This window comes from Spinacia oleracea, chromosome 1, assembly GCF_020520425.1.
Source record: "Spinacia oleracea cultivar Varoflay chromosome 1, BTI_SOV_V1, whole genome shotgun sequence".
Classification (NCBI taxonomy): Eukaryota; Viridiplantae; Streptophyta; class Magnoliopsida; order Caryophyllales; family Amaranthaceae; genus Spinacia; species Spinacia oleracea.
The window spans coordinates 100,335,015-100,396,552 of NC_079487.1; the positions used below are offsets into that span (position 1 = coordinate 100,335,015).

Consider the following 61,538-nt stretch of genomic DNA (forward strand, 5'->3'; position numbering starts at 1 on the left):
CTTGTAATAACTTTCACTCTTCCTAGAAAGTAGACGGAGATTGACGTGAATGAACACCAAGCCTTCATAACCATAATATCAGATTCACATGATGGATGGAGTAACCCACAAAGGAGACCGTAATTAATGTCATGGTGGCTTGTGAATCTGTTATATGTTTATGAAGGTTGTTGATTTCTCATGAGACCTTCGAAGGAATTGTAAAAAAGAGATATCAATCTGATTAATTAATATTGAAATATGTGTTTAAGACGTGTCCAAGACGTGTCCATCGTGTAACCGGTCGTGTGTCTCATGTCCTAATTTTTCAAAAAAAATCAGACACGTGATTTCGCGTGTCGGACACATATTTCTGCGTGTCCAAGGCGTGTCGGTGTCCAATACGTATCGGACACGGGACACAGCAACCCAATGGCGTCTTCCTGCTTCCCAGTTAGTAACCGGATAGATAAGTTAATAAAAACACGTGTCATTCTCTAACTGGTGTAAATATTTCATTCAACTTTAATTTCAAAATTTTTGAAGAACTGAATTTTAATTATCAAAAAAACTTTTTTTCCTTCTTCACCCATAATTGTCATTCTCTCTCCTCTTTTCTTCCATTCTCTCATATTTCTCTGTTTGAGCTTCCCTTCGTCCCCAATTGCTATTGTTGTTGATTGTTGTTGCTAATTTTCTTCTGTGCGTTGTTTATGCAATTGTTGTTGGTTGCAATTTTTATTCCAATTTGTACATTGTTTATTTGAACTTCTCTCAAATCCCACCACCAACATCGATTCCGCCCCCCCTCCAAACTGGTTCATCTCTTCTCTCAAATCCCACCAGCATCTCTCCAAATTTTCTCCTCTTTTCAGTTTCTTTGATTTGTTAGTCATGTAAACCATTGATTTGATTTGTCAAAGGATTAAAAATGAGTGGGTTTTAGTGAGAGAAAAAGGAGTGAGGATCGAGAGGAAGGATACCGATGAAGGAAGTGAGTAACAACATGGGGAGAGAAGGAGAGGTTGGGCTCCTCCACGGGGGAGAGATAAAGGGATGGTGGTGGTTAATGGTTATGGTGGTGAAGGGAGGGAATTGACGAAATTAAGCTCAGTCTGTTGGTGGTGATAGTGGCACTAATGGTGGTTCCTAGTGGTTTGAGTAAACAGGAGGGAAAAAGGAGTTTTGTTTCTAATATATAATTATAATAAATATAAAATAAAAATCAATTAAAGAGTAACACATGGCATGTTTAACCATTAAAAAATAAAATTAACTTGCTAGTGAAGTTGTAGGTAAAACAAACTGTTTTTGGAAGATACACCCCTAAGCTTGGATTATTTCGTAATAAATGTAAAATGGTACTATTTTTAGAAGAACGGGAAAAGGTTGGATTATATTTTACAAATTTTCCAATTTTTAACCATTTGAATATTGATAATAGTAGATTGGAAATATTAATAAAAATATAAATTAATAAAGCAATTATTTAGGTCTTATTTTAATAATTAGGATAAATTGTTTTTTACCACCTAAAAACTAAAACTTGTATTTTACCACCTAAAAAAAAATTAAAACTTTTTTTTACCACCTGAAAAATGGAAAAATATATGAAAATGTTATGTCGAGGTAAAATACAAGTTTTAGTTTTTTAGGTGGTAAAAAAATAATTTTTCGATTTTTTTAGGTGGTAAAAAACAACTTATCCTTAAAATAAGTAAATTTGTGAGAAAAGAGTCAAAATACCTTTAGGTTTATACTTTTTACACAAGTCTTGTATGTATCTGCCTAAAATATAGTCTTATGCGTATCCGGTGTACAAATAAATATATTATACATCAGGTAATTTTTACGCATTTTTTGGTACTTTTATCATATTTCGATTAACTTTTTATGTTCTGAAATAATTTTTGATGTATAAACTTTTTAAGGGATTATATAGTTACCTTTATATGAATTCTTTTTAGGAAGAGAGGTCTTAACTTCATCAGATTACGCCACTGGCAGGAACAATTTGAGGAGGGGGCATAATCAAATAAATATATATTCTTTAGGTATTTTCTTTTAACAAGTTGAACCCAGAGGTTTGAAGGACAAGTGATGATTCTTCAAATAAGTTTTAGTTGCATAGATTTATTATTTACTTCTGAATTTCTAAAGCCTAAACTCCCCAAACATTTTGGCTTACAAATCGTATCCCTGCTTAATGACTTTGGGGCTTTAGATAAAGTATCCTTGTTCCAGAAAAATTGTCTATATACTTAATCTAGATTTGAGTTTGGGGTACTAGGAAGTGTGAAGCTCTGCATTTGGTAATTAGCTTTGGACGCTAAGTTGGATTGGATAAAAACTGTTCTATCTGCTTGTGATAGTGAATTTGCCTTCTACTTTGTTAATTGGTTTTGGGTTGAAGTGAGAATACTTGAAAAAGTTTCATTGTGACTCTACTGTCTATAATAGGATTTCGTTGGCAAGTGGGGAATGGAAAGGATATTGATTTTTGGAAGGATAATTGGGTCTTTCCTTCTCCTATAGCTGACCAGATCGTCATCCCCACCACCTTTCATAATCATAAGGTGGCAGATTTCATTTATTTGGATAATCAATAGGATGTTGATAAGCTTACTCATTTCCTGCCTCTTCATTTGATTTCCAAAATTGAGTCCATCCCGATTCCTAAAAATAATATACCTGACAAATAATTTTGGGGGGTTGATCCTAGCTAGTGGTAGTTTTTCCACAAAATTTGATGCATGTCTTGTTCAAGGCCTATCTCTAGCTCCAAAAAATAAAGTGTGTTTTACTTGGATTTGGAAACTCAATGTTGTTCCAAAAGTAAAGAATTTCTTATGAAAAATCTATAATGATGCTCTCCCCTCCAAGGGAGGATTATTTCGTAGTCATGTAGCAGTACATCTCCAATGCAAATTTTGTTCACACTACTACAAAATGCGTGCTTTCTCGACGCGATGGGGTCGACGCTGTGGGAAACCGCTTGGAAGGAAAAGCAGTCCGCGTGTTTTGTCGACGGTTTATATCGTTGAAACAATTTGTCTACTTATAACAGCGTCGACAATTCCCCATGTGCTCCACACGTGACCTGAACCGTTCGTGACTATAACTTTTGGGGGAAAAGGACGCCCCTCGTTTCCACAGCCGCATTAAACCTTCTCTCTCATCAGTTCTCAAATCATCCCAACCCTTAAATCAGTTCTCATTATTTTTCTTCTAATTTTCAGGATCTGAGAGTTAATTTCTTGCTCGAATAATGTATGAAGTATCTTCAAGTTTTTATCTTTCATCTGAAGTTCTCAATTTCTAGGGTTTGTTTTTGTTAATTATATATGTCGAATCGAATTTATTTTCAGGTCTTGTTATTGAAGTTCTTGATTCAAATCCCGTTAGCAATCGGTTATTTTTCAAGTTTCTTCTCTCATTTGTTTAGTTGTTATTTGGTATGGATAATTAAAATTTTGATTTGTGTATGTTTTAGGTTTTCTTTCTTTTATCATAATTTTTTGCCATTGAACTGTGTTTTCGTTTGACATTGAACTCTCACTTCCTTCGGATCTAACATTCGTCACCCCCATCTCCAGGTCTGTTCAAGGATTCACAAGTTTGGCCACCAACTTTCTCGCCAATTACAGGTTGATTTTCGCCCCTCTCAAGCTCTCTTTCTCTTTTGTATTCTTTCAATTATTCTCTGAAATTGCAGCTTTTAATATATTTTGTTTATGATTCGTAACATTTAGGAAATTATTCACACTTGTGAATTACCTCTTAAAAGTCGTTGTTTATATTTTCAATTCGGATCATTTGGGAAATTTCTTTGCCCTTAACTTTATTTATTTGCACAGTCTGCTAATTTCTCTTACATTTACTCCTATTTAGGTACCTACAATTTTTCATCTGATTCTACTATGTCGCTGGTAACTTAATTTTCCCCCTTCTCTGTTTTTGTTTTAGATTAGTATATTTGGTTAAATTTCTTGCTCAGGGAAATTTCATAGTCAAATTGAGTAGGATTGAAATTTAACTTTGTAAAGAAGGAGTATTGTAAATTAGATTAGATTCAGGTTTTACTGTTTCAAAATTTAGGACCCAAAACATAATACTTCCCGAAACTAAATTTCAAGAAGAATACAATTAGTAAACAAGTCAAGACTTTTGATTGCATTTGATTAGTTAATGTTTTCACAATTATGTTAGAGTACCTCTTTTCTTTACTTGTAGGTATATTCTTACATTTAGTTGCTTTTATAAATTAAGCTACTTCATTTCTCGAATTTTATTTCTTTAGAAATGCTGCAAATCTGCAATTGTCTTCAGTGAGCTTCCAATTGTTTCCTTTACTAGGCAGGACACTGTAAGCAAATAGAGTATAACTAATTACTTTGATATGTATTTTGTGAACTCTGTAACAGAGATCACTGTCATATTTTATTTGCATGTTGTGTCTGCTTCCTTCAGTTTCCTTTGATGTTAGGTGGGATAACTAGGAGCGAATCTATCACTAGACTTTGAGCCTATCTCACGTGAACACTTGAGAAAATGGACTAAACTTTGACCTTAGTGTTTCTTTCAAAATCCGTAAAAAAAATATGTTCTATCATGTATGTTGTACTGCTGTAGAGTACTATATTGTAACAAGGTCAACTGCAGCAGCAGCCGGATGCTACTGCCAATTTTGCTCATGAACCCAAAATTACTAGTTTTGCTTTTGTTAACGCTGCCAAGCATGTAAATTTTCTATGTTTTTGTTTTTTGTTCAACCCTTTTTTGGGTACTTTTCAATTAATTTTTCTTTGTTTATTAGTGAAATGTATGTGCAAGTTTAGAATTGACCGTCTTAACCAGAAATGTTGCCTTTTGATTGATTAAATTTGAACTGTATTGAATGGATTTTTTCCCATTTTAAGCTCATTATTTTCATGTTCATGTGTTTTCTTGAGTATGGTATTCTAGTTTGAATTTATCGAAAGGAGATGCTTTTTCTCCGACTTCTTCAGATCGGCAGCAGATATGACGAACTTTTCTTTCTATTCTCGTGTAATTGTAAGTTTGAGATTTGTGCAACCCCAATAACTACCATGTTTCACTTCCAGAACTACTTTATCCTCTGCTTTTTCTTTGAAACCCCAATAATTTTTCTTTGTTTATTGCTGCAATGCTGTTTCTGCAGGTGTTTGGTGTTGTTTTCAGCTGCACAGGTGCTGCTTCTTGCTGTTGCAGGGTGTGGGTTGTGCTCCTGATGTGTGCAGGCTATTCTGCAGGGAGTCCAGGTGTTGCAGTCAGGTCTACAGGGAGTGTGGTGTTCGATTGCTGCTGTGTGCAATCTTATGTTGCGTACCCTTTTATTGCGTTTGTTGTGTTTGGTTGTTAGGGAGTGGTCTGTACTCCTCTAACTTTTTCTGCTGTTTCGTTGTTTAGATACTTTTGTTCATACCTTTTGGTATTAAATTTGTGTTTTGGAGATATATAGCTAGCTAATTTAATAGTTTGGACATGTGTAAACTTAATTTGATGATATGATATGAGGATTTGGAGCGAGCTAATACGTATTATTATATATATATATATAGATTAATATATAATCTTGTCATTTATAATTTTAAAGGTAGTTAATTGCATATGTTTGGTTTGGTTTTAATTAATTAGTTTCAGGTTGATTTTGCTTTGGGATAAAATGAACGATTAAAAAAAAATATTAATTTCTCGACGCTATATAGTGTCAAAACATGATTCGCGCAAAAATTGTTGGTAAACCCGCAAAAACTATTACTACGCAGATGACCGTCAAGAAATATATAGCTACACTAAAAACCGTCGAGAAACTCGACGCACAACGGCGCCAAAAATATTTTGAAGGCGGCAAAAACCGTCGAGATTATCGACGCAGCAGGGCGTCGAGAAATTCTCTACGGCCAATTTCTCGACGCTGGCTCCGGGCGTCGAGAAAATATTTCTCGACGCCATTAGGCGCCGAAAAATAGCCAAAAAAGCGTCGAAAAATGACGCGTTTTGTAGTATCACATCGCATAGATGCTAGATCTCATCTCATTCTCTACTGCTCTTACGGTGTTGATCTTTTTGATAAACTCCATTTAAGTCAAGGTTGGGCTACCCCACCTCTTAGCCCCAATGTCTCATTGTTAGAGAACCTGCTACATTTTAGGACTTCTTTAGGTTGAGAGGGAACAACAAGGATTGCTACTACTTGGTGGCATATTTGCACTACAAGAAATCACCATTTTTCCGACCGCCAAAAGTAGTCGGAAAAATGGTGAAAATAGTCGCTAAAAAAATTTGCGACTGAAAGTAGTCGGTAGGTTGTTGTAATACCTCGTATTTTTCTGTACTTTTAAGTATTTTTTATAGTTTTTAGATTTTCAAACGCATTTAAATGTTATTTAAATGTATTTTATTTAATTAGAATATTAAACAAATTTATTATTTAATGTTGGGAATTTAATTGGGTTTCAAAAGTAAAACGATTTTAAATGAATCTAGTCCAATTCAATTCCAAGTTCAAGTCCAAACAAATTAAACAAGCCCATCCTATGTTTAATGAAGCCCGAAAGAGAATCCTAAAGCCTAGCCCATCTTTGAGTTTCCTAAGCCTATAAATATAGGTGCTCACCCTCAAAATCGCTCGCTATTATTCATTAAACCTAAAAGTAAAACCCTAACCCTAAATTCTTCTTTCTTTCGTCGAACTTATGTTTGGCCATTTTTCTCCTACTTTCGTTTGTTTTCAGAAAGAGGTTTCTTCTTCAAAGTTGTAGATCTAGAAAATTTCTTGAACTTTGCCTCAAGAATCGATCAATTTCAAGTTGTAGATTAAAAGTTATGAGCTTTCTAAAATCCTGCTGCAGTAATTTCTCTTCTCCTCTCTTTGGTTCGTCTCCTTGCCGAGCACGCCCAGCAATTGTGCGCTCGTGCCTTGTGCCTCGAGCACCCACGCCCCTCACCCTCGATGCTCACTTCCTTGTGCCACTCTCTTTCTCTCCCTCGCTCGCAGCCAGCGCTGCCCCCTTCCCTGTTGTTGCGCGCTGCTGCTGTTGTTGTTGTGGTGCGTTGTTGATGTCCCTCTCGCCCAGCCGCACACACACTCCCTCTCTCTTGCTCGCCCTTGTGCCGCGCGGCTGTGCGCGCCCCTGCTTCTGCCTTTGTTCCTTCGCCCCCGCGCGCGCACACACGAAGTGTGTGTGTGTCCTCGTTCGTTCACTCAATTCTTTCGCCCAATCACAATTAATTCGTGGTTGTTCCGTGCTATAGGCCGGATTGGTATAATTCTCTTCTTCTTTGCCTATTCTATTTCAATTCCGTATTTAAATTATATTATTATTATTGGTTTTGATTAATTAAAATGTTGGGATCGGTTATGAACACTGAATTTTGAGGATTTGTATGTTTGAATTATTGAAGAATGTTTTGAATTGAAATATTATAATTTTCAGATTTGAAGTATATATTAAAGCTTCAATTTTTATTAGTTTTAATGGTTTTAATTACAAACTATGATTAGAGTTATAATCTAAGCCTTATGGGCGATTGATTAGCATAATTAGATGATGAATTTAATATATTATGATAATCAATTATATTTTTCAGAATATTGTAAAGACTTAAAACGTCGACTTTTAATGTTTTATACATAAAAATAAATTAATTTCATGCTAGGGTTTTAAACGATTGATTGAGACTATTATTTTATTAATGAACGATTAAGTTCTAATTAATTCAAGTGTTTTAAAACTAAACAAAGTTGCTGGAAATTTAGTAAACATGGATAATAATTAAGTTCCTCCATTGTGTTTATAGGAGTTGATTTCTAGTAAGTTGTGATTCGCACAGTGGCCCCCGTACTTAGGTATTCCAGGTACGTACAAGTCTAGGGCGACCACACCATTTGTCAAGAGAATTACATGATTGTTGTTGATGTGAATTATATTATGTGGATTCATGTTTACCTTGGTGAACGATCGTGTGAAGTATTATGTTGGATTCATTGAATTGTTGGTTGAACAAGCATGTTGAAATTATTATGAGTATGGATTTCATTGTCAATCATGTTGTTCAATATTTATGCATGTATGGTTTGTTTCACATGCAAGGGATGGATTATTTATTATTATGCTATTGTACGGGATGTCTAGCATGATTTGAGCCAATTATTCGTACCTCGTTGTACTATTTATTTTACCACATGTGAAGGGTTAGCTCACGTAAGCCACCGCACATGTAGGGTTCAGTTGGGAATACTATATGAAATTAATTAGGATTTGTCGTGCAAGGGCACAACCCTCATGTTAATGGGCATGATGTGGATTCTCACTTTTGTGAGGAGGAACCTGGTAGTAACTTCACAAGTGTCTTGCCTTGTTGATCACAAGTCCTAAAGCATTAAATTAAGATTGTTTTGGTTGTTGTTTATTAATTATATGTGTGTATGTTATTGAGTCTTGAGTTCACCTTTAATAAAATATTAAAAAACATAAAGTGCAACCAGAACAAGCTTCAAAACTCTTGGAACGTATATACCTTGAGTATGAACAATGGGGGGAGACTTGCCGGAAAGCTTGATCTCCTACTAATGATACAAGACGTTGTTTCATTTATAATATGCGCAGGAATTCCGTCGGTATGGCCCGATTTTATTATTTATTATTTGGTGTATGGTTGGCTCCCATCACCCTTCCTTTATGGAATATTCTTTTGGCCCGTTCGAAGCTTATTCTAATTAAACTGTGAGTCAAGAGGCGAGTCAAGAGTCGAGTCTTATATTCATGATTTGTTTGTTAACTATTAAATGGCTTTTGCATGTTGATTAGTACTTAAGTGAGTGATGTATGTTTTTAGTTTTGTTTCACTCTATTCTTGTAAGTACTCAGCTTTTGCTGACTACGTGCTTTATGTCTTTTGGTCATGGCCTTTGCCTTAATGACCCTATGATGATCTATCATTTGCACTTGCATTGATGGGGAGTAGAATAATATAGCAGGTTGGTAGATCGAAATCATGTGGCTTGGGATGATTGAGAGAGTTGCATGCTTTCGTACTTTGAACTATTTATTATACTTTAATTACGTTTGAATTTGTTGAACTTTTATACTTTGGTTTTTGGGCCGTCATGGTTCCAATTTGTAGGAGGCCTCGATAATTTAATTATTTATGTTTTGAAAAGTTAGTTGACATTAAATTCCGCTGCGTAATTCTGGTACTAGCCTTAACCGTTATCACGATGGCGGTAATACTTTAGTAATTCCTTTATTTTAAGTTGGAAAATGGTTTTATAAAAGCAAGGAATTATTAGGGTGTTACAGTTGTAGTCGGAATACTTCTGGTTGGAATATTAGGAAAATACGACTGAAATGTGGTCGGTAAAGTTCACCGACTATTTTACCGACCATATATTTTGGTTTGCTAGGAATGCTTTAGTTTCCCGTAATGAGAGAATTTCTATCACTGATAATTGCAATCTTATTTGCAATCATTTTAGAAAATTCTCTAGTATGGAAGATCAAGATAGTGGTTTAGAGAAACAAGCTAAGAAAAGACATAATATAATCAAAGAAGTGGTGTGGTCTTGTCCACCTCCAGGTTTCTTGAAACTGAATTTCGATGGTGCTAAAAGAGGCTCTACTTCCACAAGTTTGGGATATGTGATTCGAAATGAGAAAAGTGATTTCATCCTTGCGGGAGGAAAGGTGTTGCATCCAGAGGTCTATATCCTATTTGCAGAAGCTTTTGCACTCGGATAAGGCATCAAGGGTGCAATGGCTTTGGACTATAAGAATTTGGCCATTGATGGAGATAATTTGGTGGTGATCAATTCCATGAATCGTGTGTGGCAAGTCCCGTAGAAAATTAATGGCCTCATTGAAGACTCTTTGGTGGACTTATCAACACCGTTACTTTTGTGATTGACAGGCTAAATCGTACTCCTATCAAAGATAAACCTAACGTTCACCAACTAAAAATATAGCAAGGGAAGCAGGGATCGTATCCACAGGGAAACAGCGTTCTTCTACTATTAATGGACTAATCTAGACTACTGGTAACGAGAGTTGGATTGGTTTGTATATTAAACTAAAGCAAATAATCAAATCGGAAAATAACAATATTAAAGGAATCTAGGGCAGCGGTTCACCATAAATGCAGACCGGGATTGGACAACGGACAATAACAATCAATTAACAATCATAACTAGGAAAACATGCATCTCTCGAATCTTATGAATTCCTTAGGATAGAACAACTAGCGGGCTCTCGCTACGTACTAGAAATAATTCCTATCTAATAGCCACATACCAAAAACATCAGATTTATACCTCTCGGCGCATAATCTAAGATTAATCAAACTCAAATCAAAATAGTCCGGCCGAACAGAATTGACGAGCAATAATAATAAGCTATAGAAATTATAATCAATCAACCAAATATCATGTCCACATATAATCCCAATCATGCATTCATGGATCCCCTAAACCCTAGAAATTAAACTACTCACTCATGATGATAAATAACAACTCAATTAACATAATGGAAAATATGATTAAAGCAATAAAACGAATTAAAGTAAGAAGCAATACCGAATTGAAGAACAATGAAATAATAAAGCTTGAATCTTTGATTAAAATTAAAAACTAAGTGTTTGGAGAAATAAAGAGAACTAAAAATAAAACTAAGTATTGGAAACTAGAATAATAGATAGCACTAAAAATATAAGGGGCTAGTATTTATAGTTTGCCCAAAATAGAGCCCAAAATCGGAAATAAAAACTCGCGAAATACGCTGGAGGTTGGCGTCGCCCGATCAGGCGACGCTTCGCCCGATCGGACGATGTGCTCGATAGTCGGCCCGATCGGGCCAAATTCCGCCCGATCGGGCGGTTTACGAAGTGTCCATATTGCCTTCTGATGGGCGCCCGATCCGGACCGGGCGAGCTGCGCCCGATCGGGCGCGTGCATGTAGATGACATTAATTCTCTTTTAAATCCGCCCGATGGTCGCATTTCGCCCTCAGCTCATAGGGTGATTTGCAATCTTCAATATCCTTCGCCCATATCACCAAGTCTAACTCTCGAGGCTCAACCATAAGCATCTAAGGCTCCCGAAAGTCGACGATAAAGGTCCCGAACTTCCTCGGGCTCGAGTAGTAGCCTAAATCAACATGAAACGGGTCTTAAAAAGACCAATTTCTCATAATCAAACCTGAAACTCAAGGCACACTCAATAAAGCATATTAGTACTAAAAACGGCTCCTAAGAGCTCATTTGACGCATAAAAGTACTAAGGGACGGGGGTGAAACACTATATAAAACACACATATCAGTGATCAACCATTGCTATCGAGAAGCTAATCAAGCGACTGGTTTTATTGCGGCAAAAGGAAGCTCTTGTATTTCTTTGTCACTTTAGTTTTATTCTTTTGATCCTTCCCTCTCCCTTATCATCCGTGAGGATGCTTTAGGTTGACCCATTCAAAGGGGCTAACCTGATTTTTCTTTCCTTATCAAAAAAAATATATATATAGTTACCTTTATATGAATACATTATTAGTGATTTTAAAGGGATACTTTTTATTAAAAAGAAAAATAATTTCACTGAAAAGTAGATAACTTTAAATTATATCGGGGTAACTTTTAAGCACTTTAAGTTAACTTTACATCAACCTTAAAATATTTATTACTAGTTTTACATGCACGTATTGCATATTTGCATGTGTCAATAAAATGCATTGTATAAAATATTCATAAAATAATTGCATAAACAATTAAAATTAGGTACTCTTTCCTTTTAGAATAATTTAAATGTATAAATTCAAATTCCTAAAAAATATCCATGAAGTAGGAAAAGTGAAACAAATTTGTTTTTCATTTTGAAAAATAAATTAAGGGGAAGGTGTAAAGGAAATTTAACACTTAATTTTGATGTCTCCTCAAGCATTGAATTATATAATAGATACACCAACCTTCAAATCTTTTTTTTTTTAGAGAGAAAAAGGGAGCTTATTTTCAAGTTTTCAATCTTAAAGGGAGAGTCAATAACTGAAAACTTGATTTTTTGGCTGAAATTCAATCTTAAAGTGTGTTTATTAAAAAATATTAATATATAAGATGTTTTCTAAAAAATAGGTTTTAAAAGGTGATTTTCCACAAAATTGTGACATATATAAAAGGGTTTTTTTTCACAAAGTATTTTGCCTAAGACAAAAATAACACATCTATCTATACCTAGTCTATAAAAATGAAAATCATAGATGAATAGATGACACGTGTTATAGATCCTCATCTTTCATCCATAAAGCTGTCCTTTTTTCAAATATTTTTGTTGTTGTTTGTTATATTGAACAAGTTCTTGAGCTCGTTCAAAGAACAGACACTTATATAGTGGATGTTTAGTCAGTTATTTTGTTCATCGCACCAAACATCCAATATTAGCATTGATGGTCCGTAATGTAACTCATTGTTCAAACAACTATTTAGAGTTCCTAGAGATCCTTGTAAGGCTTGCTGGAAAACCGGCTGTCGGATTTGATTAATTGCTTTTTGTTGGTCAAAATGAATGTCAGACTTGATTAATCGCCTTTTGTTGTTCAAACTGAATGGTTTCGTTTTTTTGATTTTCGAATTGTTCTAAAGTTTTATAAGTTGAATTAATCAAATTCGTCTTTTCTCGTTCTATTTCAGATTATCCATTCACTCGAAACTGGTCCGCATCCGAGATTGCAATTCTAGTGAGAATATATGATTTATATAGTGGTAGAATTTGAAGTTGAAAGAATATATAAATTAAATGGTGAATTAATTTTGAGTGTTAAAAAGGAAAATGAAGTGAAAGAGGTTAAATAAATGTATGAATTAAATGGTTAATTGATGTTGAGTGAGGAAGATGAAGTGGAAGAAGTGTTAGAGCATGAATAAGGGGAGTCTCTTAGATGACTCTTAAGGAGAGAGAAAAAATAAGAGCTAGCTCTTAGGTGTATAATGGGAGTCTCTTATTTGGAGATTGTAAGAGAAATTTCTGAAATAAGAGCTAGCTCTTATAAATAAGAGCTAGTGACACATCATTATTTTTGTATAAAAATAAAATAAAAAAAGAGGGCAAGAGAGTATAAGAGCTAGTGTTAAGAGTTGGTTCATTTCCACAATTTTTGGTAGGGGCACTTATTTGAAGTTGAAGCTTATGTGGACATAGGAGAGAGACTAACGGGTCGTTTGGTATGAGGGATAAGAAGTGGGGATAAGGATATTTTATCCCTTTACCCTCCTATCCCTTGTTTGTTTATAAGGAATTCTAATTTTTAGGGGGATAGGGATAGGGATTAATTGAGGCTTTATCCCCATTATTTTGTACCAAGGGGGAGCAGGTATTGATTTGAGGATTTCTCCTTTCAATGTTAAAAGACAATTTTATCCTTCATTAATTATACAACGTTACTTGTTGCAAGTTGCAACTCCACTGCTATTTCCTTCTCATCAGTTGCCCATTTCTACTTCTCTCTCATCAATTACCTCTCTCATCATTCATCAAACCCTCTCCAGATCCGCTAGGTATGTGATTTTTTTATATAAAATTCAGTTTAATAATCTTTTGTTTGAATAAAAGTTGAGTATAATTATCTTTTGTTTGCATAAAAATTGTGTGTAATTATCTTTTGTACTAGTTAACAGAGATGTAATTTTCTATTTTAATTTTATTTTTCCTCAAATTATCGGCAGATTGTGGTGAGCAAGGAAAATTTGAGGAGGTAATCTATTGATCTTTTCATTTTTTGTAATTTATGATTTATTAAAAAAATTCAGAAAATTAATTAAAATTAGGGAAATAAAATTGATAAGTGGGCAAAGGGTTGAAATTTGATTGCTTTTATTTCAATTATGATTTGAATTTTCTAGTGTAGCTCACGTATGTTTGGGATGCTTGATTGATATATTCATGAATGTGTTAATTTATTCTTTAATTTTTTTCTTCAATTATATATGTAGAGAGTTTTGCCGGCACTCATTTGTGAAGTACTTTGTAGTATAATGATCTAAGCTTGTAGTTTTATATTGATTAGGAAGTGTGATTTGTTAGATTTTATGTGGTTAATATGAACCTGGTATTTGATACTCTTAAAATTAAGATTGAGATTCTAGCTTAGTATTTTTATATTTTAAAGATATGTTACACCCATTTTAATTTGTTTTATACAGAATGACAAATGATGGTGTTGTCAATTTCAAAATACATCATGGGGGTACTTTTACAGAGGAAGGTGTTTTAACTTATATTGGAGGTGGCACTCATTTTTTCGAAATCTTGATGTTGATCGATTATCATATATTGAGCTAGTTGGTATGGCAAAAGATGTAGGATTCACCGAGGGTGATAAATTATATTACACCATTCCTGGTTATAGTCTTGATAGAGGTATAGATCTAATTCATAATGATGAGTCTGTTATGAGAATGTTGAGGTTGCCAAAGCCGAATGTGTTGCTTGAAATTTATATTCAACATGCTGATCAACATGGTGTCAGTAGAAATGCAAATGTGGGTGAAATGGGTGAAGTAGGTGAAGCGATGGAGGATGTCAATATGGATAAGGTATTACGTGTCTTCTTTAATGTGGTGTATGTTGAGTCTAATTGTTGAGAGTGCTTATACGTGTTATGTGGCTTTATTCCCTTGTTATTGTTATGTAGTGATTTCCCTGTTTAGCTCAAGATGAAGTACATGACTCCCAATTTCTTTGTGACAAAAATTGATATTAGTTATTCTACTATTTCATTGACAGCAATGGCTCGACCACCAACCAACCGAGAATTTCTTATCTTGTGGCAAGCAATGAGACGACGTAGAGTGAAATCCTTAATTATGTTATACTTTCTTATGCTTATGTTGATGATTTTTATTAGGAGACGTAGACGTAGTATATTTAGGGAGCCTTCTTGGTTTGATCCAATTATCCGATCAACACATTTGAGTAATATGATAGATAGAAACGACACATTATGCATAGAGCAACTTCGAATGGATAGACGTTGTTTTAGAGTTGTATGCTCTTTGGTGCGAGATATTGGTGGATTAAAAGATACTAAGAACATGAGTGTAGAAGAAATGGTTGCAATCTTTTTGCATATAATTGGTTATGATGAGAAAAATCGTGAAATGAAGTTCTACTATCATCGATCTCAAGAGACAATAAGTAGACAATTTCATAATGTTTTGAGAGCAATTTTAAAGCTTTGGAGAGTGTTATTAAAGACCCCTCAACCGATCTCTGACGACTGTACATATAAGAGGTGGAAATGGTTCAAGGTAAAGTTATTGAAATTTACAAAAAAAATCGAAAATAAAACTTAATAATTAAATTGTAAGTTCTTAAAATAACTAATACACTTTTTATTATAGAATTGCATTGGTGCTTTAGACGGAACTTATATAAAAGTAAATGTTCGTACTGTTGACAAGCCACGATATCGATCTAGAAACAGGGATATTGCAACAAACGTTCTTGGTGTTTGCGGACCAGACATGCAATTTAGCTACGTATTAGCCGGTTGGGAAGGCTCGGCTGCAGATGGAAGGGTACTTCGGGATGCTCTTTCACGACCAAACGGCCTTAAGGTTCCTCGTGGTAAGACATGCTATATGCGTTTGTAACTATAAATTATATACATTAATCAATATATAAATATAAATGTGACTCATGTTTTTTTTTAGGTTGTTATTATCTTGTTGATGCTGGATACAAGAATTGTGAAGGGTTCCTTGCTCCATACAGAGGGCAACGTTACCATTTACAAGAATGGTCTAATCCACCAACTAAGAAGGAGGAACTTTTTAATATGAAGCATGCATCGGCAAGGAATGTGATTGAAAGAACTTTTGGGTTGCTAAAAATACGATGGAGTATATTAAGAAATCCATCTTATTATTCAATCCAGACGCACACCGACATAATTTTAGCATGTTGTTATCTACATAGCCTCATAAGACAACAAATGAGCTACGAGCCATTGAAAAGGAGTTGGATGAATATATGCGAACCCATTGACCAGATATCAATAACATTAATGTTACAGAAACATCTACCCATTGGACTCGATGGAGAGACCAACTAGCTAAAGAAATGTGGGATGAATGGAAGGCAAGACGACGTAGAATGATAAATTGTGATACTACTAATAGTTTAAAAAGAAGGTTATCATGATCTGTTTACGTTATCTGCTTAAGTGTGAACTATTTGTTGAGAACGTCTTGCAGTTATTATATTTGAACTCGTGTTTGTGTTGTAGTTTATGTTTAGTCAGACTTCTTTGGTATTTTAATGAATTTCCTTGCTTGAAAATCCCATTATTTACATAATTTATGTTAAAGTTTCTTACTTGGGATTGCTTATTTGCTTGAATTATAATTTGTTTTGATGTCTGAAGAAGAATGGCAAGAAAAAAAAGAGCATTGTAGCAGCAAAGAGAGATAGGAGAAGTTGGTTTGCTGAGGAAGAAACTTTACTGGTTGATATTCTTTATGACATGAATACCTCTGGTTGGAAGGTAGACACCGGCCACAAGTCGGGTTATCTATCATTCATTGAGAAAGAGATAGCCAAGAAGTTGCCTAATTCGGCTATTAAAGCTGACCCACATATCAAGTCCAAAGTAAAGGTTATGAAGAAACATCTTACGTATATTCTGGAGATCCAACAAAATGGAAGCGGTTTTGGTTGGGATGATGAGCATAAGATGGTGACGGGATCCAGAGACATATTTATGGGGTGGGCAAAAGTAATCCTCTATTATAGTTGAAACATTTATTCAATTTTTTTTTGTTACACCTCTATCACTGAGAAGAACTACTGACATAAGGCTCTAATATGTTTTATTTTTTATTTTTACAAGATTCGAGATGGAACATCATCCTTGTGGATGAAACCTAAGATACACTATGATAAGCTTGTGGAGATTTATGCTAATGACTTGGCTAATGGATCTAAAGTTAAGGGTCCAGGTGATGAGTTCGAGATAAATGAAGACCAATCAACTAAGAATGGAGGTGAAGATGGTAATCATGTCATAGATGAATCTGGTTCTCATTCTCAAGCTAACACTACCCCAAGCTCTTCTAGACAATCTATGAAAAGAAAAGCTCCTGAAAATGATCCACTTGAGGCAGAGTTCATTCAAATTTCTAAATCAATCTCAAGTTTATTAGAAGCGGAAAAGGAGAGTTCATTGTCTATGAATGAGATTAAAAAGGCATTTACACATGAGGTTGATGTTCATGAGAAAATTAGTGGTAATAGAAAGGAATTGTTCCAAATATTGTGTGCACTCCCTGGACTAACCCCGGAACAAGTTGTTAATGCTACACGTCTTATCGGCCAAGATACCGCCAAGATGGATTTATTTTTTCCTATGCCAGATGACTACAAGGTGATTTTTGTTCGACAAGAAATTGATGGATCACATTAGTTGAATCTCAAACTTTATTTTGGAGAAGATAGGAAATATCCAATTAGCTACCCCGTAATTTATACTGAACCCACCTTCTCATAGGTGTTGATTTAGGTGTTGTAGCCTTTTGTCTTACTGATCGAACTAATCTTCTCAGGTAGGTGTACATGTACTTAATCTTCATTTTGTGTTTGCTGAAACTGATGTAGCCCCTTCTCAATAGGTGTTGGAGTTGATGTAGGAAACCGATGTAGGAAAATTGATCCAAGTAAAATGTATTCAATGACGTGGGTATTTTGTTGGAGATTGTTTTGGGATGCTCCTTGTTTGTGCAACAATTTAATTACGTTTTAGAAAAAATATTGATAAAATTGCTCTTCATTACTACATATGATCAGGGGAAAAAAAAGTAGAGAAAGAGTTGACATTATTTTAGCATACCATTTTAAAAGGGGTAATATAGTAATTTTATTATTTAATCTCTATCCTTATCCTTTACCATGCCAAACAAGGGATAGAGATAAATTTAATGGATTCCCTATGATAAAATCCCTATCCCAATCCCAATTTATATCCTTATCCCTATCCCCCTCTCCTACCAAATGACCCGTAAAAGTCACCAAAATAAGAGTCTCCCCTTATTGATGCTTAGATATGTTAAATCAGCAATACAACAAACAAGAAAAGGAAATTAAAAAAAAAAATAACTAAATTAATGGATGAAAGGTGATTATGACACATGTCATCTAATTATCTACGATTTTACTTTTAAAATACTAGGTATAGATCGATTTATAACTTTCAACACCCTCTTTCACTTCATCTCCCTCTTTAACACTCAATATTAATTCACCATCTAATTTATTTATATTTTTTTCAACTTTTAAATTTCACTTCTATAAAAATCATATATTCCCACTAAAATCACAAGCTATGAATAAATGTAGCACTTTAAAAGACGGCTAAACAACCCCTATATGATTGCGCGTTCTTTAAACGGACTCAAAAGCTATTTTTTTTTTTTAAGAAATTGTACATCAAAATCTCACATAGCTGAGCTTTTAAAGTAACATGTGTCGTGCATTTTTATTTTTCCATTATAGTTTGAAGAAAAAAGCATTACACTAGTATAGAAATTTTTATTTTGATGCTATATATTCATCTACACCAGCATAGTAAATGAATTGGACATATAAATTTATGTCTTTAATTAGTTTTGTTGTACAAATTAAAAGACAATATGCATTTATATATTCCTTAAATCATGCATTTAACCTATTTAAGTTGTTTTCCTAGTTTAATAAAGTTGTAATTGTCAAATATCTGTATCGATAAAATATATATTACGAAATGAAAAGCTTTTACATTGGGCATCATCAAATACAACTCTAAATGGATTATTTTAGAACTGAACAACGTTTCCATTTGGAAGATAGCATTAGCCCTTAACTTTTTGTCAGATCAAACAAATATATATATATATATGTTTCTGGAAATAAAATTCAAATGCAAACAGTATCCTTTCATGCATGGAAGAGTACATTATATTGGTAAATTTTTACTCGTAAAAGCTTGATGTAGACCGACCAGTATCTTCATTCTTCAAAGACATGTGTTGTTACTTGTTGGTAGGATAAATAAGAGCAGCATTCTTCATTTCAACCAATGCATCTTGAAAGCAGTTTGCTAGAAATCGTGGATTCGGAATTATATCTTTTGCCACTAATATTTGCATGTTTGCTATTCCCGCATAACTCATCATGTGCATAATTATTGCCTATATAATAATGTACATCATCAAATCCAAATCAAAATCAAAATCATAAACAACCCAATTTTATTTTATTTTATGTTTATTTTCGAGTAAATAAAGTGTAATATGAATACGATCAAAGTAAGAAATAACCCAGTAAATATATTTTATTCTTTTTTTTTTTTTTTTTGACATAGGATAAATTTACATTATGAAAGAAAGTACAACAAACTAAACTAGAACACTAGGGTCTTAAATATTTTATATTTTATTCTTTTCATTGCTAACAAATTTTCATACTTTTCATACTCAACCTATCAATAACAACCAAATACTACGTATGTGTTTCCTTAACCCTTCTTTTAAGTGTATATGTGAAGTTATTGATTTTTAGGTATTAATTTTTATTTTTTATTTTTTTTGGTGCAAATGAGCCTTAATGACGGGGATGAGAATCGATCACATGATCACATGAAATGTGGAGGAAAGCTCTAACCAACTGAGTTATCCCTCACTCTCAATTTTTTTTAGGTAATTGATATTTAGGTATTCATACAAGTATAAAGTTGCTAATTATTTCCAAAAAAAAAAAAAGTTGCTTAATTGTGTCAAGGGAGTCTATAAAGTGGAATCAAGTGTCAAAATGATTGACCTTCAAACAAAAAAAGTGTCAAAATGATTTTACATATTTCTCCTGAAGTTTATTTCCACAAACTTATCTTGCTTCAAATTTTAAAAAAGGGAGGTACTGCGTGAATAACATAATTGTAAGAGATAGATGATGTAATGTAAAACATACATTCACATAATTAATTAAGTTTTTTTTTTTGAGTTGAAACAGCTACCCAATTAATTAATTAAGTGCCAATAAAGCAACAACTTACTTGAGGCAAGCTAGTAGATGATGATCTTATAAAGGTCATGGGGTTTCCAGCAAGTGTCATTTCCTCTTGTGGGCCAACCATGTTTGTGAACATAAAAGTTGTGTTACAAACAACCCTATGATTAAGCTTGCTAGCAACCTGATACGTGCAAATTTCGAAATGTTAACAAACCGTGAGTAGAAATGTGTACATGAGGTAAAGATAATACGGAGTATATTTTTACGTTAAATTCTAAAATAGAAAGCGTAAAGATTACTATGGAAATGGAGGCATTATGTAGTACTCCTTCGTTTTTTTAGTTGACACAATTTGGATTTTGACATTATTTATATAATCTACTTTGACTATCAATTGTGACTTAATACAGCATATGGGGTTTTGTTATGCTCGTCTTATTGTATAGTTTTATAATACCAATTTTTTATAATTTTTATATGTTGATAATTTAATATATTAAAATATTTACATTGGTAAACGTGATAAAAATTAATGTGTCAACTAAAAAAGAACACATACTCTACTCCCTCTGTCCCTTCTTTATTGCTCCATCGTCAAATTCACTTTATCAAGAATTGATCGTAAAATATGCACATAAGCGAATAATCTAAGAAACACCCGCCAAAAAAAAATATCAGGGGAAACAAAAGGGACGAAAGGAGTGGTAACGAGTCCACTAACCTTTGGTCCAAAGAGGGACATGATTAAATTCTGTATAAAGTATAACAAAAAAGCCTCCATAGAATGTTTCTTCTGATCCATCATTGCCTTAGCTCTCTTTACATAGTTAAGAGGATTTGCTTCGTTTGTACGATAATAAACCGGTAATACAATGTATCCGAACTTATTACCCCATTTGGCCCCAGAATCTTCTTCCATCATCTTCGACATTTCCTATTTCAGAAACCCAATAAATACAACCATTACCAATTGTATATTTTTAATTTAAATTTTAATTGTAATTAATTAAATGATTTAAAGGACTATGGCCCTGCATGTTCTTTTGGACTTTTTTGCAGTTCCATTAAGTTCAGTTCAGTTCAGCTCCATTAAGTTCAGTTCAGTTCAGCTCTATTAAGTTCAGTACAGTTCAGTTCAGTTCAGTTCATCTCCATTAAGTTCAGTTCAGTTCAGTTCAGCTTCATTCAGTTCAATTCAGTCCAGTTCAAAAGAACGGATTCATCTTTCTTTGTAATTATTTTTATTCTTGATATTGCAATTAAAATTGACATTTATTACTTATACATATAATAATTATTATTATCGTTATTATTACTTAAATATTACTATTATTATATTAATATTATATGTAATTATTGTTATTAATAAATAATTATGATTATTGTAGTTATTATTTATTATTATGAGTATTGTTATAAATATTAACATTATATTTATTATTAAATATTAATTATTAATTATTAATTATTTTATTATTTATTATTTATTATTTATTATTTATTATTTATTATTTACTATTCATTCAGTTCAATTCAGTTCAGCTCCATTCAGTTCAGTTCAGTTCAGCTCCATTAAGTTCAATTCAGTTCAGTTCAGTTCAGCTCCATTAAGTTCAATTCAGTTCAGTTCAGTTCAGCTCCATTAAGTTCAGTTCAGTTCAGCTCCATTAAGTTCAGTTCAGTTTAGCCAAACAAAGCTCAGAAGAACAGGGCCATATGAAATAAAGAAACAAAAAAAGTTTGTAATTTACCTGTAATCCAGGTTTCTTTCTTAAATTAACCATAGCTATTCCCGTGATTTGAAGCCCTTCCTTAATAGCTAATTATGCATAACATCGAGGAATTTATCAGAATTCAGTCGTATTGATGATACGATAAACAAAATTGAGCTGATCAACGTCATCCTAACTCCTAAGAGCATCACAATACTGATCCTTTAATTTGTTTGGAGCTTAAAAACATTTCATAAATACTTTTTATTGTCTAATAATGAGACTCAATAATTACTACGTTTTTTTATTTTTGAGACTCATTTTGATACCACATACTTGTATCTTGTGATGAGATTATATAAAAATCACTTCTTATTTATGTTGGATAAACCATTAATAATAACCAACTTAGTTTTATTTATTTTTTTATCACAACTTTCTTTTTTTTTTTTTTAGGAAAAAACCCGAGTAAAGTTATCAAATTTAATAACTCATCTAATAGGGTCTCATTTTTAGCCACACTTTCAATTTTAACAACACTTTTTTTCAGTTGAATCCCCTATTTGAGCTCCTAGTATTGGAGATGATCTAAGAACAGCTTCGTTATTCAACTTTTTTTGATAACTACTACCACACCAATAGATCTGCTCCTTTTTGTTGGTCACTATATATTTCATCAGTTTCAATACTTAATTAGCTTTGATTAGCACGTTTGCCAAGATACAACTTTAATCTTAGAGCATCTCCAATAGTAAGCTAATTTGACAATTAGCTTGTTATGCCACATAAGATTTCAAGCTATTTCATTGTCTAGCTAATTTGTGCTCCAATAGACAACAATTAGCTTGTTAATTAAATTAGTTTTACTTGTCCCACTTGTCAATTAATTATTTGACAACTTTAGGAGTTAGTTGTCTAATAATTAGCTTAAACAAGCTAATTTGCTTGACCAAGCTAATTTATAATTTGCACTCCAATGGTCTAGCTATTAGCTTGAAACTTTAATAAATTTCAAGCAAGTCCCTATCTACAACCATTGGAGATGCTCTAAATTATCTAATTATCCTTCTTATTAAAATCTTAAAATTTAATATTATGAAAATATATAATGAAATCAATACACCTACATTTATTATAACATTACCTTTTAGTAAATTAGTAAAAATATACGGTCAAATTTGTATTTAAATAGTGACATAATTAAAAACGTTGCATTTTTTTTTTGTTTTTTTAAACGGAGGAAGTATATGCTTTCATTTATTTATTTTTTAAATTATCTTTTCATTCATAAAAGGAGGGCAAGCATATATACTTACATTTATTCAATTTTGTTGGTTATGTTTTTTTCTTTTTGGAAAAAATATTTCACAACCTCACTTAGAACTTAGAGGTTAGAACACTTAAGCTCTATCAGGTTCGACCCCCACTTTTAAATAAAAATTTGTATTGTGCGAATCATAATTTAGTCTAAAATGCACGATGTTTTTTTATTTTATTTGATATACTATATAACTAGAATAATATTTCTTTTTTTCCCTAAAAAAATATAACTACATTAAATGTAACTAATTTTTCAGGAACGGTCGTACTAACAAGAGATCATAATGAATTTTCTTACCATTAAAAATACAACCATATATTGGCTACTCCCTCCGTTTTGTTTGTTTGTTACGTTTGGACTTTTGCACGTTTATTAACGTATAATAAAAGTTCTTTTTCTTTTTTATTAAAAAATAAACCAAAGTAAAACCTCAATCCACTAATTATTACAACAACCAATAAGATTGTTTTATTTATCAAAATGAACCATTAATGAAAAAACACACAGATTGCTAACTTAACATACTTGAAAATTGTAAATAATGAGTTGAAAAAATTTGGACCAATTAAAATTAAAAGATGGCACAAAAAATGACAATATAATAAATTTATAAAAGGAAAGATTATTCCACGTAACAAATATTGTGAAACACCCTAAAAGGAATACGTAACAAACAAAAAGAAACAGATGGAGTAATATATACTCCCTTCGTCCTTTAATATTCGCACCGATTTGACTGGTGCGGAGTTTAAGACACTTGAATTGACTTAATAATTTAATGCGTGCTAGTTAATAGTATGATATTTTTTTATATAGTTAGTGGAAAATGTGTAAGAGGTGGAAAGTGGTGACTGGTGAATGAAAGATGTGAATTTTTAAATAATTTTTTGTAGGGAGTTGGGGTGTAGGTGGGTTAGTATGTAAATGTGAGAAATAATATAATATTGATAATAAATTTCATTTATAAAAGCGAAGCGATGCAAATATAAAAGGTCGATCCAAAAATAAAAAGCGGTATGAATATTAAATTACGGATGGAGTACATACCGTGGGGTGATTGAATCTTCAGATATTTTGAAAATCCAGAAGATATGACTCCAAAGAGAACGTCATTGATTGTCTACGTACAAAACGAAAAGTACTAATTAAAGGGCGATTGACATACTATAATTAGAAACCAAATTAAAATGTGTGTAAAAATCGATGACGTCATTGATTGTCTATATCATTTGTTACACAAAATAATTTGTAAACACAAAAAGATCGAGACTTACCGCCCCAGGAATGGCCGCTTTGACGGTTTTCATATCCTGAAGACTAAACTTGGCAGACGCCGCCATCCTCGGCCACAGCTCCACCCCATCACCGCCGCTTAAGACGGTTCTGGTATCTTTCACTAACGATGAACACCTCCCAATAAAATCCAAAACCGAAAGAATCGTCCACCAAATCATCTTCAACATACTCCATAACCCCTCAATCCCATACTTCGATTTTGATTTTGATTTTGATTTGACCCCCTTTTTAATTTCTGCGGCTTTCGTCACATTTACACTTCCATCAAACTTAGTACCATCAAGTCTTCTGCACGAAGCCAAATATAACGACATCAATGAAATCCCATCACCTAAAGCATGGTGAAGTCGAAACACCATACATTTCAAGTCGACATAGAAGTGTAGCTCCCATAATGGCTTGTCCGTACTCAAAGGACATGAAACAGCAAAGTCGGATAAGATTGCATTGATGTATTCTTCTTGTAGTTTTTCATCTGTTTCAAATAATTCAAACCCCGGGTTTTGGGGAGGGTGAATTATTAAATGATCGTCTAAATCGATTTGAGTTCTTCTCCAGAACTCGTTTCCGTGTTCGTCGATGACGAAGAGGCTGGACATTCTAGGGTGTTTGAGGATGTAAGAGTTGAGAAACTCAGTTTTGATTGATTGTATATTAAGGGGGTGTTTGAACCCGATTGCGCAGGTGGTAATATGGTTGAATTCTGGTTGTAGAAACAGGCGTCCGTTCGGTGTCAGGGGCTCATCTTTGTGGAACTCCATTTTGGAAGTTCTTAGTTGGGAAAGATGAAAGAAAAGACTCAAAAAGGTGAATATATAAGAAGTACTCCCTCAGTGTCTGTTTTTCATTTCGGGTGTCTTAAACTGTTGTTACTATTTTTCATTTTAGATGTTCTAAAACATGGTCCAATAATTAATGTTAGTACCTATACAATAGTGTGGTCCTATCATTAACGTTTCTATCGTGAAAATGTGGTCCATGATTTATTAGTTTTTGTCTTTTTGTTTAAAAAATTAAAATAAATTGTGTATTTTTTACTAAAGTACAATAACATTAATAGTTCGTCATGTTATTTTTCAAGTTTCTTAATTCCCGTAAAAAAGGTCAAACGAGCATTATATTATGGGACGGAGGGAGTAGTAGTTTTATCCCATGCTTGAGCGGATATGTCAAAAGGCGAAAGTAAACTTTCCAAAAGCTTCGCTTACGCGACTACGTTCCGAAAGCTTCGCTTAATTACGTTGAAAGATTTCCTCGTTTATATATTGGATTGTGGGTGTAAAGTTTTGTTTGAGAAAGTGAAAGAGTTGTATAGTTGGACACATAACACATGCCGGTCGGGCACGAGATCCGGCATCAGGCCTACTGCCTTAATTGATTCTTAATGGCTTTTCAAACCATCGATGGGCCGAAATCGTCTTTTACGAAAGTGGGTGTCCACGACGCAATTATTGTTCAATTGATTTGTGAATCGACGAGATAAACTAGTTTGTTCTGATTTTTGTATTAACGCACAACACTCCATGATAGTCGATCTAGATCTTACAATAAAGTTGATTTCAAATTATTTGTTTTTGTATCTGAGAATTAATGATGTTAATTAGTTTGTGAGTTTGAATGCTAACGCCCTAGCTAGCTTCTTTCTTTTTAAATGCTTCTCTTTTTTGTTTTAAAAATGCTTGGTTCGTTCTTGCATAGTTGCATGCATGGATGTTAATTAGTTAGGTGGTTGCAAGTTACACTCATGTAGGACCATATGTCTTAATGTAGATGGTTAAATGCCAATACAAGAGACAATGATAGATTGATAGAGCGATTTTAAGGGTAGACAAACCCTTTCATTATTTAATTATGATTGGTTATAAATACATTGAAACTTACCTTATATATTATTTTATGTTATATGTATCTTAAGGCTTGCCAACCCTTAGGGTACCCAAATATTTTCCCAAAATAAGACAATCTTCAATGTCTGGATTTATTTCCCCTAAAAGGATACCATGGCCTCCGTTGCTTGACCACTTGGATGGGTATCAAGTTATCCATCTTTTTATTTAGATTTGGTTATACACATGCGGAATTGGGTTCATATGGAAATAGGTCTAAGACTCGACCCATATCCGGTTAGATCTAACTCATTTTAAGGGATTGAGTCCAAAAAGTTTACATTATGAGATACGTCCCGTAGACAACTCTGCTTAAAACGTAATCAAAATATAACAATTGATTCATAATTATTAGGGGCCCAGTCTGGCTGGATTATGGATAAGTACCAAAGAAAAGTCAGTGCAATTAGTTAATTAGAGAACAATCCAACTAAGGGTAGTTGGATTGTTCTATAATTAACTAATGTTTGTATTCTAAAAACGCACACCCAATAATACTCTATTGTTTAATTTATTAACTAGTATAATACCCGTGCAATTGCACGGTTTAAAAGCTTAAAAACTAAGTTTTAATTTTCACTAAATTAAAAATATAAATATATATTAATGATGGTACGGAATACTTCCTCCACCTCTTTTTACTTGCACCATATGTCCATTTCACTATTTCTCTGTAAGAATTTTTTGGGTCAAATGGCGCAAGTAAAATGAGACGGATAAACATTTAGGTCAACATTATTTTGTAACTTTTACACTTCCTCCGTTCCGTAAATATCGCACCATTTGGTTTTTTTACACTATTCGCACTACGGCTTTAGCCATTTTTTGTTATTCGTACGTAAAAAATTTGTAGTCATGTTAGATTCGTATCGATATATATTTTCTAAATATCAATTTTTTATAATTTTTACATACACACAATTTAAGATATTAAGAGTCAAAGTAATGTGTTAGAGAAGTAAAACTCAACCATGGTGCGACATTTAAGAAACAGAAGAATTAATTATTGAAAAAAGTTGATAGATAAACATTTAAAGGGTTAAATGATTGATTTTATACATTATTAGAGATTTTGAAGAAATAATTTTTATTAAAATGAAAAAAAAATTATCACTAAAAAATAGATAAGTCTTAAAAATATAAAGGTAACTTTTAAGCACTTTGAGTCAACTTTTACTCCGGTGTACAATAAATAATATCATGTAAGATCTTGTTAGATTGGTTCGGTATGTATTTTAAGCATATCAACTTTTTATAATTTTTTGACATACGGATATTTGTATATATTTATGGTTAAATATTGCATTGGAGTCCGTGCAAACGGTAACCGTAAAGAACATTAAAGAACAAAGGTTGTATATAAAAAATGAGAATTCACGGTCAAAGTTTTCATACTTTTGACACATAGTCCAAGGCGTAAAGAACACTAAGGAATGGAGGTAGTAATAAACAATAAACAATAAATATTAATTATTATTATATAACAATGGTAATAGTAATATTAATAGAAATAGTAGTAGTAGTAGTAGTAGTAGTAGTAATAATAATAATAATAAATAAAGATAAAAGTTATAATATAATTAACACGAAGTATTAATATTTAACATTATAATAATAAATAAAATAATATAATAAAATCATTAAAGACGAACATGAGTAAAATGTCGTTCTTTGAACTGAACTGAATAGAACTGAATGCATGGAGCTTAATTGAATTGAATTGAATTGAACTAAACTAAACTGAACTAAATGGAACTTAAATTAAGTCCAAAAGAACAGGGCCTAAGTGAAAATCAGGATAATAGAATGCACCCTAAACTGGGTCTTGGCAAATAATTGTAAATCTAATCAAATAGTTACCCATTGTAATCAAATAAATATGTTCATTTAGTTATGATCAATCAAATAGTTATACATCATAATCAAATAGTTAGGTTTTGTTATCGTATGTTTATGATTTTTGATGATGATATCAGTCATTTTGTGTGTATAGCGATGTAACAAGAGACCTACTCAAATGCTTTTAGATGTACGGTTCACTCAAATACTCCCTCTGTCTCTTTTTGTTTTTTACGTATTTCATTTTGGGTGTTTCATTTTGTTCTTTACATTTCCTTTTATATTATCACATAATGCATTAATATTCTATCAAAATTTGTGCCCAAATATTATTTTAACCAATTAAATTCATTGGACATTAAATATTTCTCATTTTCCCAATGTCAGATTTTTGATAAAAGTGAAAACATTATAAATAAACGTAATTTTTCTTGTTTAAATAAAAAAGTAGAGGAGTCTCAATACACATTAAATAGTCGTTAAATCGCGTGAATAATATCAAACGTAAAAAACAAAAAGAGACGGAGGGATTACATCTTAAGAATTTTTAGTAAATTGCTATAAAATGTTATGAAATATAATATGGATGCCAATTATACCCCGTCAATGTTTCCGGAATATTGTAGGATTCAGTAAAACCCTAACTATTGTATCCTATATATACCCGGTACTATATGGAATAATACACACAACACTATTCTTTTGTCTGTTACCATCTTTATAGTCCCACTTCTGGTGGGGATACGAGTTCTTGAAAGAACCACCTCGGCCTCGACCATATCCATACCCACGTCCTTGTCCACGTCGACGTCCTTGTCCATGTCCTCGGCCACTATTGTTGGCATGATATATATTTTTCTTTCCCATTATGTGATGTCACATTCGCTTCAGGGAATAAAACCAGTAGGACGTGATTCATGATTTTTCATTAATAGCTCATTATTTTGCTCAACCACAAGGAGACAAAATATAAGTTCAGAATATTTTTTAAATTCCTTTTCTCGGTATTGTGTCTGCAGGACAATGTTATTTGCGTGAAAGGTAGAGTATGTTTTCTCTAACTTTTCTGCATCAGTGATTTTCTCTCCACGTAACTTCAATTGTGAAGTAATTTTGAACATAGCTGAGTTATATTCACTTACAGACTTAAAGTCTTGTAGTCTTAAATGGAACCAATCATAACGAGCTTTAGGCAATATCAAAGGTTTTTTTTGGGTGGTCATACCTCTCATTTAGATTATTCCAAAGGATTTGTAGATCTTTTACAGTCAAGTACTCAATCTTAAGACCCTCATGGAGGTGATGGCGAAGAAATATCATAGCCTTAGCTTTGTTTTGACTTGTTGCTTTATTTCCTTCTTTAATTGTTTCACCAAAGTCTTTTGCATCTAGGTGAATTTCAGCATCTAATACCCAAGACAAATAGTTCTTTCCAGTAATATCAAGGGCCGCAAATTCAAATTTTATAAGATTCGACATAGTTCACACTACAATTGAATATTGCAAATTAGGGCTTAGATAATAAACACATTCATATCCAATCGTAGCATATATACGTTTAGATGCAAATTAAATAAAGCAAGAATATTACTTTGTAAATCAAAAATTGCTAAAGGGTCTGAATTAAACAATCAAATAATTAACACAATCTTAAATTGATGATGCGATAGTTAGTTGTTGCATAATACAATAATAAAGGAGAAGACAAAAATTAATTAAACTACGATTGCGGCAATACTGCAATAACTCCAACCATTAACTCCAATCGACACATATGTTAATGCGTTGGTATTACTATCAACTCCAATCATTAGCAATCACATATGCAAAAGTAATTACATTGTTAAAAAATAGTAGAGTCGTAATCGGCCAAAGTCCTAGACCTGATCAAAAGGCGGGCTGGGTCGAGAGAATAAAAAACTGCCCATTGTGTCAGGCTGGGCCGAGAGAATAAAAAACTGCCCATTGTGTCAGGCCGGGCCGGGTCAAGGTTCGGGCCATTTTTGTATGCACAAACCCGCTATTTCGGGCCAAAATTAGCGGGCTTTTCGAGCCGGGCCAAATTTATAACTAAAACTGTTGTTTTGCGTTAACCCAAAGCCCCCATTTTTTAAAAACGTTCGGCACGTGCTGTGCCGGGCCCGAAAATCGGGCCGCAATAGGCTGCCCAAAACCCGCTAATTTTCATGTCGGTCCCATGATGCTCAGCTCTAAGCCTAACATTAAAATTCATTATCTAAAAGTAATCACATCAATTAAATATGTGGAACGCTAAAAGCCGCCCCATATTAATTAAAACCGCCCCACTATTTTCCCTTATTTTTCAATAGTACCCCTTACTTAATCTTACTTTTCAATTCTCTCACACCACCCTACCACCTCCAACCACCATCGCCGACCACTACTTCCGGCCACCACCATCACGTCGTAGGCGACAAAATGACCGAGTCTTCACAAGAGTTTTATTTTTTTTTGTCCGAATTTTTTTTTAGAAACTTATGCATTTTTAGTTTGTACCATGGTACAAGCTTATGAATTTTAAGCTTGTACCATGGTACAGACTTATGAGTTGTTAGCTTCGACCATAATATTAACTTATGCAATTTAAGCTTGTACCATGGAAGGAGCTTAAAATTCATAAGCCCGTACCATGGAAGGAGCTAAAAATTCATAAGTCTCTATTTTTTTTTTTTCCAATTACATTAAATCAAATGCAACAACAAATTAAAATCTTAAGCAATATAGACTTATGAATATTTAGCTTGTACCATGGTACAAGCTTATGAATTTTTAGCTCGAAGCTAAAAACTCATAAGTCTGTACCATGGTACAACCTTAAAATTCATAAGCATGTACCATGGTATAAGCTTAAAATGCATAAGTTTCTAAAAATAATTCCGGAGAAAAAAAAAATCTTGTGAACACTCGGCCATTTTGTCGCCTACGACGTTGATGGTAGTGGCCGGCGATGGTGGCCGGAGGTGGTGGCCGGCGGTGGTGGTTAGATTTGGGGAGGATATATGGATAAATAAAGAATGGTATATGCGTAAATGAGTAGGGCGATTTTGAATAAAATGGGGCGGTAAATATTAAGCCCCATTAAATTAATCAGGCAAACATGATTTGTAAATCTCATAGCCGCAAATCGCAAGATACTCAATACCGTATAGTCGTCGCTCGTCAGTATACTAACAAATTTTCAATCGCAGTTAATCGCTAAAGTCGCAAATATATATGCTATATTAATTTCAAAATTTCAATAATAACATTAGCAAATATAATAACATTTATCTCAAAGATGGATGACTTCCTTTGTTTCTCGTCTGTTCAGTCGGCTAGGGTTTGGTGCGGATAACGTGTTGTGAATAAACATGAGGAATAAGAGAGAGAATAGTGTTGTGTGTATTATTCGCTTCGCAATCAACCAAAAAAAATTGAGTTTATTTTAAGAGATAAATTTTATTTTTGTATAATGGACATCCAAGGAGGAGTGTTATGCAATATTATATGAATGTCACTTATACCCCGTCAATGTTTTCGGAATATTCTAAGATTCAGTAGAACCCTAACTATTGTATCATATATATATACCCGGTACTATATAGAATAATACACACAACACTATTCTCTCTCTTACTCCTCCTGTTTATTCACAACATAAAAAAACATATTCTGAAAATTTATTTTAGTTATGGACAAACGTTCAGGATCCACAAATTATTTCCGTGCTGCAAGCCTGCAGCTAAAAATCAAACCAACTCATTTAAGCACCACGTTTTTGTTATATGAACTGGGGAGCAACGACTTCAATTCATGCCACCAAACACTAGGAAAATCAATGCTAATAAATTATAAGGAGTAGTCATTTTCTTCGGATTCAGGCTCTGTTATTTTCACCTTATTTTCACTTATTTTAGGTCTGATAATAAGATAAAATAAGGTTTAATAAGATAAGATAACATAAGATAAAATAAGGTTCAATAAAATAAGATAATATAAGATAAATTCAGGGTCAATAAAATAAGATAAGATAAGATAAGTATTACATAAGGTAATAAGATAAGGGTCAATAAGATAAGATAAGATAAGATAAGGGTCAATAAGATAAGATAAGATAAGGATTAATAAGTTCAAATAATATAATATAAGGTAAGATAAGGGTCAATTAGTTCAGATAAGATAAGATAGGATAAGGGTTAATAAGATAAGATAAAATAAAATAAGATAAGTTCAGGGACAATAAGATAAGATAGGTCAAATTCAGGTGAAGAGAACACTACCTCAATCCAAGGGCCACATTTTAACTTTATTCTGTTGATTTCTGTTAATACTATGTTTCTAAAGCTTATAACACTAATTATTTGCATAGAATCCAATAAAATCTTATACTCCGAACAAAGTATAAATATCCACCTTATATGTGAAAAAAAAAATTAATATTTGACTTTTATAAATATTATCGACACGAATCTAACAAGATCCTACATTCCTACCTGACAAAGTTTTGATTAATACTATAGTGAGAATAAATTTTCAAAGTATAAACTATAAGAAGTGACTACTAATTAATCTTACTACTAAGCCGCTCCTACTTTTTTTTTTCTCTCCCTTTTCTCTCTTCCTCTTTCAAAATCCTAATTTTCTAGGGGCTACCACCAACCATTAGGTTGATGGTAAGTCCTTTTTTTCTTGTTTTTCATAACTTTTGATTTCATGTTCGGAATAAAAACTCCATTCTCTCCCTATTGGAGAGCTTTTTTACCCATTTATTTGGTTATCTTGTACCCATTTATTGGGTTTTATCTCTCTCCTTGTAAGAGGTTGGGGCCATGTTTTTAATTTCGCAGGAAAAGTTGATTTATTAATGAAGATTTGTGCGGGATTACAACAGATGTCATTCTTACGTCTACAATCAATTGAATCGAATTTAATTCAATACCAAAGTTACAACTGATCGAAAGACCCACTCGTTGAAGGCTGTATCAAACAGCGATGTGAAAGAGGGTATTCATCATTGTCAGATCTCATCTACAACGGTCGTGGTTTTGCCGGATTAAAATTTTGTTTGATTCAAATTATTTTGTATTTGTTAGTTTTGATTTCTATTGTAGATGTTATATGACTATTTTATCAATGAACTAATTTTACCTTCAAAATAAAATAAAATTCTTACTACTAATAGAACATTAAAAATTACAGAGTAACTAACTAAGCGAATGTGGATTCCCCACTTGACTTGCATGAAGATCGGAATTGCATGTTACCTGTTCCAAGTAAAAGGTCACACGCCTTTAATGTTACACATTTGGTCATTTGCTGAATAATTGATGAATAACATTTTTGCACAAAAAGATGCACGAAATAAAAAGATTGTAACTTCAAAAAACTACTAGAAAATACTACTTAATCTTACAAGCGAAAATATGGATATTCATCCAAATGACAATGGGCAGGATATACCAAGAAACAACAAATTTGACAAAAATTATGTAGGTGAAATAACACGTTCACCCCAGCATAATTTCAATAGCTTAAAAGAGGGGGAGAAATTTTGCTCCTTCGGAAGTCTATAGAACCACAACCAAAAAGAGCGGAGAAAACACTTCAATTTATATATGATCGAAGAAACGTCAACTCGTGAAAACTTGAATTACATTGGGGTAGTTCTGGCCTTGTACATGCAAATGTATGCCATATGCCAATCACCTGAAATAGAATCATGTTAAATTAGATTAACAGTGGCGACATCATTAAAGTAAATGAATTAGTGAACACCATCAATTCACAAAATAAACTGGCACCGGGACTAGACTATGTGGAAAGTCACATTTTTTGCATCACTTGAGAGGAGCAATCAACCAAACGAAAAATCTAGAATTTTCATTTCCTAAAATCATTAAAATACGAGAATTTTTATTTTACAGTTGCCAGGTCATCTGTAGAACTTGTTTTTCTGTTTTCTGGGGAAAAGGGGGGTTTTATTACATGTTTTATGGGAGGTGAGGGGCAGGGAAAGGATAGGGATGTGGCGAGAGCTTACCTCCACCGGAGAGCTTGACAATATCTTCTCCTCGTTGAGGAATTGGATTGTCATCATCAAATTCAATCCACTTTCCTATAAGCAACAAATCGCTGAACCATTTAGAACATCTAGAATTTTAATGGTGATAGCTTAAATGTATGTTCTTCAGCTACTAACCATTATCTTGCTTCACCCAAGCAACGTAGTGCCCTGAATCAGCACTTCTACCCTTGTGGGTTAATACAGCTACTAAATCATAAACTCCAGTTAAGTGCATTTCCTTCTCAGATGGAACAACTGCAATGAAAGACGGATTAAAATACATTAAGCATAGTCTAAAACCAACATTTAGAGGCAATTTGGTTATGAAGATACCTATTGAGATGCAAAAAAAATTATACATTACGCATCCTAGTTTATACTGTTTACAATGTGGCAGACTTTGGCTTCAGGAAAAGGTATACACGGCAGCAATAAAGCAGAGTTTGGATAAGCAAAAAACATATTTTCTCAATAAAGCTAACCTCATACTCTTATCCTTTGTTACTTAGGACTCTTAAAATTACCTCAGGTATCCGTGTCGGATTCTCGACACTCGAACAGACTTACATTCAGGCACTTAAGTGTGGGCTAAAATCATTGAAAATTTTCACAATTTAGCTAAGTCGGACACATACCATGTGACCATGTCAGACAAAAGTCCGAGTATCATAGGACGTAACATCTCTTCACAAGGATACTGGTGTTTTGTTCCCTGTAATAACCGCCCCCCCACCCCCCTACTCACCCCCACCTCTTCCAACACCTTATTCGACATTTACTCAAGAACACAGGGAGTTTAATTTAAAGATGAACTTCACTATGCAGATTGTTACACGTGTCATACCTTCTTCAGATGTTCCTGTAGATGGTTCGCCACTCCCATTTGAAGAACCCTAGACCCCAAGAGACAAACATGAATTTAGAAAATCTCTCGAGCTGCCAAGAATCACTTTTATTATGTCGAACATAAGGTAAATAAAATATACCTCCGCATCAAGCATCTTGACATCATTGTCCTTCGAACTAGAACTTTTGTCACTAGGTTTGAGACCTAGTTTTTTACCCTCTTCGTCTCTTAGAACCTGATAACAGAACATCGTTGGAATTCGAAATCAATCAGACTAGTGAAACATGAAAATCAAAGATAAAGAATGCAGAGATGAAACATTATATATATACCTGACGAGGAACTTCTAGCTTCTTTTTAAGTTCATCCGAGCACAAATCAAAAATATCCAACTCTAGAGGATAATCAACTTTCTGGGTATCATAACGTAAAGTCAGGAAGCAAGTTCTATTTTTTTTTTGAGGGAAGGAAGCAAGTTCTATTTCAACACAGATAAAAGATCAGTCTCAAGCTCTAAATTTAATTTGACATTCAAAACTGCCAAGATGAAGTGTAAGCAATATCAGTATAAATTAAGAATTACCCTCAAGATTTTTGCCTTCTGATTTGACTCTCTCTTCCAGAAAAACCTGACAAACTGAATGGTCAAGTACCTTCAGCCAGAAACAAAACAAAACAGACGTCATATAAATGTAGACGAGGTGGAAATTGAGAATTTAGTATCTGATGCATCCACAAGGCTGGCTGTGACTCCACCCTCAAAAAACAAGGATCATATAAGAAGCAATCATTCTCCAAATAGAAGATAGAAATGGTCTGGTTGGAAACACTCCAGTATTTGCTTTAAATAATAAAGCACAATTTATACAACCTATTAAGCAGGTTGTGTACTTTAACTTTTCACTACACACAGGAAAATAGCAAGTTACCTTGGTAAACCACTGATACGTGACTCCTTTAAGTAGACTGCACTACGGCCCAATGCAGGCGAGTTCTTCTCGAGTTCAGATTTCAAACCCTGCAAAAATGACAACCAGGAGTTTCTACTAAATTTTCGAATTAAAAGTCAAATGTTTATTAGTCATCATAACTGTAAGAAAGAAAAGCACCACTGCATGATTTCCATACAGGAGGAGGTCAGTTAGACATCAGGATGCAATCAAAGATTATAACAATGTCTGGTTTTGCATTTTAAAGATGGATGCAACAGAAAAGAGTGGAATGTGCTGATTTTACATAAGAAGATTAAAGTGCACGCGATGCGTGCTTTACATTTTAAAAAACATGTACGACAACTCATAAAATATTAGCATGGAAATTATCTAATTTATAAAGAGTACACACATTTAAGAATATTTTAGATACTTTAGGTGGACACCAACTCCTCAAGAGCTGGCTTATATGATAGAGATAAGTTTTTTACTTCAGTTCTATTATGTGTGCAGGTAGAACTAGCAATAATAGCAAATGTAAAAAACTTGTAGAAAAACTGAAAAAGCGACCACGAGTGGCATTCTTCAGCAACAGGGAACCACATAATAGAACTGAAGCTCACTTTCACCCTGTCAGAGAGCCAAAAGGCCCAAAAAACTAAGGCTGTGTTTTTAGGATGTGTCAGCAATTAACTTTACCACTAGCCACCACAATTTCTGGGTTCGAAAAAGTAGACGTTAGTGTTTCCAAATAAAGGCTATTAAAATAAAATGGAAGTAGCTTTTGGGTACTAAGAGGACAAGTCTTTTAGGGCCGTTTTCGCTAAGCTTCTGGAAACACCTTTTTTGCTTCTGAAACACACTTTCCTAGACACTATTTTTACAAAAAATTTGAGGTGTTTGGCCACACTATTAAATGCTTTTGAGAACAAGAAGTATATCTCCGAATACCCTTTATCAATTTCAAAATATTTCTTTATAGTAGACTATTCATTACTTCCTCCGTTTTTTAATACTCGCAACGTTTGTTACATTCACGCATGCCAATGCACAACTTTGGTCATTTATATCTTAAATTCTCTTTATGCAAAAATTATAAAAAGTTGATATTTTGAAAATACACATTGAGACGAATCTAACAAGATCTCACGTGACTATGTTTTATCTTATATAAAAAACACCAAGAATAGTCAAAGTAAATTATATGAATAGTGTAAAAAGTCCAAACGTTGCGAGTATTAAAAGACGGAGGAAGTATTATGTAAATGCATATTGACGGCTACCTAAACTACTAACTTCCACATATACTGAACACGTTTACTCAATATATTACATGGACCAACAACAATTAACCGTAAACTATGTTACTCGGACTCGGCTAGAAGTGTCGGATACGGGTATGTGTCCAAGTGTCTGACATGTGTATTTCATGAAAATTTTCCATGATTTTGGTTCAAAATGAGGTGTCTTAGTGTCATACCCACGTCCAAATGTGGAGTATCCAACAACCAAAAGCTAACATCTACTTAAATACATTTGTAGTTGGGGCTACTTACTAAACTAAATACATTCACTAACGCCATGCACCACTTCTGCCGCACCACCGATTGTATCTACTAAGCTTAAATTAAAATTTTGTATCTATGTATGCGTGGGGGCATTGGCACCACCGATTGCATCTATGTATGCGTTGGGCCTATTCACTAAAAAATTTGAGAACACATTTGGGGCATTGGGGCTACTCAGATACGTCTTCCGAGCATAATCTAAGTTAACTTCTTGAGCCAGAAGCCAAAAACAGGAAAGAAGCAACAAATAGAAACCACAAAAGCCGTAGCATCAGTAGACAAAAGATGATTGATGCATACAACAGACTTTCATTTTTCCAGAAGAGGAGGGGGGGGGGGATGGGGAGAATTGAAAACAAAAAGTTAGACAGGAGACTTCAAGCTTACATGCTTTAGCCCCTCATGCAAATGGTTCACTTCATGGGATATGTGACATTTTAGAGCAAAAGTTGATTCCACATCCGTACTTTCTTCACTGCTTTCTTGACAGTACACCCTAACATCACCATGAAAGAAACATGGACAACAAAATTGTTTCAGCAGCACAAAAACAGAACAAAGAAATAAATAAAGTTCACTAAATATTGTTAACAGGCAACGCCGAGGTACACACTACTGCAGCATAAAGTTCCACAAGAGAAACTAAACCATCATTAAGTAACACTCAAATTCAATGCCACCACAAGTGTCATGGTCCGAATGTTGCCTAATAAACATAATTACCAATATACTCAAGACCCAAACGAAACCCACTGACATACCGGTTTGGTATCTATGGAGCTTTATTTGGTGAATCTAATATTCTAAATTCATATGAATCATTCTTATTGTTAATTTTAATGATCATGTTAAGTTGCTAGTAGCTATAGCTTGATTGTACTCAGCTTTTGCTGATTATGTGTTGTCTTGTGTTTGTTGGTCATGTCTATTTCGATTGACCCTATGAAGACCTCCCTTTCCTTCTGCATTGGTTGGTGCGCAGTCACAGATTCAATAGCAATTGCAGTCACAGAGTCAAGCAATAAGTCTTTGCAGGTTTGGAGATCATTGTATCTGGGGATTTCTGAGTGACTTGTTTTACAATTCTTACTTGGTTTTAGCTTTCTACTTTGCTAAATTATTTAATTGGTTTTCATTTGGATTCTGTGTTGGACTTTAAGTATGGTTATTATTTAAGGATATCATTTAAAGTCGACTTTCTTTATTGGGCCTTTGATGGTTCCAAGTTGTAAGGACTTCTTACTCATTCATAAAGGTCAGACTAAAAAAATAAGTCGTACGTTTTCACAGCCTACAATACGCTAATAATCTTCTAAGATTTATTTCAATGGTAAAATGGTTTATAAAGAAAATTATTAGGGTGTTACATCATATCATCTCAATGCACCCGATGAAACTTTGAAACTAGCCGACCAAGCCATGACAAAAGACACCTCTCTTTTACATGGTGCAACTTTTTTTATTGAAGAGGGGAAAACTTTACAATCTAAGGACAAGTTAGTTTGTATATCACCACCAAATTACTGGCGATACCAATTAAATATCTTTTCCTAAGCACTACTCAGACCAATAAAAATCTCTTCCTAAGCATACATCTATTCTAGAGCAGACCACATTGCCAACTCATCTTACCATAGATGTCAACAAGATCATTTGATGACATTCCCATCTCTAAAAATATTTTCATTTCTTGGTAATGAGAGTAACCAACAGAAAATTGAAGATAGCAAAAGTCTATGTTACTCGAACTCGAGCAATCTTGGACATTGATACGCGTCCAAGTGCCCGACTCGGCTATTTTGTGAAAAACTTTCATGATTTTGGTCCACAATGAAGTGTCAAGTGTCCATATTCATGTCCAAGTGTCGAGGACCGTACTTAAGATTTGAAGGGTCCAAGTCACATAGACAGAAGTTGTAAGGATCTGAGTATCCGCTACGGAAATCCTTAAATACAAGGACACGGGACTCTGTCCGAGATTCGGACTCGGAAATTATTGGTTATTAAAATATTATTTTTAATTAAATCATTATTTTAATTTTAAATTAATGAAAAAAGCATGACAATTAATAATTTGAAAGTTGTTGAAAGTTGTTCTTTTTGTTAGGCGCTATAGTACACAGAAACCAATCTTATAAAAAAAGAGTACACAAAAGCCCAAGTAATTAACAAGAACAACTATTTTGGGCCTGAACCCAAAGCCCAAACACTGTTTTAAAACAGCTTGATTAGATCTAACCCTAAAGCATAATGACAGACTTAAAGAGGAGAAAGAAAATAGAGGTGCAAAGAAAGAAGCCATTGATAACTCCTCGACGCGATCTCTCTTTCTCCCCCTTCCCTTCTTCCCCTCTACCTCTGTCTTTATTTATGTCTTCTTCCTCAACAAGTCGTGTCTGAGCTTAGTTTTAAAAAGTGTGAAGCGCACGGCGCAATAGGGTATTGGAGCCTAGGCGCAAAGCGAAAGAGCATGCTTTTCGTATATGATGCGCACTTTAAGTAGGTTTAATTTTTTAATTTTTAGGTATTTTATTTTTCTACTTAAATTAGTATATTGTTGTATTAGTTCAATACAAGGAGTCACGTGACAACCTTAGTCACCCCAAAATTTAAAATAAAAGAGTTGAAAGAAAGAAGAGGGCCACGTGACTACCCATGTGGCCAAGTACTGCCTCACTACTCACTAGTCTAGTCAAAGTTAAACTGTTGTAAAATATTCAGGAAAAAAAAAAAGAGAGACAGAAGGAGAAGGTGAAGGTGAAGGTGAAGAGGGAGAACTGGTGCCGGAAACCACCGGAGATGCCTCGCCAGAAGATTCTGCCATGTCCCACATTACCCAATTTCAGATTTACAGTTTCTCCAAATCGGGGATTTTGTAATTTAGGGTTCTTCGAATTATAGCATACCTGAAGAATCGACAGCAAGATGTGGCTGTAAACCTACGCCGGAGAATCTGAATAATCGTAGCTAGGATTCCTCGAAGATCCCCAAATGATGTCGAAGGATTTTTAATTTTGTCTCTCTTAAAACTCTTATTTTGGCTGGCTTTAACAAAGTAAAAAGGCAACTTAAAAGGTCACGTGAGTATCACATTTCTTCTAAAAAAACCTGCTTTTTTCTGTCCTGCACCCAGAATCTACAAAGCGAACGCTTCCCTCACCTTGCGCCTCCACAGAACCGCTCAAAAGCGCACTTCTCCTGTAGTTCGCTTCACCTTTGCAGGCTGGAGCGTTTTCTGCTGCGCCTAGGGTCGGCTCTCGCTTTGAGCACGCCTAGGCGAGTAGGCGCGCTTTTTAAAACTAAGTGTCTGAGTGACAAATGGAAGATCTGACTCGGATTTCATACCCATGTCAGGGTCGTGTCGTCGGCACGGGTATGTAGGAAAGTTTTCTGAGTCTGGGTAAAAGAGGGCAGAAGTAAATCGTATGCTGTAAACACAAGCCTCATTGCTCAATAGGTTCATGGAGTGGGTGTCTTTTGAAAAGGCATGGAGGGGACAAATGCACAGCATACATGATTTAAATGGGAGCATATACATAAAGAACAAAAAACATTACCTGCTAGCAAGCTCAATGCCGAAAAGGCGCTTCACAGCACTGAGCTTCTCACTACAAATGAAATTAAGAGAATATAAGCATGACTAAACTGAAAGTTAATGTGATTATTTAAGCTAACAGTTCGAAGTATATATTGGATATAGAAATACAACAAGAATAAGAGAACTTAGGGGTGTGGATAATTGATTGTAATTTGATGCAACTAAATAATCAATTTGTGTATAACAATCTCAGGCCTTCGAGTGGCTGCCCACTCTAAACCAAACAACTAAAAAGAAATAAACTCCTACCAATTTTCCTCATGATCTCTTTCTATTTAATTTCCTTTACATATAGGAGTTCTCTATTTTCCTATCACCCCCCTCTAAATAATTCACTCCACAGTCTACACATAACAGAAATAATAAAAGTAACTCCTGTAGTGCCCTTCCCACTAAGCCAGGTACATTACAACTAGATCCAAGGAACAAAATTAACCAATGCAGAGAAGATAAATCAGTCATAGAAGCATAGCCTATTGTTTAAAAGGAAGGAATTAGTTACCTAGTACTGGATGATGTAAGAGACTGAGAGAGGGTGTACAATAGCTGTGTCCAGCATTCCTCTGCATCCTGAGGTTTAATCATTGTATAACGTCAGTAGAAACAAATATAAAGCTGTAAGGAAGTACCATGACAAAAATAAAAATAAAACAAATATTCAACCTGTTGCATAAAAGAACCATTATGCAGCTGGCCAAACTGAGGGAACTTTTTACGCAATACCTGCAAGAACCAGACGAATTAATGAACACTGCCAGTCACTAGCACATCAGCACAACACATAGAGGGTATCAAAGGTAGTTCATCTTTGTGTAATTCCCATACTCGAAAAATAAATTGGAATCATGATACTTCATTATCCTACTTTTTCTTAGGCTCTGTTCTGTTCGACTTATTTTGTTCAGACAAATTAAGTTTCAGATAAGTTCAGATAATATAAGTTCAGTCAAAATAAGTCGAATAAAACGGAGCTTTAGTTAACTTTGTTGTCAGATAATTCTCACATATATTCTCCAAATATGGGTTGTAGAAACAGGTAAAAATACATCAGCATCCATTAATTGAACAGATGTCAATTTACATGTTTGATCATACAAACTCTTGAGACGATGCAATAGAAGATCCATTAGCAAGATATCAACATCCATAGCTGTTACATTGAGGACCAAAAGAGTTCAAGATCCTCAGTGTTAAGGAATAGTCTAGATTTTCGATCTCTTGGGGCCATTCAGTATAAGTCGTTTTGAGTTCGAGGTTTTACGATTTGGAAAGCATATGATTAAGGGGGAAAGAACAAACTTAAAATTAGACTTATCCATGGTATCATGTTGACTTTGAAAATAGACAACAAAAGCTGGAAACTAATTTTTGTGGTTTCGACGTTTTTGTTTTTAGTTTTCAAAAACAAAAAACCATATCGAACGGGCCCTCAAATAATACTGTATATGAGATTAAAGGGTTAGATCATAATTTGTATAGGCTAATTTTATTATACAAAGTGATATGTGCACACCATCCAAAATTGCATAGGTGCCACCGGCTTGACATTTTTATCAAGATCGCTGAATAAATCTTTGGTCGCAACGGTCAAAAGATGAGAAGTTTGATCTAACTCATTGGTCCGGCCAGACTGTGAATACCTGCTCAACAATTAAAAGCAGAGGTATTGGTGACTGAAATAAAAAATCATACAAATTTGTCGAAGGTTTTGATATAACCTGAGTGAAATCTAACAAAAGAAGGAAAACTCACTCCAACAGTGCAGACTTCAGCTCGGGCACTGAATGCAGGCATTGAATTGTGGAGTTCATGTAGCATGTATTTCCTAAGTTAAATAGACCAGCAGAATGGCCCTGCAAACATAAGAAAATTAAACCAAAAGGAAAAATAATAACTATTACTTTGTATTATATAGAGTAAGGAACTAGGAGCTTTTGAAATCATCGATGGACAAAATGAACTAGATTAGAGTATGACAAAACTGAAATAAGGTAAAAAGAACATGAAAACAAACCAAAAGTTGTAAGTCATCCAGCAATCATCCTCATATGCAGAAACTCATATTCAAGTTTAATTAAATTTCTAATATAACTCCATTAGGCTTAAATATAGAAACCATACCACAGCGACCACTTGATCCTCCTCAGGCAGATCCTCTACAAAAACTGGTCCTTTCTCTGGAGCCTTTACTATCTCATCTGCGGTTCCCATCATCATCAACCTTTGACCCTGATAATTCAGAAGACAATTGAGCAATAATTCCAATATACTGATACAAAATAAATATTATTCCGTAATTGACAAGAAAGGAACCAACCTCCTTTACTCCAACAGTTGCCCATTCAGCATCATCCTAATTGCAGGTGAAATAGGTTAGCTAAGTATTCATAAATAGGCATAGAACGTCAAAAAAAAAGCATTCACTACATTTTCATATAGAATTATCAAAAACCCGAGAAGAATCCCATAACATCGAATCAATATTGAATTTTAATTTCGCCAAAAAAACAGTTAGGAGTGTGTCCATCATCTCATTACCTTCAATAAACCACCCTTCACCATGATTTTCTGTCTTTCAGGTGGTACTCCTGTTAGATCATATAACTGACACTTGAAAACATATGGGGTCTGACTAGTATCAATTTCCACCTCAGGGAAAACCTTCTTTTGCCATTTCACACTCACTGCAAATCAAATTGAAAACAACAAAAAAGAAATTAAATCGCGCAAACAAACAAAAACCTAAGTTTGATTCAATAAAAAAAAATGTGTAAATATTACAAATAAAACGTTCTTAACTAAAAATGCATAGTTTAATAACACATCAAACAAAAAACACTACTTAATCTAACGTTTAAAACCAGGCCTTTTCAGTTAATTCACATTTTCATGGTTGATAGTTTTTCTACCATTCTCACCTATATGGATCAATCAATTCATATTTTAGGGTTTGTTCAAAACTGGGCATCCGATCGAAGAACACAATTTCCCCAAAACTCAATTGTAAAACTGAAATTTCAATTCATTCTTGGTGCAACACCCTAAAACTATGATTTACAAGCTATTCTAGCTGAATTAATTCGCGCATATTGCAAAAAAACCCAGCTAACCGAGAATCCCTCCTAATTCAAACTGAAGACGGAAATCTATTATCCACCAATAATCGTGGAACTCAGTCAAGGAGAGAGAGAATCGAAAAACCTCGTAGAGTTTGAGCGCCATTGTTGCCGGAATCAGCCATTGAAGAAGCAAGCGAGAGAGAAAGAGAGGAGAGCAATCGAATTTGGCGGTCTGCGGGAATGAGTGAGGCGGAGAAGGGGAAGGATGTGCGAAAGGTAGGAAGGTAAGCAAAGTATTTGCTGAGATATTCAAGTGTCAACACTCAAGAAGGTAAGAGAATTGAAAGAAACCTTGCGAAAGGGGATTTGACTCGTCATTTTCTATTTCTAGGGTTCCATTTTGGAAAGATTATGCAAACGCGTTCTAATCACCTGATTTTCATTTATTTTTTTAGAATTTATATGAACTGAACTTTACAAACTTTTGTATAAGGCGGTCTTTCTTGTAAGACCACCTTATAACTGAGTTGGGCTCAATTCTCACGGATCAACACGCGGATCTGGGGTATTCGGGTTCACAGGCGGGTCTGACAATTCAGATACTATAAAATCCTCTTTGTCCATTTCTTTTCGTTTTATTTGTTAATTATTTTTCTCTCATCAACGGGACTCTCTCCCTCTCCGCCTCTCCCTCTCCTCGAATCGCCGCGCCGCCGTCGTCGTTTGTACCTCGCCGCCGACGCCGTCGTCTGTACCTCGTCGTCGCCGTCCGTACCTCCGCGTTGTTGAGGTAAATCTTCCATCTCTCTCCTCCATCCTCCATCCTCCTTCAATTCTTCAACTCTTCAATTCTCCTTCATTCCATCCTTAATTCTTCTCTCCATTTTGACTTGCTGTTCAGATCGGTGGGCCAAAGGAAGGAGAAGAGCCGCGGTTTCGCCGTCGAAGTCTCTGTCTCCTAGTTTGATTGTTAGTATCCGGCGAGCCACCGCGTGACGGCGATTGTGATGGTCGTTACCGATGTGGATTTTCCGTGAAAGATGCTTCATCTCCGGCAATTCCTCTCGTCGCTGCTGCATCCAAGGTATATCTCTCTCTTTCTCTCCTCACTTTGAGCGTCCTTTTTCTTTCAGTTCCTTTTCCAAATTGAAATCTAAACCTTAATTGAATATCCGATTATCTAAATAAGGAATTCTGGCGTTTTATTTCAAATCAATTGGTTTCATTTCTTTTCTAGGGTTTCTGTTAATTACTAATTGCAATTAGTGATTCGGTTCGAGTTAATTAGAATTCAGTATGTCAACTTGAAGATGTTGAATGACAGTAGTATTTTTCAGTTGTTGAATCAGCTGTTACAGTCTCATTTCCCTCATTTTTTGTTTAAATTTTGCGTGTACTAAATAGGAGTAATTGTTTCTGTTGAACGATTTAAGTTGTCGAAGCCCTATGAGCTATGCGGCAGAGTCTACTGTGACACCTGCCGCTTTGGTTTCGTGTCTGCAAAAGAATTTCTTACTTGGCTTAGTGCCTTAATGTAGTTGTTGCTTTTGTTTCTTGCTGTTGCGTTTTTTTATGTTATTTTGTGATATCTATTCTGTTGATATCTGCAGCTGAGGTTTTTGACACAGGAGCCACAGTTCAGTGGAGCTGCAATGACACATGAGCCACAGTTCAGTGGAGCTGTAATGACACATGAGCCACAGTTCAGTGGAGCTGCAATGCCACGACAATTCTGGTACAAGATTGGTTTTCAGAAACACAACCAACACGTACTCAAGGTGCACACTGTGATGTAGTGCTGTGAGCCTGTGATGGTCAAGAATCCCTAGCCACACCATTGAGGTCCGATATATTGTCACAGGCTTCAACGGCATGAGATCTTAAGGCCGCCACGCTAACAACATTGTTATTGATTTATTTTATGTATTTTAGAAATGATTAAATTGGTTTTAGTTAACAATACTTTTGTAATATTTAGTTATAAATTTTATCATTTTGTTACATTCTTTTGCAATAAAGTCGTTTTTTCTTTAGTTAAGAATAATTATGTTTTAGTTAATAAGAAATTCATTGTAGTTAAAGTTAAATTTGTATTAGTTGAAACTATTTTTTGTTTTAGTTATGAATAAAGTCGTTTTAGTTAAGATTAAATTTGTTTTAGTTAACAATAAATTTTTGAGGTTTATTTATGATTTAATAAAAATTGTTGTGATTTTATGAGTTTAGTTAAGAATAGTTTTGTTTTAGTTAAGAATAATTTTATTTTATTTAAGTTACAATTGTTATAGTTAAGAATAGTTTCGTTTTAGTTATGAAAAATTTTGTTGTAATTAAAATAATTTTGTTTTAGTTAATTTGAAATTCAATTAGTTAAGCAATATAACCAATTAGTTAAGTACTGGAATTAATTAGTTAAGCAACGAAATCAAATAGTTAAACACTATGACCAATTAGTTAATCATTGGAACTAATTAGTTAAGCACCGTGACCAATTAGTTAATCATTGGAACTAATTAGTTAAGTGATGCAACCAATTAGTTAATTAATGAAACTAATTAGTTAAGTAATGCAACCAATTAGTTAAGTAATGAAACTAATTAGTTAAGTAATGCAATCAATTAGTTAATCAATGGAACTAATTAGTTAAGGAATTGAACCAATTACTTAAAGAATAGAACCAACTAGTTATGCAATGGAACCAATTACTTAATCAATGGAACTAATTAGTTAAGCAATTGAATAAATTAGTTAATCAACGGAACCAATAAATTTATAGTTATAAAGAAAGTATTAATTAAGCCTGGAACTCAATTAGTTAAGCAATAAAAATAATTAGTTAACCTATTAAACCAATAAGTTAATCAATAGAACCAATTAGTGAAGATTGAATTCGTTTTAAGGTGGAAATAAATTCTTTTTAGTTAATAATAATTTTGGTTTGGTTATGATTTTTTTTGAAATTTAGTTATGATTTTCTAAGTTGAGCCTGATATTCAATTAAGTTAAGCATGACATTCAATTAGTTAAGCAATGACATTCAATTAGTTAAGCAATGAAACCATTTAGTTAAACTTGAAATTCAATTAGTTAAGCTATGCAACCAATTAGTTAAGCATGACATTCAATTAGTTAAGCAATGAAACCAATTAGTAACTTGAAATTCAATTAGTTAAGCCATGCAACCAATTAGTTAAGCCTGACATTCAATTAGTTAAGCAATGATATTTAGTAGTTAACGCAATGAAACAAATTAGTTAAGAAATAAAACCAAATAGTTAAACCTAAAATTCAATTAGTTAAGCAATGAAACCAATTAGTCAAGCCTGGCATTCAATTAAGTTAAGCATGACATTCAATTAGTTAAGCAATGAAACCATTTAGTTAAACTTGAAATTCAATTAGTTAAGCTATACAACCAATTAGTTAAGCATGACATTCAATTAGTTAAGCAATGAAACCAATTAGTTAAACTTGAAATTCAATTAGTTAAGCTATGTAACCAATTAGTTAAGCATGACATTCAATTAGTTAAGCAATGATATTTAGTAGTTAACGCAATGAAACAAATTAGTTAAGAAATAAAACCAAATAGTTAAACCTAAAATTCAATTAGTTAAGCAATGAAATCAATTAGTCAAGTCTTACGTTCAATTAGTTAAGCAATAAAACTCTAAGTGTATTAATATTTAACTTAGAGGCTGTCTAAGGGACTCGAATATTCTGACCTGAATATCAATCATTCCTAAATCTAAGACTATTTGTGTCTATATCTGAACCGTCATGCCCATATTCACTTGTTGAACCGAAAAAATGCCAAAACAATAACAAAAACGTCACGAGAAATAGCATAGAACCATTTTTTTTTTTACTAAAACCATGAATAACAAAGTTCACCAGCTCATACAAAATTTCAGAAACAAAAAATTACTCAAATGCAAAAAATATAACTAAAAACCATTTCGTAACTAAAGATAAGAAAATTATCACTAAAACCATACAATTTATCACTAAAACCATACAATTTATTACTAGAACCATGAATAACTCAATGGAATTAGAACACAACTGACAATTCTTCACTCCTCAGTTCCTGCTTCTAACACCCAACCAGATAAAAATAACATTATTCTCAAACATTAAAGCTTCATGATGCTACCGTCGCCGTCGCCGGCCGTCGTGGTGTCGATCCGAAGACTCGTCTTCTCCTTCTTTTCTCGTTGTTCCTTGCAGCAAGCTTCCACCAACCGCACCTCCACCACCTACTTCTGTCATTTGACTCTACCGCACCTCCACCATCTTATCGAAACCCACCGTCTTCCTAGCAGCACTAGCCGCATCTCCACCACCGTCATCGCCACCTCTTGTCATATCTACCAAATTCATCAAAAACCTAAATCGCAATTCAACAAAATCAAAGAAATAAAACCGAAAACCTGAAAACTTCAAGCGGAATCCATGGCCGCGAGCATCTATGGTCGGCGGAGAATACGAGGCGGAGAGGAGGAGAGATCGAGGAAGGAGAAGATAGAATGAAGGTGGCTAGGGTTTTGTAGGGACGGCGACGAGGAGGTAGTGCTTGAGTTTTGGAGGAGAGAGGGAGAGAGGGGGCTGAGATCCAGAGATTTTTGGAGGAGAGAGAAAGAGGCTAAGAAGAGAGAAGGGGAAAGTGAGAAACCAGACAAAAAAATCGATTTATATCGCGCGTGAGCCCACGCGCGCGTGGTTGTCTCACCTGGTCTTTCCTACACGCGCCTGTGAGGCGGTCTTACCGAAAAGTAGCTGACTGAACTTATTTGAACTAATTTTAGTTATAAATTATACTTGGTCAACCCTTATTTTTTCTTATCTGAACTAGTGTGTTAAAAACTGGTCCTGGTAGGAAAAATAGATCGGATCATACTGGATCAAACGTGTTTAGGCCATATCAAATCGAAGACCAACCTGTATGTTCTTCCTATCGAAAAATATAATTTTCCGGTCTTCTGTCCAAAGCTTGGTATCTCTATCATATAAGAATAAGAAAGAGGGGAGTACTTGGCGTTCACGTAAAAAGACTAAGATGCCCTTGGTTTGTATTTAAATTGTTTCTCCAAAAAAGGTTTAAGTTGTTCGAAAGAATTTACTCTTTATAAAGTATTGAAACATTATTATAAAATCAGATTTTAAAAATCTTTGTATGCAACGGGTGCACCGAGTACCTAGGTGAGTAGTGTGGTAAAATAAACTTTTAGATTTTGCTTCCATCAAGGGTGATAAGTGGAGATTACCATAATATATCCATATCTACAATTCATTACAACAACAACGTCTTAATCTCAAAATGATTTGGGATTGGCTAATATGAATCTTCATAAGAACATTTTTATAAAAGGATCATAAATCTATTCAATTTAGCAAATCAAAGTGTTATGACTCTTATTTCAAGTTGGTAGGGTGCAAACCACGTGCAAAAAAGACTTGTGTGCACGTAGCTAGTGTCACAAACAAGCGCTTTCTTTTTAGAAGAGACATTATTGCATGTTGGCGACGAGCATGATACAAGGTCAACGGGGCTTATGAGCGAGCTCTTGCATGCGCAAGCAAGCATAATCGAGATTGGCAACGAGAACATCGCATTTGAGATTCTTTAAATCGAGCGGTGACACAATATTTATAGTCTATGTTGGTCTAACAATAAATACAAGTATTATTGCAAGGGTAACACTTGGTAGAAAGGCATTAATTATTTCATTCATCCGTCGTTGCACTTTAAAGAGATTTAGTTTGAAAGTATATATATATTATAGTTCAAAACTTCAAATGAACGATGGATTCACATACATATGATAATAGACTCTAAACCCTAGAAAACTTATGGAAAAGTCATTAAAAAACATTTAATAGGGAAGCTACAAGTAAAAGAAAGCTGGATTCTAACACCCATGTAAGATGTAATTAAAGTTGTGCCTACTGTCTAGTTTTTGGAATATCATGCATGGTTAAGTAAGTACATGTAAGAGTTCAACCTACATGCATATTTATGGTGTTAAATGTTAAAATACTTTTTTCATATTAGCCTATTACGCTGTGAATTAGCTATATTTTCTACATATATTTAAGCCAATGAAAAATCAATATCAAAGCAAACATATAATTACCAAAAAAGATACATAACATTCGTAGTATTGCACATACCAACAAAAAGACATGTTTACAAAAGGGGTGTCTCAATGTTTACCACCCCAACTCAATTTTCTATAAGGAAATCACCAGCAACAATGACTTTGGCGCGCTAAGCTCTCTACATTGCTGTAAACAAAGTCATGTCGACAATTAAGGGTCCACCGAAGAAGAGAATGTTATCCTTTAATTTCGACCTTTAGTGGTTTAATCTTAGTTTGTTCCATGAGTTTTATAAGGATCTTTGATGATCCTAGTGGTTCTTATTCTGTTCAAATTTGTAGTTGCAATAGTGTATAAATACTTTTTTATTTATGAAATTAAGACCAACATAACTATTGTTGCTACAACTTTCCTCCATTTTCTAAATCAAATCAATGTAACTATGAGTTAACTATGAATGTCAGTAAGAGCTGAGAGCTTCGCTTGTTTGTGTATACTCCATCCGTACATACTTAGAACCTAATAAACGATCGAAATCATTGTCATAAGGATATTAGACAAAGTTAGCTAGACAAATTAGGAGTACAATAATTAAACCAAGTCCACTTAATTACTATAATATATCACATGAAAATGCTCCAACTGAGTAGATTTACTTTTCACGCCTCTAATATATCACACGAGGCTGATTCCAATTGCTCTTTTGAGCAACTACACTAAATCATAAAATTAGGCTTTCATTTTTCTATTCCAATGTTAAATATTCAAATGGCTAGGAAAAAGATATATGTATGGTTATTATTATGACATGAATCTCACACATAGAGCAAGATATTACGAAACAATTAAGAATTATGAAGAGTTGTGCTATTTGTTTCTGAAGAGAGAAACAGGGGTTAGGACTTAGAAGAGGTTGCGAATTCAGACAACTTGAAATCTCCTCATAAGGAAGATGATTTGCGACCACAACTTATTGTAACGACATTTCTTGTAGCAGAGATATCGGAAGATTGTAGGGCGTTCTTGTCTTGCTCTTCCACTAAACTATACCCTCGAATTTGGTGAATGGTTGTTGTTCTACTGCATAATTTTTATTTTTAATTCTCGAGAGTAGTGTGCCTATTTTATGTAGAGATTTTATTCCAATCCCTTGTTGATTATTGGGCTTAATTGCACCCTTCAGAACCATTTATAGTACTAATGTGCTCCTTGCATGTAATGTATTTGTAAGTTCGGGTTTATCATTGTAGGAATTATATGGGAGCATTTCCTAATCATTTGGACCACTACAAGAGATGATATACTTTTGAGAGCACGAGCATTGAGTTACGTTAGAAGAGTTTTGAAACAAAGCGAAAAGTGAAAGAAGTAGAAAAATGATTGTTGTTTTAATAATAACTCAAATTCTACAAATTCAAATATGGTGACTCCGATTTGATTGGATTTTAGATTGTAAGAGCTTCACAACGAGTGATCACTTGCCTAATTTCGACGAATAACGAAGGAGTTATGGCGTTTAGAAGATCAAGAATTGTGCATTTTTGCATGTTCGCCCGATCGAGCTGTTGTGGCCTGATCGGGTGAGGTTTCTTTTTAAGTTCTGGGGCCTCAAGTGCTACTCGAGCCCGATTGGAACGACTCATTTTCGTGTTCTTTTTTTTAATGACTTTGTATTTCGTAATTTTTAGGGGTACTACAAATACTAAGTCCTAATTGCTTAGAAATTAACTATCTTAGTTTTCACCACTTTAGTTTATCTAGATTTAGTTTTCTCTCAAATTCTAAACACTTTTTTGCTTCTTCAATTATTCAATTCATTCTTCAATTCGGTATTTCTTTAATCCATGATTTCAATTCTTTAATTTAAATTATGTATTCAATTAATTTTTAATTATTTTTTATTTTTTTATTTTCAACATGTGTGAACAGCTTAATTTCTACGGTTTAGGGGATCCACGGATGTTTTATTGGTATTGGATTGGTTTCAATATTGATTGTTAAACATGATTACTATAGTCTGGTTTAATTGTTCGTCAATTCGATCTGTTTGTCTGGACTATTTTGATTGAGTTTGGTTATCCTTAGATTCTGCGACGAGCGGTATAAATCTGATGTTTTTGACTTAAGACTATTAGATAGGAATATTGCTAGTAAATTGCGAGAGTCTGCTAGTTCTATTTTCTACGGGATTCATAAGATTCGAGAGATACATGTTATCCATAGTTATGGATATTGATTAATTGTAGTTGTCCGTCGTCCAATCATATATAATCTGCACTTCTAGTGAACCGCTGCCCTAGACTCTTTATCATTGATTGTTCTTTGTTTAATTATCGCCTTAGTTTATCATTCAAAACATCCCTTTTATTGGTTACTTACAGTCTAGACATTTTAATTGATGCGGAGGAGTAGTAAAGAACAATGTTTCCCTGTGGATTCTATCCTTACTTCATAGCTATAATTTTAGTCTTTAGTTGGTTTATCTTTTATAGAAGTGTGATTTAGCTTGTCAAAGACATTTCGAAATTTGGCCCAACATCGAGCCGATTTGCATTTAATTTTTACCACATTACTAAAAGTTTTTTTAAAAAAAGATAAAAAGGTTAATCTAATTCGGATTTTGGATTGGACCCAAATTAACCACCAAATTTTTATTAAGGTCTAAATTAAATTAAATTCTGTTAGTTAATATTGGATTAAAATTTTCAAAAGCGAATCTAATACGACCCGGGTTAGATTTGGATTAGGCTAAAATCCGATCCAAACCAAAAAAATGAACAGGCTTTAGTAATATATGTAACTATTCGATTGAATATTGATAAGCTTTTTACTTTGTCAATTTATTTGCATATTTTCTTTCCAAAATAAAAAACAATTATAATTCTTTTACGTGACTATATTGAAATTTTTTAATACCCCTTTTGTTAGATGCGGTTCATAGTTTAATACTAAGAAAATCAAGATTAACAATAATTAGTAATTAATGTCTTCAATTAGGAACATAAATAATTAACTCTAATAATTCAATATTTGGTTGGTCTTTCAATAATAGTCCCACTAATACGGTACATCACGCTAATCCAACATTTGTCACCTATTATCTTTAAACAAACCTCATTAATTTTTTATAATTTTTTTTGGTGTTACCATCCGGTTCACTTTTTAGGCTAATCCGGATTCGGGGCGAGTTTTTGGTGGATATGTTCCAGTCCCCTCCCAATTGTTGTTGGAATATCTGGTTTCAAGATCCCTTTACTGCATGCCAGGGATTGATAAGTCAATTATGGGAGTACCAATGTTGGCCCAAAAGTTGGTTTAGATACAAGCTAACATCATCTCCAAGACTTTGCCTAACATTGTCAAGCAAATCGATGAAAAATTGAATGTTTATGGTGCTGAATTGAACAACATGCCACGTTAATTGTCCTCAACGGAAGAAGCTATGGCAATGTTCATGCAAATTGTGTGATCAATAAAAGAATCACTACGGAAGTTGATTGTTGAGATAGTGTTCACAAGCGTATCTTTCTCACTCAAATTGTGCCAACAAACGGAGTCAATGGCCGGAAAGTTGACAATTTGGCCGGATTTCTGCTCTAAGGTGTCATTTTTAATACAACTTTTTTAATTCAGGGTACTATTTGACAAAACTGAACAAATCATAACACTTATAAAGCTTCATACTTTAATTACTATTCACCCAATAGTGGATTTACGTGCATGCCTCTCATTTTCTTCTTTGTTTTATTTTGTCTTATTCTTAACAATAGAGCATTTACGGTTTAACCCTTCCATTGCTATACAAAATGTATTGTTTTCTTTTGGTATAATTTCCTATATATTGTACCTTCGAACTATCAATTAAAACGCATATGGTTTCTATTTCCTGTTACATGTAAATCCAACATCTAACTTTAACATATCATTGCTACCGTTTACCATAAATTGTAAGTTCCTAGCTTTTAAGTAACATTTTTACAAAAATAATTTTGTATACCTTGGACGATCCAACAACTAGTAAGGTAATAGTTCACAAAGTGAAGCAAAAAGAAGATACTTTTGATAATTTGGCCTATGAATATTGATAACTTAGTAATTGAAATCGAGAGTAAAAATTAATCGATTTTTTCTTTTCTGAATAATGCTTCCGTATTTATGATTTATAATGCTTGAGTTGCTGAAATTTAATTGTAATTGGTGAAATAACCCCTAATTTGAATTAGTGAAAAATTAGGGTTCATATAAAAATCGATTTGGGGATTTTGTAAATGTTAGTTGGTTTGACAAATTAAGCTTATTGAGTGGTAATTACCTTGATTATCACTGTTTCTCAAAAGAAGCGGAAGAAAGAGAACAAGCGAAAAAAAGTTCCATTTCACGTATAATAAACAGGAAAAATCTCAGAAGGAATACCCAAAGAGGAAATTAGGTCAACAAAAAGTTCGTTCTTCCTCTCACTCATCACTTCAATTTCTTCTCAAACTCCCATCTTTTCATTGTCTCATTATCTAATTTTATCCCCAATTCCTCTCTTGCATTCAATTCTGTTCGAATCAACCTTTTAACTTCTAACCTAATCAAATTCCTTTCAATTTCAGATTTTGGTGCCAACTTCTTCACTGAAATTAAACTAAATTATTCCTCATGGCCGTTCAAGATTCATTTTACATTGTAAAAGAGAAGACCCAGTTATCCGTAAGTTTACTGCTTTAATTCATCTATTATTTTTATTTTGTGTGTGATTTTGGTATTGTTTTAATTTGTTATAATAATTTAATTGTGTGTCAAAGTTTGAATTTTGTTTATATAAACTCGGTTTTAAATAGCGAATTCATCCCTCGATCAGTGTTATTTATGTTTAGCTTTTATAATTCATTTTGATGGTGATTAAGGTAGCGTGGACATTGTTTGACTAATATATTACTCTTAATTGTTTGTTAATTGTACTTCAGACGCTGAACAGTTTGAAGCCTATCCTTAAACTATTGTATTGCTCGATATGTTCATCTTTCAGTGATAAGAGTGATACCAAAAATGGTTTCCAGCTCAAATTTGGAAATACGACTATGTTGTCCAATATCTTGTTTGAAGAGCTCCATAAAAGGTTACAATCCATGGATATAAAGGTTGGATTGGCTGTATTACCTGTTAATGGGAACGATTCAGCGGAAGAGTTGCTTATGATTTTAAGATGTTGTGTTCTCTTGGTGAGGCTGCATCCATATGATCAAATCCTTATAGAGAAACTCCAGTTTGGTGTTTCTTTACTTCGCCGATTGTCTTTTCAACGGATATTGACTCGTTCTCAAAGTAATTATGCTGGCTGTACAGAGTCATCTTCTCTTGATTTCAATGCCAACCCATCTAACTTGTATTTACAACAAATGCAGGAGGTAAATATGCTACTCCAATGTATGAGGGTGACCTGGTTTGTTGATAAGTATTTTGGATAACATTTTGTGGATTTAGTGATTGATTGCATCGAATTAAATTCATCTAATAATTTCAAATACTCTGTTTTTATCATAGAGCAAATTTCTTCTATATCTCTATTCTACTGCCAACTTGGAGACCTTTCCCTTCATAGAAACTTACTACTATTATGCTTAGCATTATTCCCATTCCTAACTCAGTTTCAAGCGTTAAAACACATTTTATTACATGTAATAATCTGCTTATTCAAGAATTTTAGGTGAAACCGTTAACTTCTGGTTGATTTATGTGCAAACTTATGCATTTCTTTAAGGAATAATGTGTAGCTTTCGTCTAATTATAAATATTTGATTTCGTCTAAAGTTAATCTATCAATAACAGAAATATACACTTAATCGAATTGAATAATGTATGTCCTTCCTGCTCAAGTAATCACTGTGCATTCTAACTTTCTACGTCTATCCACTTCTATGTAATAAGTTTTTGCAGTTTTTCCGAAATTAATGTGGCGTTCGCTTTTCAGGTCTATTTGGATGAGGTGTTTGCAGAGAGACCGTTCATGGAGTGTATTGGGATTTCAGACTCTGTCCCTTCCACTTTTCATGACCAGGCTATGTGCCCTTCTATACAGATTGAGAGTGTCCTTGACATTATAGCTGCTCATTTTCTTATATCATTTTCTGGAGAAGACGTCCTTCAAACTTTTATGGAAAGTCTAGTTTGGACAAATAAAAATGTTGTTTCTTCTCGTGAACTGAGCTTGCCTGTGGCGTTATCATTGATCAATCACCCTGTCATGATGTCTTCCTCAATACTTCTTCGTTCACATCTGATATATTTGGCGTCCGAAGTTATTGGCATCTGTGATTTTACCCCCAAATCGGGCCCAAATGTGAAATGTTGGGAAGGATATCAATATACGCTTTTTGACTCGGTCACTTTGTACTATGAACATATGTCTAAATTGATGACTGGTTCTTGTTCCCCTGGGAGCATTGTCCAAAACCCTATTGAGTCACATTTCCACTCTGACATTCATGATAGAATCATCTTTATGCTTGTTGATTGGGATAATGCCTGGAGAGCACGAGCACGTAACAGTGGGATTTTTAACAAGACACTCTCTAGCATGGAAATTGATGCTATTTCCTACATAGAGATGAATATTTATTTAGTGGATGAAACTTACAGAGATAATGTGTGCTTCTTTCTTGGTAAATTGATAAGAGAACTTGTTTCTGTTGAAATTGATCAAGCATCTTTGCAAAGTTTTGAGGAAATGACAGTGCACGAATTTTACCTGCTTGCTTCTATATTGAAGCTGATGAGCTGCTCTTTGTTGCAAGCTAATCGCTCAGATAAGATTTTGAGTTGTTTGATAGCATTCTTGAAGAAAAGAGACACACTTCCAGGTCACGGTGTGATGAGTTTTTTCGCACAGAACAAGTTCTGCTTACCAATTGAAGTCCAAAATTTCATAGTTGGTGCCCTGAAATCAAATTTATCTACATGTGAAGAATTTGAGTTCATGTTTGTGCATTTTGCTGGCCTTTTGTCATTTTCCATAGTCAGTGGGTTGCACATCCTAATGAAGGGATGCTTATTCTTAATGCTGATTCTCGCAAATAGTTTAGCTTTGGAATTAAGAACCGAATCACCCACATGTGTGCCTTCAAAGGTCTCTGTTGCTAGTTCTTTTGGTACATCTCAAAAGGATACTTTAGCTTTGGATTTAAGAACTGAGCCACCCACATGTGTGCCTTCTAGTTCTTCTGGTACATCTCAAAAGGTAAATGAAATTATATTTATGTTGTTCCTGTTGAAGTTATAACGTGTTTCTCTTTATATTAACGGTGTTTTTTATCTTCTGAAACATGACAGATTCGTGTACGAAAGACATCTAGCCACAGAGTTGCATCATGCTTTCGGAAAGAAAGGCAAAAGGTGTTGAGGTATGACTGCCTAAATTTATTAAGTAAAAAACATTTCGCTGAGGGGTAATCATTTTTTTTTTATTTTCCTGTCAAATGTCCATGCATTTACCTCTTTTTTTTTTTTCCAATTATATAAACACAGAGTTTCTTGTTTGAAATTATAAGTATTTCTTAAAACAACTTTTTTTTTGCTAAGGCCTTTATCAACCAAAGTTGTCTGGTTCAGGAATTTCTGTTAGATGATAAACTATTAACACTAATATAGGGAGTATATGGGGAGACTTGTGTAATTATCAAACTAAAATTGTTCTGAAAATTCTTAACCACAAGCTACTAACGAGTAGCAAAAGTTATGAGGCCAAAAAAAAGGTGTATTCTGCTTGCAACCCTTTAAACCTATATATCTCAGCTGTTAGGTCTTCTGTAACTATGTTCATGTCCAGCACTCAAGTGTTAAATTGGCTCTACAATTAGGATTTTGATAAAAATAGTTAATTATTCCCTTGATAGAAAGCATCCATATTTATAATTTCATACAATAGCCACAATCTCTTTATATATATATATATATATATATATATATATATATACAGAGTAGCTTCTCATATTAGTTATTGATGTGTTGTGTACTCTTGTCAGGGTAATAAATCCCGATGATCCAGATTTATCAGATGAGGAAACTTGCAATGGGGAGAAATACCTCAGGAGCCTTAACGTGAGTCAGAAGGATATTGACGAGCTTGCTGATTTTCTCGTGTGCAGTCCATGGAGAGACTACAATGCTCGTTTAGAATACAGTAATAAATTAAGGCACAGGAGAGCTATGGTGCGTGCTAGGCGACTGCGGCGGAAGAAGATGCAGGCTTTCGGTTTTGTTAGAAAGTGGAAGAAGTAAAAGGAAGTTATAGGAAAGCCTGTGAATTTACAAAGTAAATCATTAATACAATTTTAGAGAAATGTACAAGTTAAAAAAAGCCTAGAGGGTTACTTTTGTGGTGTTCTAATGATCCTTAGTTTAGGTAGTGTATAAAGAAAATGACCCTTAGTTTAGCTAGTGTATGAAAAGGAAATGATCCTTAGTTTAGGTAGTGTATGAAGAAAATGATCCTTACTTCTAAAGACTGTAATTTGCTTATGGAAGACATCACCATGAGTTAGGATATGCTGGAGGTGTTGTATATAGTTGGTGTAGGTTTTGTATGACACATAATGAAAAGCTCAATCAAAGCGCTTGATTGGTGATTTTGATGCTCTTGCATTTCACTCAATTTTTCATCTGCTCAATCTAATTAAGATTAAGAAATTACCTTTTTGGTAAAAGGATTAAATTTTGGCAAATTTGCTAAAAACAACCTTTTATAACCCATTTTTTATAAGAAACAACCTTTTAAAAAAAAACTTGCGAAAAAAGACCTTAAACTAAAAAAAACTTGCGAGAGATAACCTTTTATGTCTTTTCCGGCGTTGACTACTCATTCTGGCATTGACTTCGCCGGTTTTGCTAACCTCACCCTTTTCCTCTTAAAACCAAAAAGGCAAATTTGCCAAAAACAACCTTTTATAATTATTATTTTTGCGAGAAACAACCTTTTAAATTTTTCTTTGCGAAAAAAACCTTAAACTAAAAAAAACTTGCAAGAGACAACCATTTTGGATTTTCTGGCGTTGACCACTAATTTTCGGCCTTGACTTCCCATGTGCATGTCACATGTTTTCGTTTTTCCTTATACACTCATTTCCCTCCATATTCTCTCATATAAAATTAAAGTAGTTAATTAAAACCTAAAATAAATGAATTACAATTGATTAATAGTATATTTAGATATCTCCTTATTTCGAAAACCTTACCTTTAAAAACTTTATGCATATGGTAGAGATAATTCTCAAGTTAATTGTCTTGCCGCAACACAAAAATACATTTCTTCGCATTTTACATATAACCTCCGCATATGAGAAAAAAATACCTAATTTCACCACCCTTTTTCAATCAAATTAACAATATTCTTGATGTTTTGTAGTAGAGTAACGTGAAAAACCTTAATTCCGGAAATTAGTGGTCAACATCAAGGACGAAAATTAGTGGTCGACGCCAGAAAACCCAAAATATTTGGTTGTCTCTCGCAAGTTTTATTTTTTTAGTTTAAGGTCTTTTTTCGCATAAAAAAAAATTAAAAGGTTGTTTCCAAAAAATTGGTTATAAAAGGTTGTTTTTGGCAAATTTGCCTTTTGGTTTTAAGGGGAAAAGGGTAAGGTTAGGAAAAGTGGCGAAGTCAATGCCGGAAATGAGTAGTCAACGCCGGAAAAGACAAAAAAGTTGTCTCTCGCAAGTTTTTTTTTAGTTTAAAATCCTTTTTCGCAATTTTTTTTTAAAAGGTTGTTTCTCGCAAAAAATGTTTATAAAAGGTTATTTTTGGCAAATTTGCCAAAAAACTATTCAATCTATCAACTCCACTCATAATTAATGTCATAGTCATAATCGGAGTGTTGTGACATTAAATCGTCAAACCACTTTTATTTTGGGTTGCAAGGATGCAACCCTTTTGCAGAAAGAGTTGTGCATATGGAGTGTCACAAACAAGCGTTCTCTTTTTAGAAGGGCACTTTTGCTTATTGGCGACAAAAACGCGAGACAAAGGGACACATTCTCTTTTTAGAATGCAGTCTTGCTTATTGGCTACAAGAACGCGAGATAAAGGTCAATCAGAGGATTCAAGACTCTTGTACGCGCAAGCAAGCACAAGCGAGGCGAGGTCAACTGTAACACCCCGACCTCTAAATCACTATTTAAAGCATAATTAGCAGCGGAATTAACCTAATTCGGTCGGGACATTACTGCCGTAACTCCCTCTTGGGAATTACAAGGCAACCATCAATCATAAGCTATTAAACTCCAATATTAACATAATATTCATTTTTAATTCCTTAATAAAAGTACGTAACTTTAATCCAGAATCTTCACTTTACAACTTAACATTTACTTAGGTGAACATGGTAATGGTGAAATCCTCGCCACTACTCGTTTCCGTGGTCCCCAGCAGTACCAAAAACGGAAAACAAAACGGTGAGCCGAAGACTCAGTAACGAGTTACCCTAGCATCGTAACATCATTTCAATTCATTTTATTTAATAAACAGGGAGAATAGAATATAGTAAAACATTTACTAAATCATCATTTCAGAAGCATCATCATTACAGAAACATAAGTTTAGAAACGTCATTTCAGAAACATCATTTCAGGAACATTATTTTAAGAATATCATTTCAGGAACATCATTTCAGGAATATCATTTCTTTAACCTTTTTCCTTTTAACAGTATTATTCTGGTCATCAGGATTTTACAGGAAAACATGGTAGGACGTCTCCTACGAACAGGGGAAGCCAGTGCTTCATAACAGGGGGAGCCAGTGCTCCATAACAGGGGAAGCCAGTGCTTCTTATCAGAGGGGAACCTTGGTTCCATATCAGGGGAAGCCAGTGCTTCTTATCAGGGGGAGCCAGTGCTCCATAACAGGGGAAGCCAGTGCTTCTTATCAGGGGGAACCTTGGTTCCATATCAGGGGAAGCCAGTGCTTCTTATCAGGGGGAGCCTGGGCTCCATATCAGGGGAACTTGACCAGTTCTTACACTTTCATTTATCATGTTTACATTTCTTTTAATAGAACATTAATCAGGAAAATCTCAATCATTCAGGGTGGTTCAATAAACCATTAAATCTCGTTATTTCATAAAATCATTTCTTTCAGGAATAATAATTCATTAAATCAATACTTTGCATAAAGCTGTATTATCGTAAAACAATTCAATCAAATCATACTTGTAATCCCGCAATTCATAAAACATCATTATAAAACATCAATTATTCATAACATCATTCATAAATACATTTCGAAGGGAATGCGGGTACTAGAAATAACCGTTACCTCAAT

General features: G+C 34.0%; 6 protein-coding genes and 1 long non-coding RNA gene across 33 annotated transcripts; 4 read left to right on the plus strand and 3 right to left on the minus strand.

Moving 5' to 3' along the window:
- Positions 1 to 2,642: 2,642 nt before the first annotated feature.
- LOC130459061 (uncharacterized) lies at positions 2,643 to 5,529 on the plus strand. Of its 23 annotated transcripts, XR_008928394.1 has the most exons (6): positions 2,649 to 3,249; positions 3,348 to 3,434; positions 3,576 to 3,626; positions 3,871 to 3,908; positions 4,945 to 5,034; positions 5,162 to 5,529. XR_008928394.1 is itself a non-coding variant. In XM_056837524.1 (4 exons), exons 1-4 carry the CDS (start codon positions 3,252 to 3,254, stop codon positions 5,360 to 5,362), a joined length of 393 nt encoding a protein of 130 aa, XP_056693502.1. In that variant the 5' UTR covers positions 2,716 to 3,251; the 3' UTR covers positions 5,363 to 5,529. The 23 variants fall into 23 exon arrangements, 9 of the variants coding, with proteins under 9 accessions (XP_056693502.1, XP_056693500.1, XP_056693512.1 ...); XR_008928400.1 differs by lacking the exon at positions 3,348 to 3,434 and having other exon boundaries at positions 2,643 to 3,302; XR_008928397.1 differs by lacking the exon at positions 3,871 to 3,908 and having other exon boundaries at positions 2,648 to 3,249; positions 4,932 to 5,034.
- Positions 5,530 to 13,458: 7,929 nt separating this feature from the next.
- On the plus strand, positions 13,459 to 16,267 carry LOC110799081 (protein ALP1-like). 2 transcript variants are annotated; one of them, XM_022004284.2, is made up of 5 exons: positions 13,459 to 13,536; positions 13,705 to 13,733; positions 14,765 to 15,288; positions 15,382 to 15,607; positions 15,694 to 16,267. In XM_022004284.2, exons 3-5 carry the CDS (start codon positions 14,767 to 14,769, stop codon positions 16,092 to 16,094), a joined length of 1,149 nt encoding a protein of 382 aa, XP_021859976.2. In that variant the 5' UTR covers positions 13,459 to 13,536; positions 13,705 to 13,733; positions 14,765 to 14,766; the 3' UTR covers positions 16,095 to 16,267. The 2 variants fall into 2 exon arrangements, with proteins under 2 accessions (XP_021859976.2, XP_056690786.1); XM_056834808.1 differs by having other exon boundaries at positions 13,479 to 13,536; positions 14,182 to 15,288.
- Positions 16,268 to 18,738: 2,471 nt separating this feature from the next.
- LOC110799078 (wax ester synthase/diacylglycerol acyltransferase 4-like) lies at positions 18,739 to 25,197 on the minus strand. Of its 2 annotated transcripts, XM_022004279.2 has the most exons (6): positions 24,328 to 25,196; positions 24,101 to 24,173; positions 21,772 to 21,839; positions 20,742 to 20,954; positions 20,064 to 20,201; positions 18,739 to 19,203 (listed from the first exon to the last, which is right to left on the minus strand). In XM_022004279.2, the coding sequence occupies exons 1-6, from the start codon at positions 25,108 to 25,110 to the stop codon at positions 19,045 to 19,047; spliced, it is 1,434 nt and encodes a 477-aa protein (XP_021859971.2). In that variant the 5' UTR covers positions 25,111 to 25,196; the 3' UTR covers positions 18,739 to 19,044. The 2 variants fall into 2 exon arrangements, with proteins under 2 accessions (XP_021859971.2, XP_021859972.2); XM_022004280.2 differs by lacking the exon at positions 20,742 to 20,954 and having other exon boundaries at positions 24,328 to 25,197.
- Positions 25,198 to 28,961: 3,764 nt separating this feature from the next.
- LOC130465556 (uncharacterized) lies at positions 28,962 to 29,553 on the minus strand. Its single transcript, XM_056834365.1, has 2 exons — positions 29,300 to 29,553; positions 28,962 to 29,235 (listed from the first exon to the last, which is right to left on the minus strand). The coding sequence occupies exons 1-2, from the start codon at positions 29,551 to 29,553 to the stop codon at positions 28,962 to 28,964; spliced, it is 528 nt and encodes a 175-aa protein (XP_056690343.1).
- Positions 29,554 to 33,350: 3,797 nt separating this feature from the next.
- Positions 33,351 to 44,493, minus strand: LOC110799068 (ubiquitin carboxyl-terminal hydrolase 7). The gene is made up of 18 exons (XM_022004271.2): positions 44,285 to 44,493; positions 43,622 to 43,767; positions 43,401 to 43,436; positions 43,205 to 43,312; positions 42,836 to 42,936; positions 42,597 to 42,723; positions 41,747 to 41,806; positions 41,586 to 41,653; positions 41,043 to 41,093; positions 37,873 to 37,981; positions 35,915 to 36,003; positions 35,569 to 35,638; positions 35,318 to 35,398; positions 35,125 to 35,220; positions 34,983 to 35,031; positions 34,274 to 34,393; positions 34,115 to 34,189; positions 33,351 to 33,780 (listed from the first exon to the last, which is right to left on the minus strand). Exons 1-18 carry the CDS (start codon positions 44,322 to 44,324, stop codon positions 33,725 to 33,727), a joined length of 1,482 nt encoding a protein of 493 aa, XP_021859963.1. The 5' UTR covers positions 44,325 to 44,493; the 3' UTR covers positions 33,351 to 33,724.
- A 115-nt stretch (positions 44,494 to 44,608) lies between these two features.
- LOC110799083 (uncharacterized) lies at positions 44,609 to 46,292 on the plus strand. 2 transcript variants are annotated; one of them, XR_008928403.1, is made up of 3 exons: positions 44,609 to 44,932; positions 45,044 to 45,226; positions 45,753 to 46,292. It is a non-coding gene; the product is annotated as an uncharacterized lncRNA (long non-coding RNA). The 2 variants fall into 2 exon arrangements; XR_008928404.1 differs by having other exon boundaries at positions 44,610 to 44,932; positions 45,771 to 46,292.
- Positions 46,293 to 54,413: 8,121 nt separating this feature from the next.
- LOC110799070 (uncharacterized) lies at positions 54,414 to 58,853 on the plus strand. Of its 2 annotated transcripts, XM_056837563.1 has the most exons (6): positions 54,414 to 54,684; positions 54,843 to 54,939; positions 55,197 to 55,637; positions 56,201 to 57,466; positions 57,559 to 57,629; positions 58,251 to 58,853. In XM_056837563.1, the coding sequence occupies exons 2-6, from the start codon at positions 54,889 to 54,891 to the stop codon at positions 58,504 to 58,506; spliced, it is 2,085 nt and encodes a 694-aa protein (XP_056693541.1). In that variant the 5' UTR covers positions 54,414 to 54,684; positions 54,843 to 54,888; the 3' UTR covers positions 58,507 to 58,853. The 2 variants fall into 2 exon arrangements, with proteins under 2 accessions (XP_056693541.1, XP_056693542.1); XM_056837564.1 differs by having other exon boundaries at positions 54,443 to 54,939.
- The last annotated feature ends 2,685 nt before the right edge of the window (positions 58,854 to 61,538 follow it).

Coding starts and splice junctions, on each gene's coding strand:
- LOC130459061 (XM_056837518.1), top strand. CDS start 3,324: ATGTCGAATCGAATTTATTTTCAGGTCTTGTTATTGAAGTTCTTGATT. Junction 3,435..3,575: donor ATTTGTTTAGTTGTTATTTG/GTATGGATAATT, acceptor CCCCATCTCCAG/GTCTGTTCAAGGATTCACAA. Junction 3,627..4,988: donor AACTTTCTCGCCAATTACAG/GTTGATTTTCGC, acceptor CGACTTCTTCAG/ATCGGCAGCAGATATGACGA.
- LOC110799081 (XM_056834808.1), top strand. CDS start 14,695: ATGAAGTACATGACTCCCAATTTCTTTGTGACAAAAATTGATATTAGT. Junction 15,289..15,381: donor AGAGGTGGAAATGGTTCAAG/GTAAAGTTATTG, acceptor TTTTTATTATAG/AATTGCATTGGTGCTTTAGA. Junction 15,608..15,693: donor CGGCCTTAAGGTTCCTCGTG/GTAAGACATGCT, acceptor GTTTTTTTTTAG/GTTGTTATTATCTTGTTGAT.
- LOC110799078 (XM_022004279.2), bottom strand. CDS start 25,110: ATGGAGTTCCACAAAGATGAGCCCCTGACACCGAACGGACGCCTGTTT. Junction 24,174..24,327: donor AAGCGGCCATTCCTGGGGCG/GTAAGTCTCGAT, acceptor TTTTGTACGTAG/ACAATCAATGACGTTCTCTT. Junction 21,840..24,100: donor GAAGATTCAATCACCCCACG/GTATGTACTCCA, acceptor ATGCATAATTAG/CTATTAAGGAAGGGCTTCAA.
- LOC130465556 (XM_056834365.1), bottom strand. CDS start 29,553: ATGTCGAATCTTATAAAATTTGAATTTGCGGCCCTTGATATTACTGGA. Junction 29,236..29,299: donor TGGAATAATCTAAATGAGAG/GTATGACCACCC, acceptor GTTCCATTTAAG/ACTACAAGACTTTAAGTCTG.
- LOC110799068 (XM_022004271.2), bottom strand. CDS start 44,324: ATGGCTGATTCCGGCAACAATGGCGCTCAAACTCTACGAG. Junction 41,654..41,746: donor ATGGTTCTTTTATGCAACAG/GTTGAATATTTG, acceptor ATTAAACCTCAG/GATGCAGAGGAATGCTGGAC. Junction 37,982..41,042: donor GGCATTGAGCTTGCTAGCAG/GTAATGTTTTTT, acceptor TGGTGATGTTAG/GGTGTACTGTCAAGAAAGCA.
- LOC110799070 (XM_056837563.1), top strand. CDS start 54,889: ATGGCCGTTCAAGATTCATTTTACATTGTAAAAGAGAAGACCCAGTTA. Junction 55,638..56,200: donor ATTTACAACAAATGCAGGAG/GTAAATATGCTA, acceptor TTCGCTTTTCAG/GTCTATTTGGATGAGGTGTT. Junction 57,630..58,250: donor GAAAGGCAAAAGGTGTTGAG/GTATGACTGCCT, acceptor TACTCTTGTCAG/GGTAATAAATCCCGATGATC.